General features: G+C 28.5%; 3 protein-coding genes across 5 annotated transcripts in view; 2 read left to right on the forward strand and 1 right to left on the reverse strand.

Moving 5' to 3' along the window:
* Nucleotides 1-10,330: 10,330 nt before the first annotated feature.
* LOC136078252 (uncharacterized) lies at nucleotides 10,331-25,582 on the forward strand. Of its 2 annotated transcripts, XR_010637640.1 has the most exons (3): nucleotides 10,331-10,976; nucleotides 16,887-17,204; nucleotides 22,063-25,582. XR_010637640.1 is itself a non-coding variant. In XM_065793567.1 (2 exons), the coding sequence occupies exons 1-2, from the start codon at nucleotides 10,432-10,434 to the stop codon at nucleotides 17,143-17,145; spliced, it is 804 nt and encodes a 267-aa protein (XP_065649639.1). In that variant the 5' UTR covers nucleotides 10,331-10,431; the 3' UTR covers nucleotides 17,146-17,210. The 2 variants fall into 2 exon arrangements, 1 of the variants encoding a protein (XP_065649639.1); XM_065793567.1 differs by lacking the exon at nucleotides 22,063-25,582 and having other exon boundaries at nucleotides 16,887-17,210.
* A 9,057-nt stretch (nucleotides 25,583-34,639) lies between these two features.
* LOC136078253 (uncharacterized) lies at nucleotides 34,640-37,813 on the forward strand. 2 transcript variants are annotated; one of them, XM_065793569.1, is made up of 2 exons: nucleotides 34,640-36,124; nucleotides 36,276-37,600. In XM_065793569.1, the coding sequence occupies exons 1-2, from the start codon at nucleotides 35,325-35,327 to the stop codon at nucleotides 36,541-36,543; spliced, it is 1,068 nt and encodes a 355-aa protein (XP_065649641.1). In that variant the 5' UTR covers nucleotides 34,640-35,324; the 3' UTR covers nucleotides 36,544-37,600. The 2 variants fall into 2 exon arrangements, with proteins under 2 accessions (XP_065649641.1, XP_065649642.1); XM_065793570.1 differs by lacking the exon at nucleotides 36,276-37,600 and adding an exon at nucleotides 37,625-37,813 and having other exon boundaries at nucleotides 34,642-36,124.
* A 5,055-nt stretch (nucleotides 37,814-42,868) lies between these two features.
* LOC100206126 (uncharacterized) overlaps nucleotides 42,869-72,089 on the reverse strand; it is a 46,641-nt gene continuing 17,420 nt past the window's right edge. The window contains exons 7-9 of the mRNA XM_065793571.1: nucleotides 71,460-71,594; nucleotides 71,272-71,327; nucleotides 42,869-43,159 (exon numbers count right to left, since the gene is read on the reverse strand). Of these exons, the coding sequence (XP_065649643.1) occupies nucleotides 43,045-43,159; nucleotides 71,272-71,327; nucleotides 71,460-71,594 (306 nt within the window). The 3' untranslated portion in view covers nucleotides 42,869-43,044. The remainder of the gene's footprint in view (nucleotides 43,160-71,271; nucleotides 71,328-71,459; nucleotides 71,595-72,089) is intronic.

The raw sequence follows: 72,089 nt of genomic DNA on the forward strand, positions 1-72,089 counted from the left end.
CAAAATTGTTTTGGAAATATGTTTGTCAACTTAATCATTTCATGACTGAATTACAAATGAATGATTATTTTATACCTATATAAACACATTTCAACATTTCACCAGTATAACAACTCTCAATTGCAATTTGGCTTTATGCTACTGGTTTATTTCAGGTAAGAAAGTATCTATATTAACATTATAATTATATTATCATTACTATAATTTTACCAAATTAAATAATTAAATAATTATATATATATTAGACTGCTTCATTTTGATATCATGAAAAGATTTAAAGTACCATGGAGTTTTATTTGCTGCGCAGACCCCTATTTTATTAGTAGATTATTTTTTTTTTAGTTTGACCACTTTTAGGGGTTACTCAAGTGCCCCAATCGTCTAATTTTAGACTTTTTTACCCTTTTTTAAGCTTATTTTCAACACATTTGAGCGAGTTCTAAAACTAAAAATAATTCTATTTTTTTTTCCAGAGTTTCTTCTAAGTTAGTAGAAAAAAATAAAAATGCATGGTAATTTAATTTGCCTAAAATATTTTGTCTAAACCTAACTAAAAAATTGCATAATTATGCGGATTTTTACCAACTTTTATGCTTCGCGTTTACTTTAATATTTTTGCGTACCTGCTTAAACACGTTTTGCAAATTACATTTTAGCAAAGACGATATTTAATTTTCATTTAAAAACGCGGGAAATAATTATTGATAACTTTTATGATATACTTACTTCATATGCTTATTAGAGCTATTTACTACAGTTTTATTCATGTCAGGAAAAGGTAAAAAAAAAGTAAATTTTTTGGTTGGAGAATCCAAGTCATCCTTACCAAAAGACAAATTTTCTAAAGAGCAAGTGGTTTTGCAAACTTCTTGCATTTAAAGGAGATGCATCCAAAACAAAAAAAAAGTAGAATTATCCACTGTCCGTTTACAAAACACTTTGAAATCAGATGCCATAATGAAAACTCTTTATGCTGCACTCTTTTAAAGTTAATTGCACCTTGGTTGAAGGGTGGATTTCAGATTTTGCAATAACAAACAATTAGGTAGGTACCAGACTGTATATGTTTTTCTTTTAATTGTATATTATTATTTATTAAAGGAAAACAATTAATATTACAAATGTCTGCTGTTAAATAAATCAATTAACAGAAATAGATGTGTTGTAAAATGTTCAGAATCTACAAATCACATCTTTTAGTAAAAAGATAGAGATGCTAATCCAAACCTGGAAACTGTTAAAAAAAAACAAATCAGGACAAACTTTATCAGAAACTGAAAAAAGGAGGAAATTTTTAACTCAGATTAAAAGGATCTTTTGGATTGCACCTGAGCTCGATACTCTGGTTGCAATCATTAAAGCTGATAAGAAAAGAAGTTGATAGACAAGACTGAAGATATTGCTTTTTTACTAAACCAATTAGGAGATAGAAAAACAAGAATAAGTGGATTAGACACAAGGTACATTTCCTCTGTTAACAAGAGTTTATCCAAGTTTGAAATGATATCAAGTTTGAATGAAACCATGTCAGAGAGTGAACTCAGCTCAAATGGATCCAATAAAAATGAAGATAATGATGATTTCCCATATCCAGATCCAGAGTTAAAGAAGAAAGTCAAAAAAGCAGATACTGTTCTACTTTCAAAAGATATTCTCAAGAGAACTGCTGATACTGCTGTTGGGTAAGGAATAAGTCATAGGCAGCATACTGCCATGGTTAATAGTATAATTGCTAAAGGTGGAAATATAGATGAATTTAAATGTTCGACCTCTACAGCATTAAGAGCAAATAAAGTCATTTATGATGAATCAAAGAGGATCAAGGACCATTTGAGAAATTTCAGAAATAATAAGAAGAATATTTTAGTTCAACTCCATTTTGATGGAAAAGTATGTCATGAATATACTGATTGGAAAAAATTTAAAAAAAAGCGATTAGCAATATTAATAAACGGTAACATGGAAACGCACCGGTTGGGAATTCCAGCAATTTCTCCCGGAACTGGCGAAAATCAAAAAAAATGCAATCAGAGATACCTTAAATTGCTTTGACCTTAAAAACAGTAAACAAGCTGTTACATTTGATAAAACCAGAATCATCACTGGAAACAAAAATGGATCTGTATCTTTACTGGTAAATGAAGTTTTTTAGCCACCAGTTTTATCTATTGCATGCCGACATCATGTAAACGAGCTACACATAACACATTTCTGGAAAGTTTATCCAAGTAGTGTTACTTCTGGACCAGATAATATGCTGTTTAAAATATTAAAATTAGCATGAAATGATCTTGATGTAGAGAACCAGGTAGGGTTTTACAAAATTGGTTAACATTTTTGTAAAATATTATTGTACCCTAGTATTTTTTCAATTTTGAGCTTTTTGATTTTTTTTTGACATTTTAAATAAAAAGGTGTTGAGAAGATTGACTATTCCAGATGAAACATGGCTTGGTCATCAAAAGCATAAAAGGATAACGTTCTGCAGAAATATTACCACCCATGGAACTCTGAAAAAGGTAGCCCGATGACTAGATATTTTAATACGCAGTTATGTATACAATATGTACTATGAAGTAATAATATATCCTAGATTTTTCTTGTTTAACTCTATTATTCTTTATAAAACAAAAATATACATACCTATGTTTGTTATATTATACCAATACACTTCTAATTTAATTTAACTTTTAGGATGGGGCTACAAGGAAGGACATTGAGCTGACAGAGCTTACACTTGTGGTGCTTTCTGAGGAAAAGTACAAGTTTTGTACACCCAGAGCAATCCATCATGCCCGTTTTATGGCAAAAGGTAAAAAATTATAGTTTCATAGCAAAAAAAATGAATTTGTAGTTTCATAGCAAAAAAAATATATATATATATATAAATATATATATATATATATATATATATATATATATATATATATAAGGATTATATATATATATATATATATATATGCATATATATATATATATATATATATATATATATATATATATATATATATATATATATATATGTATATATATATATATATATATATATATATATATATATATATATATATATGCATATATATATATATATATATATATATATATATATGTATATATATATATATATATATATATATATATATATATATATGCATATATATATATATATATATATATATATATATATATATATGTATATATATATATATATATATATATATATATATATATATATATATATATATATATATGTATATATATATATATATATATATATATATATATATATATATACTACTGTGATCCAAAAGTAAGGTGAATTTTTAATTTAAACTTCCCGCCTTATTTAAATCGTCCAATCTTTTTTATCTTTAAGTTGGTAGGAATGTCATTAACATTTGCGCCAAATTACATGTCAAACTCATATTTATTTTTTTTTGTTTACGCTTGTTTCTGAAGTACCAAAAGTGCATTCGACGATTTTCACGATGTCTAATTTTGTTGAGCACAGAAGTGCTATTAAATTTTGTTTGCGGAATGATATTTCTGCTGCTGAAACGTATCGAATGTTGCAAAAGGCCTTCGGTGAAGAGACTATGTCTCAAAAAAATGTTTACAAGTGGTACAAAGACTTCAAAGAAGGCCGAGAACGTATTGATGACTTAGAACGCTCCGGACGACCATCGACTTCGATTGATGATCGCCACATCAACAAAATCAAAGAATTGGTGCTTGCAAATCGTCGGTTAACCATTCGAGACCTTGTTGACATGGTTGGAATATCATTTGGGTCGGTGCAAGCGATTTTTAAGGATCATTTGGGCCTCATCAGACTCAAATCACGTTTGGTGCCGAAATTTCTCAATTTCTTTGAAAAAGAGCGTCGCGTTAAAACGTGTGAAGCAATGCTTTCTGACTATCAAGACGTCTACAAACAAATTATTACTGGCGATGAGACTTGGGTCTACGCATACGACCCAGAAACAACCGACCAATCGAGTGAATACCGTGAAAAAGGCGAGCCGAGACCGAAGCAACCACGTCAAAGTCACTCAAAAATCAAGGTCATGTTGACTGTTTTCTTTGATTATTGTGGTGTCGTGCACTACGAATTCCTTCCAACTGGCCAAACTGTCATCAAGGAATATTATTTAAGCGTTATGCGACGTTTGCGTGAAACTATTCGCAAAAAGAGACCGGAATTATGGGCCAATAACTCTTGGATTTTGCACCACGATAATGCGCCTTCGCACACAGCACTGGTTCTTCGTGAGTTTTTCGCCAAAAACTCTACCCATGTTGCTCCACAACCACCGTATTCGCCCGACTTAGCACCGTGTGACTTCTGGCTGTTCCCAAAGCTCAAGAGACCACTCCGGGGAAATCGTTTTGAGTCCATTGAAGTGATCCAACATGAATCGGCACGCGCATTGAAGGCTATCCCTAGCGAGGACTTTTCGGCATGCTTCGAAGACTGGAAAAAACGTTGGCAAAAGTGCATTGGGGCCGGGGGGGATTATTTTGAGGGGGACGATACAGATTTGGAAGAATAAATAAAGATTTTTCATTTTATAAAAAAATTCATTTTACTTTTTGATCACAGTAGTATATATATATGTGTATATATATATATATATATATATATATATATATATATATATATATATATATATATATATATATATATATATGTATATATATATATATATAAATATATATATATACATATATATATATATACATATATATATATATATATATATATATATATATATATATATATATATATATATATATATATATATATATATATTTATGTATATATATATATATATATATATATATATATATATATATATATATATATATATATATATATATATAATCCAAAAACTAACCATGTGCGAGACTAGGTTTTTTCAAACCGAGACGAGACCAAGACGAGAAGTTGTGAGAAGACGTGAGACCGAGAACGAGATGAGACGAGAAATTTAACAATTTTTGAAAACAAATTTATTAAAACCCAAGTAAAAAAAAAAAATGTAAACATGGTTTTGACAAATAGACACAAATGACATTTATCAAATGTAAACAACTTTTTCAAATATTAATTCAAAATTTTTTTTGCCAAACTTTTCCAACAAGACAATGTTTTCTCTGATTAAGATGATTTGTTCTACTTTTTCTGGGTGTAAGTTGAAGAGAGTTCTGGCAATGTATTTGAATGCAATTTCCACTAATCAAGAATCGGAAAGTCTTTTTTGGCATCAGGGAGATATTCATACTGGCACATTTCGCTCAAAATAGGATTCAGTTCAGATGTTGGCTTTTGTGTTTCAAGTTTGACGTTTTGCGCTTCAGTTTTGAATTAGGGGACAAATCTACTGAAAGGACTCAGGCAAAAGGTTGGCACTCAACATTATCCTTAACCTGTGAGGCTAACCATTCTTTTGTTGTTTGAAATTTTTTGAAAAGCTTCAAGTGAAGTCCCTTTAAAGCAGGATTTAAGTAGTTTGCTGCAGCACTCAATAAGTTTCCAGTGTGACAATGAGGAAATCTTTTCTCAATGCAGCTTTTCAAGTATTTTGCATACAAGACACCGTAGCCATTTTTTCCATCCGTCTCAATAAATTGATCAACTTTGTCATGGATTAAATAAAGAGAATCGGTGACAGTGTTAATTGTTGGAATAGACTCAGCCGACCACGTTTCTGTAGCTTCTTTAAGTGGTGCCAAAATTTCTACTGCTCCCTCGATTAATTTCCACTGTGATGCACTGATTTTCTTTGAAGAAAAAATATCTTTATTTGCACATAAGCTGATAATTGCACTCTTTAGATGTAGGACAGAAGCCATGCAATCCAGTTCACTAATCCATCTTGTGTCAACAGATTGGCGTAACTGTCTAAAAATGATTCCTTGAGCGGCTGATTCTGATTCAAGCAACTCAGCTGCAACTGTTGACTGGTGAGTTAAAGAAGCCAAATCTTTGCATATTTGCAACGCACCATCCATTCCAGCAGTCATTCCAAATGAGTCTCGAACTGCACATTGCAAAATATGATTGTTGCACAAGTATTGGTCAAGGCGCTTTGACAAAATGACTGCAAGTTTCATGTTTCTTGCCTGGTCGTTCAAGCAGTACTTTGGCAAATCCACAGGCAAATTTAGTTCTTCTAAGAAAGAATCCAGCTTTCCTTCAATTAAGATACCTGTGTGTCTGCCTGGGAACTGTTGGACATGGGGTGTCCAGTGATGTAGTCTCCGATTTTCGTCAATATCATGAAAAGTCCAAGAGATGTAGCTGTCCTGAGCTCTAGAAGTCTAAAGGTCAGAAGTAAATGCAGCACTTTTTAGATTTGGATTAATCTCCGTTATTATGGTCTTCATTCCAACTTGAAATTTCTATTTCTCGTTTTACACGAGAAGTCCCATTTCTCACGAGAAACAAAAACGAGACGAGATCTCGCTCATGGTTACCAAAAACTATACAGCCTTGAATTTCGTAGCTTAGATAAATGTTCGTTAGCCCGAATAAAAGCTAACATAGAGGTCTTCAATTCTTTAGACTTCAGTGGACCGAAGGCGCCAAGCTTAGTTGAATTGGTCACAGAAATTTCGTGGCTTTTATTTCTTATGATAGGGCAGAGTAAAAGTGACTGTCAATGGATGAAAACCCCGCCAAAATATTGGACTTGTAACGATTTCTACCTAAAATTTAAAAATGCTGTTTTTAATCTTGCAGTTGTTAATGATTGCTCTGAAAGAACTGTTAAACTCATAGAGGACAACATTGATATAGCCAGAAAGGAAGAAAAAAGACAAGATTCACTTTTATTCTTGCACAATTGCAAAAGGAAGTATGTAGGAAAAAGCAAAATCTCCAAGAAAAACAAAAAAACAATATAAAAATATAACATAATATTTGTAAAAAATAACACTATTATTGGGAGATTTTTAAAATGAAATTGCTAGACGTTTTATGCAACATATCTGGTGTTTTTTTCCAAATGACTTAACATAGCAAAAAAGTTATTACGTTGCGTAAAAATCGGAAAAAATTGCATAAATTTGCAATTTTATAGATAGATTTGCATGAAATATTTCAGATAAATAAAAATACCATGCATTTTTATTTGTTTTTTTTTTAACTTAGAAGAAACTCTGGAAAGAAAAAAAATATGCTAAAAATAGACTTAAAAAGTCTAAATTCAGGCAATTGGGGCATTTGAGCAACCCCTGAAAATAGTAAAAATTCAAAAAAAAAAAATTTTAGTTATAAAGTAGGGGTCTGCGCAGCAGATAAGACTCCATGGTACTTTAAATTTTTTCATGACCCCAAAATTAAGCAGTCTAATCTTCTAAGTGTCCTCCACAAATTAAAGAAATGTCACTATTTGAAAAAGATTTAATATATCTTGTTAAAACTATCAAAATTCAAAATTTCAGCAACGCATTTCAAGAAAAAATAAATAATGACATTAAATCTTTACGCAAATCTAATAAAACTTTAACTCCAGCTGACAAAACTTCCAACATGTACAAAATATCTAAAGATGATTACAATTCAACTTCTAAAAAACGCAATTACTTCTATTTATAAAAAGGCTGACCCAAATCTAAAGAACGTAGTAAATAAAGAAAGTAGGCAAATTTTGACAAATCACAATATTTTTAATAGAATCGAGATAAACGGAACTGCCGATTGTATTATAACTTTAAAAGATCACAAAGCCAACTTCATAAACAACCCTACTGTGCGTCTTTTAAATCCTGCAAAGAATGAGGTAGGAAGATTGTCCAAATTTATTTTATCCAATATCAACTCGGAATTAAGAATCAGGCTCTGTTTAAACCAATGGCAAAATACGCAGAATGTGATAAATTGGTTCCGAAAAATTGATGATAAACACCTTTGTAAATTTTTAATATTTGACATAAATGATTTTTATCCGTCAATTGATGAAAATATGCTAAATAAAGCAATTGTCTTCGCCGAGCAACATATAATTATAGATGAGCAAGGCAAATCCATTATAAGTAATGCAAGAAAATCTTTCATTTTCAATGATGGCATATCATAGATTAAGAAAAAAGCAGGATTGTTTGATGTTACCATGGGAGCCTATGATGGCGCAGAAGTTTGCGAACTAGTTGGGATTTTTCTTTTAGATCAACTTTCGCAGTTTTACAACAAAAATGATTTTGGTTTATATCGAGATGACGGTTAGCTGTTTTTAAGAACAAAAATGGCCATCAAATGGAGCATATAAAAAAGCATGTCGTTCAAGTTTTCAAACATAACAATCTCAACATCTCTATCAATTGCAATCTTAAAATTGTTAACTACCTTGATTTAACTTTTAATCTTACCTTGATTTAACTTTTAATCTTAATCAGGCTTGCAGTATGGTTGAATTCTTTTCAACCATACTGCAAGCCTGAAAATAACCTAAGTTATGTGCATGCTGATTCTAACCATCCACCAAGCATAATAAATAATCTTCCAAAAATATCGAGCTTTGATAAGATTGTCCGCCAACTCATCAAGTGAAGTTACTTTTAATAAATCGATGCACCTTTATGATGACGCATTAAAGCAATCGGGATACATTTATAAATTGACATATAAACCAAGCATAAATAATGTTCCAAAAAATAACCGAAAACAAAACATAATCTGATACAATCCTCCATTTAGTAAAAATGTTACAACCAAAATTGGTCAACGCTTTTTATCCCTAATTGACAAGCATTTTCCTAAAAACCACCAACTACACAAAATATTTAACAGAAACACAATTAAAATAAGCTACTCCTGTATGCCAAACATCAAATCTATTACAATCAACTTACACAACAAAAATATTTTATATGGTGATCTAAAACTATCAGAAAAAACCTGCAATTGCATTAAAAAATCTCTTTGTCCACTAAACAACAATTGCTTGTCTAACAATATCGTTTACCAAGTCACCGTAAGCTCAAATAAACCTCAATACAACGATAAAGTATACATTGGGATAAGCGAAACCTCATTTAAGCTACGTTATGCGAACCATCAAAAATCTTTTAACATAAAAAAATACAAAAGCGACACTGAGTTGTTTAAGGAAGTATGGGAGTTAAAAGAAAACAATTTTACAACTTCAATCAAATGGAATATTATTAAACGCTGTAAATCATACAATCCTGCGTCAAAAATTTGTAAGCTTTGTTTAAATGAGAAATTCGAAATATTATTTTACAAAGGGAACAATCTGCTAAACAAAAGAGGCGAACTAGTTTCTAAATGCAGACACAAAAATAAATTTCTCCTTTTATTATTTGATAGCGGAGATTAGTTTTCCATTACGTCTTCTTGTAATATAACGCCAGAACTCATTCTACCGTAGTTTGTAATTTTTAAACGTTTTTTTATATTTTTGATTTTGTACTTCATGGCTGATGATTGCCGATAGGCATGAAACTTTAAGTTCCATTAAAAGTTGTTTTTTCTAAAATTTAATTATAAAACGCTCTGTTTTTTCTAAAATATATATTTTCTTAAATATTGAGCACTTTACAACAATCAAGAGTTTAGTATTTTTAATACTAAATCATACAACAGCAATATATATATATATATATATATATATATATATATATATATATATATATATATATATATATATATATATAAATCATAATTTATATATTAAACTTTTATTGGAATTTAAAATGTAAAGCATTAAAGTATTCCTTCTTTATTTTAATTCTGTAATAAATCAACTAAAAAAAGTCTTAGTCGAGCATTACTAATTGACTTGGTTAATATATATCTTTATATTTACTTTTATCGTTGGCACTGAATATTTCTAAAAATGCAATGCTGGAATGTATTTAGTTTAATAATCTTTAATGTCAATATAGAAATCGTGTCAAACACAGTGTTTACTCATATAAAATGATTTAGTGACAATTCCAAACATCCATCGAAAAAAATTATTACAAACATATTATTTACAAAAAATGTCATATTCAGAACACCTCTAAGTAATCAAGACAAAGCAATGGCAACTTTTTTATTTAATTATAATATAAAGTTCTTATAAAAGTTTCAAGGCCATTAAAATTGCAAATTTATACAGATAAAGATAAAAATGAATAAAATTATTTGAAATATTTTTATCTTATTTAATCATTTAATAAATTTTATTTCAATTTCATTTCACATATTTTGGACATTACACACAGCGTGTAAAAAATCAATCGTTAAATTAAATGAATGGGTCTTTTAATACATTTGTTTTAGAAACTCGCTGTTTCTTATTTGCTTTAAAATGTTTAACTCTACGTTGACAATCAGCATTCGACCAAATAATTCGTTTTTTAAACAACATTTTTCAACAATAAGTCAAATTGTATTTTTTTAATTAACAAAACGTTAACATGAAAAACCGAATAACAGTTGACTTGCTTTTGGTGTTATTAGTTTTCATAATATGTAGGGCAGAGAAAAAATACATTAAAAAGAGCTTAGCAGATTTTCATTTGACATCTGTAAACAACAAAAGAACAAATTGTGTCCCATTACCATTTGATAAATTGATGTCACAGTACAAATCCTGGTCAGGTTATAACTCTGAATATTTAGCTGCAACAGTTGAAGAGGCAGTTCTTTTTCCAAATTTGTTATGGAATAATAAAGATAAAGAAAAATATACGTTTATAATAAATAATGTTAGTGAAAAGTATAAAATTCTGCCCAACCATAACGATCCCCATTCTGTTTTAAAGTTTAAAAATCTTGTAGAAATGAGCTTAAATCTAAGTATTAGCACGAGTACAGGTGTGACCACAGGTAACTTTAGAAGAACTAACGGGCGAACAGTAGTAAATAGGTTTTGTACTGAAGTGAATTATGAAAATCCGACAACTAACCTAGTCAATTTGTGTCAGCAATGTTCTGCAACAACAACACAATCGGATGAATGGTAATTATTTTTTTTAAACAAAACAAAAAAAACAGCAAAAACGCTAACCCACCTTAAAACATCTTTAAACTTTAAACTTATTCATGCATTCTATGGGGTATTGTGGTTATGTCATTGAATTTTTAAATGTTTCATTCGAATAATGTTTTAGTTTGTTATGAAATTATAAACTTGAACAACTTTAATAAAAACTTTTAAAGAATAGATTTTTTTCAAAAATGTCCTGGTCATATATACTTACTCAGAGATATTTTTTATATTTGATAAGGAAAACTTTTAGACATGGAGAAAACTTTAAGCTTGGTATGTTTATGCTCAATTCATCATTCTCAATTTTAATAATTAAGAATGATCTGTAAAAAAAGCTGTGGTTGGATCCTGTGAAAAAAAAAATTATGCCCTTCATCCCCATATGTGAAGGCAGTAAGCTACTGGGAATAATAAAAAATAACAATTTTTGATAAGTTCAAAGTTTTGCAGGCAAAGCAATTATTTTAAAAAGTACGAATTTTTCAACGGTATTTCACGGCGTTAATTTATGACCAAAAATCTTCCAACGCGAATTGTTCGCGCGTCAGTTAAAATTAAGTGTCGTGTAGACTGGAATATTTTTACGTTTGTTTCAGCCTGCATTAAAATATGCAGTTACGTAACCAAGACTTATTTGATCAAAAATTGAATGTTTTAATGTGTTAATATGCTAAAGTATAAGTTATATTTTTTGATATTTTTTGAAGTTCAAAGTTTTATTTTTTTTATTTTTAGATCTTCATATTTTTTTTCTATTAATTAATATTTTTACTTTTATACTTTTGTTTTTTATATTTTATTTTGTATTCACTCATTTCAAAGTTATACTTTCATTAAATTTTAAGATTGTCAAAAAGTCTGGATGTTATTCTGCGTATTTTTTTCTTTTTTTGTATACTTGCATTGTAACTTCATTAATTATTTTTATGAAGTATAACTTTTTTACTTAGTTACATATTATTAACTTATTATAAAGTTATTATTAAGCATTTTTATTACTGATTACAACATTTTTATTATTGAAAGTCTTCCAGGAATGTAAAGATTGGTACTAGTGTGAATAAAAAGTATAAACAGCTACAAAAAAGTGTTTTAGGAATTACAATTAGTATATTCCAACAGACTGTTTGCATATACTGTTACATTATAATAGTTATGAACTGAAGTGTTTACAGAACTTTCTATTTTTACAGATTTTAATGTTTTCTGTTAATAATTTTTCATACATATGTTGATGTATATCTTAAAATACTGTGTTTCTCTCATTTATATTCATTAATATCCATTTATATGTTACATGTTCAAAAACAAAAGCATTTTGTAGTTTGTTTTTTTTAATTTGATAAACATCTGGTACAAGGTATCAGATATATCTTGTATCAGGTTATAATAACATGATGCAAGGTATCAAAACCTTGATTTTTCTTGTTTTTGATCTATGTAAATCCATGATCCAATTTTGAATTTCAAAGTAGGTACCACAGATCCAAAGTGCTGCAATGACTGTAACATCTTGCAAAAGAGGTACTGCAAAGATTGTGGGTTGCAAAGCTGCTCAGTTGCATGGTTTTTAAAAAAAAAAAAAATTGTGCTGACAAATATAAAAAAAAATGCACAGAAAAAGGAAAAGCAGCAAATCCTTTGCTGATGATGATTATAGTTTCATTTCATTTCTGAAAGCCCTTTTGCATTTTAATTATCTCGATTTCAGAAATTATTTTTATTTATAAACATTAACATATTTTTTTTAGACTTGGATTTTATTAATATCTTTTCGAGATATTTTCATATAAACTTCATACAATAGATACCATATTCAAAATATAAAAATAATTTTTATCAGTTTTGATAAATACTACCTGTTATAAAAATATCAATAAGATGACACCTTTCGTAATGTAATGCTTTTTATTTACTTTGAATAAATTAAGGTACCGATGTATATAGTTTTTCTATTGGTTTGAGGTTAAGCTATTATATTGGTTTGAGGTTAAGCTATTATATTGGTTTGAGGTTAAGCTATTATATTGGTTTGAGTTGAAGTTATTTTATAAGATAACTATATGTTAAATTTAAGGTTTGCTATTTAATCCAAAAGAAAATATCTAAAGCTATGCAAATTACAGTGTGTGTAGATTTATGAACTAGAATTTACAAATTGAATAAAAATAGAATATGTTGATATATGTTGATAAATAGATAAATTGATAGGACAATAGTAATTTTTTATTTTTGTTTTTTAGGTATTTGTATTAGTTTGAAAAATTAAACTTTAAAATAATTTATCTTTATCTCTTTATTTAAAACAAAATAAAAGTAAACGAGTTCTAAAAATTTTATTTTAATTTTTTATCATTGTTAACTGTTTTAGTTTTCTTATTTTTCTTTTTCTTCTTAATAGTTTTATAGAAACTTTATTGTTTTTGTCATTATTATTTATTATTTTTATTACTGCTATTTTTATTATTACTATTATTATTATAACTATTATAAATACTATTATTTTTGCTGCTACATTTTCTCTATTAATGAATAAAGTTATTATTATTATTTTTTTAAATTAATATTATTAATATAACTATTTGGTATCACTCCTTTGATCAGGTTTTTGCATAAGTGGCTCCTTCCTTATCAGTCAATTGTTTAGGTTTATCCTTAATAATCATATTTTGATTTTATTATTTATATTAATATATATATTCTTGTTATTATTATTATTATTTTTATTATTGGACAAAAATTAACGCCGTGTTTGATCAAAAATTCATAGAAAAGCAAAATCTTATTAGCATTTTGTAGTTTTTTACAAAATTATAAAAAGTAGGCTTGGCATCTAACAGGCATAAAAAAAACGTTTTGTTGGCTAAGAAAGAGGAAAAAAAAAATTTTTTTTTGTTAGCCTGTGTAATCAATATTTTTGGAAAAGTTTATTACCACCCCAAGCTTATTACGATCCCCCCCCCCCCTTCTTCCGTTCAATAATTTTTACTTGCTATCAGCAAAAACATTCTCAAAACTGAAAAAAAAATCAGTGAAAATCGGTTTTAAAAATTAGAAAATATTTCTTTCAGTCACTGATAAAAACAAAAACTTTCAGTGTAAACAAAAACTATTAGCATATTAAATTGAAATTATGATAAAATAGCCGTTAGAAAATGCGCATTTGACCGCAAGCTACGCTAGAACTTAATAGTTTTATGCGTGTTTTGTAAAAAATATTAGTTTGGATTTATAAACTCAAATTTTTTATAAAAAATACTTACATTGTAACTTATTAAAATTCCTTTCCCCCCCCCCCCCCACCTTTTATAAAACACCCTCACCCCACCCTCCGTTTATTTTATATATATATATATATATATATATATATATATATATATATATATATATATATATATATATATATATATATTATAATAAATACTTTGTATAACATATTGTAATACAAATAGAACCTTAATAACCTTATTTTCATGAATTAACTGACAAATAGGTAGAACATGCGAGGAGTTCCGTTTCATTGTCTGAGAGCTTTGGTTTGGGCAGGCAATCTATCAATTTCAAAGCATTATTTTTTTTAAAGTTTTATTTTTTTCGGGGAGATACTTTCCAGGGGAATTTTTTTCTAGAACCTTTTAGAGTATGTATGATTAAATGTATGTATGCATGTATGCAGAGCCGGCGCTACCATTAAAACGAAATATCCCAAGAGGTTCGTAAAAATAATTAATAATTGATATCTTATTAATTTACTATATTATATAAACTTTAGACAGGATAGTATAATAAGATTCTTATTGTATTTAACATAAACCTTTTGTTTCAAACGTTTTACATGGTTATCTAATTTTAATGCTGATTTAGAGATTGCTCTAGCGCATCGATGCGCGTCATAAAACACGTGCAATTTTGATTTTTAATTTTTTTCTTCCTCAGACTTAAATTAAGGTACATTTATTTTTTTCGTTATTTTATTACTCGCATCATACTTTTTTTTTGAATAAATATGTAGATTTAAATATGTAATCATAAAAAAAGTTTTTTAAACTAATAAACTTGTTTTGAAAATTTTTTATTGTTTACTGGACTGTCACAAGAGTGAAACAAAATGAAAAGCTAATATGCTTTGAAGCTAATAAGGTATCAGCTTTGTGCAATACGTGTTGCTTAAATGGAGAATTTTTGATGACTCTAGAGTTAATAATTGATCTAGGAATGCTTCCCAAACGGATTCAAAAGCTCTTGCTGATACAATTTGTGAATTCAAGTTCATGGTAACCCTTGCCATAAAGTACAATATTCTTAATAGAATGAATATTACAAGTAAAATATGAGAATAAAGTGATTCTGGGTAATTACTGACTGCAAACATTTAGAAACGTTTTTGACGCATAACGCTAAAAAAATTTATTAATGCTTTTGATCTTTACAATGAGCCTCAAGTAGTAGCTTAAAGGCTTCTAAATCTTTTGTCCCCATCAGATGTGCTTCTTTACACAATCTTACTTTTGTTTGTTGTGTCATTCAGATAATATAACAAAAATTGGAAGATTGTGCACCAAATGTTGTTGTTTCCTTGAGAACACTATAAATATTTTCCAGTGTCTTCGATTAACGGTTTAAAGTTTTTCAAAAGTAAAACTTATTAAAACTTGTTCAAATATGTAAATGGCAACAACATAAATAGAAAGCGAAAACGCTTTGACGAATTAAAGATGTTAGTAAAAACTTGTGCGAGGAAAAAGCCACAAACTTGGTTTTGTAGTCTACTTGTAACGTTTATGCAATTGATAACACAGGCCAACGAAATTTTACTTTTTTACATACAATATGCTTTTCTTGTAGTATTTCTCATTCTGATTTTAAATATGCAATTCTTTTTTTATATCACGTCAAGTTTTAAAGATATTAGGGTTCAAGTCCCAAATATTTGGGGTGGAATCCCTAACATCACCAAAAAAAAACTTTTTCTAAAGTATGTCACCCTGGGTCTCAAAAGCAGCATTTTTTTTTTTACATTTTTTCAATTTCAAAATAGTTTAAAAAAAAATAATCGTCTGTAATAAAAATAAAAAATTTTTATTTTCATGATGAAAAAATTTTGTTTTAATTGTTTTGATACTATTTAGCGTTTTTTCATTATATTATATTTATATAATAAATTAATATTTGATACTCTTTAGCGTGTTTTCACTATTTAATATTTTTTGCTCATAAGTTTTAGATAAAAATGTTTATGTTTTTCAAAACCTCTGTAAAAAACGCTTGTTTTGAAACCCAGATTGACATACTTAAAAAAAAATTTTTTCAGAGAGTATTAGGAATTTTTTCTCAAATACTAGGATTTAAGCCCTAATAACTTTAAAACTAGACGTGATAAAGGATCGCATATTTAAAATCGGAATGAGGAATACTATATAAAAATCATATTGTATGCAAAAAAAGTAAAAGCTTCGTTAGCCTGATTAATAAATTAATATGTCACTTTAAATTTATTGTGTCAAACTTAATAAGTTTGCCTTGGGAACGTACGTAAATTACGCTATGCAAAACTTATTAAAAAAAAAAGAATTTGCTCGTTTGAGCGGCGTCTTTCATTAAACATAAAAACCTAATTTAATTTTTTGTTAAATAAAGATTCTGCAGGAAAAAACTTGTGATCTTTTCTGTTTTATTTAATAGCTAAGTTAAGCGTTGCGTAATTATCTTTTGTGCTATATAACCACGCGCCATCCCTGTAAATATGTATTCATGTTGGAAAGTAAATTTATACTTTACTTATATAAATTTAATTTTGAAATTTAAAAATTTCTTTATCAAACAATCAACCAAAACATACCATGAAACTGTTTTATCTTAATAAATTGGGCTTACTTTTAGGTTTCCTCAGTACGTTAATGAAGTTATTTGTGGTGGAGGCAATGGAAACAATAATGGAAATTCGTGCTTTCAAAATGAAGGCGTTTGCCAGCAAAATACTGTAATGATGCAATTTTTAGTAAAGACAAACGACTGTGAGCCTCTAACTGAAAAAGGAAATACGGTTTATGTTCAAAAATGGAGAAAAAAAAGGCAACTAGTTAGAACATCTTGTGAATGTCTACTAAAAAGTAATTCTGGTTATAGAAAATTGTTGTAGTAAAAGAAAAGCTTAAAATCTGTACAATATTTAATCAAATAAAAAAAAGAAAAAAAAAGGTAAAATCGTTTTGGATCTATTTTTTTTTATTATTAGTGTTAAATAAAAAATATCACAATTTTAGTTAACAAAAGTTAAAAAACAAAAAGAGAGTTATAACCACATGTAGCCTCTTCATCTGTAGTGGCCTTCTAGGCCTTGGGATGGTGAATTATGAAGAAAAAAAAAAAAAAAAAGAAAGTTGATCTGTGCTTGGTTGGAAAATGCGGTAACTAAGAAACTGAACACGAAAACCTTCTAAATCTTTGCACTTTCACTAACCTTAAACTTTGTAATTAATAACCCAAAATATATCTTTGCATTAACCCTAAATATAACAACAATAAAATTTTCATTTTAAACAACCTGCACTAAACTAATATTTTTAACACTTTGCACTAAATTAATATTCAATACTTTTTATAATAGTTCAATGATATTAACTGACCTTGCTCCAAAAATAACCTTCTGAATTGTAAAAAAAATATTTGAAGTTTTTCTCGCGCATTTCGTAGTATATTTACATACTTTATATTTATATAGATAAATTTATATATATATACATATATATATATGTATATATATATATATATATATATATATATATATATATATATATATATATATATATATATATATATACATATATATATATATACATATATATATATATATATATATATATATATATATATATATATATATATATATATATATATATATATATATGTATATGTATATATATATATGTATCTTTATAAATATATATGTATATATATATATATATATATATATATATATATATATATATATATATATATATATATATATATATATATATATGTATATATATATATATATATATATATATATGTATCTATATAAATATATATGTATATATATATATATATATATATATACATATATTTATGCAAGTACTTGAAAATTCTATTTTTACTCTACGCTAACAACAACCACTGGATACTGGATACCTGTTACTGGATAGGGTCATTTCGGATAAAGCGAGCCAATAAAACTAAAACCAGTGTGTATTAATAACTATGTGAGATATCTTAATACTTCTTGTACTAGAAAGCTCTATAACAGATACCTAAACTATGATATAATGTAAAGTGAGCCACACTAATATAAAGTGAGCCAAGTAAACTACAGCGGAGAAAATAGAATTAGCCTCACCTTTATTTTTTGTTCTAATTTAACAAAAATTGCAGGTAAACAATTATGAAATCTACTTTATTTCTTGTTACTTCTACTACAACTAAAAAGTTTATAAATTGGTATGCTTAATTAATTCCAAATGGAAAAAAAAATTAAAAATATTCAATTTGTGGAGAAAATAGAATTAGCCTCATTAGCGTTATATACAAAAAATAAAGAAAATATTTTGTTTTTTCGCTCATTTAGTATTTAGTATAGCTTCCTGAATTTTTAATGACTTCAAATATGCGGTTTGACATACTAGTCACAAGATTTTGGATAGTTTCTATAGATATTTCATTCCAAGCTTCTCTGATACGAGTTTTTAGCTCCAAAGTGCATTCAAATTGCTTACCATTTTCATAAACCTTTCTAGAAAGTATTCCCCATAGATTTTCAATTGGGTTAAGGTCTGGACTACGTGCGGGCCATTCCATTACGTGAATATTTTTTTCTCTAAACCAAGCTTTTGTAAGCTTTGAATTATGGATAGTAGCATTATCTTGTTGGAAAGTGAAAGTTTCACCCATCAATTCCTCACCATGTTCAAGTAAACTTATTTCTAATAAGTCAATGTAGTCCTGTGAATTCATTTTTGTTGAAATCCATGCCAGTGGAAGTTTTCCAGCAAAGGAAAAAGCCCCCCAAACCATAACATTTCCACCCCCAAAGTTACGACTCATCCGAGTTTCTTTCTCTTTTCGAAGATCGTGCCAGTAATATTGATAGCCATCAGGACCATCTAGATTGAACTTTTTTTCATCACTGAAGAGAACTTGATGCCACTCTTCTTGCCAAGACATGTGTTCTTTCGCAAATTGTAATCTAACTTTTTTATGACGAGCAGTAAGTTTTGGTTTTGGTTAACGCTTTTTCCAAACTGTGTTTGGATCTTCATGTAAGATTTGTCTCACACGTTGAACATATACAGGTAATTGTAAATCAGCACGAATTTGAGATGCAGTCATGTGCTGAGCAGCAGCACGACGTACAATAACTCGTTTAGTACGATTATCAATTTTACGTTTGCCACCACTTCTCTTATAGGCTCCATAATTAACGCCAATCTTGAAGTAATTGTTAACCACTTTTGGAGATCTTTTAATTTTCTTTGCAATTTCCCGATTAGATAAGCCTGTATCTTTGTATGCTTTGATTACTGCTAATTCTTCATTCGTTAAACGCTTACCACGTCCCATTTCAAATAAAGGTATCAAAAACCAAATGTTAAAAACTTTATGAGCACTGATTTCACAGTCTTTGCTTAACTTACAAATAATAATAAAAAACTAACTCACAAATGCGTATCACCAGATCAAAATATACAAGTAAACTGAAAATAATTATTGATGAGGCTAATTCTATTTGTTACCGCAAATATCAAGTATTATACATTTTATGGTTTTATCAAATGTTCCGCAATTTAATTATGCTATATTATAATCTAAAAAGTTGTTGTTTGTAACAGTAATTATATGTGTGTGGATACAAAAGTTGTACCGCACAAACTTGTTTACAGATTTACAAAATATTGGATCAGCACATGGTGAGGCTAATTCTATTTTCTCCGCTGTATATATGATACATAGGAAAGGCTCGCTTTATATTAACAAATTTATAAAGTGAGCCACCATTATTGGTAAAGCGAGCAAATAGCTTATATGATTATTCTAAAGTGAGCCATTTAGCTTTTATTTCAGACAAAAATTTACAAAATTGGAAGTATTATTACAAATAATATTTGCTATATTAATATTAACTTTATTACCTACGATATAGTAAACTGGTATTAAAAGTTTGCAAACATTAACCTCAAATGCATACAATGCAAAAAATTTAAAGAACAAAAGCAATATAAAAATGTCTGCGACTAGTCTAATAAAAATAATACTGCTAAAGCTGCAGATAAATAATGCAGTACAAAATGCAAAATATCAAGTCTTAACTAGAGTTAATTTACTTAGTTGTTGTTTGAACACAATCAGCACATAGTTGTCCACGCACGGTTATTTCGATACAGCTCTCATGTAACCAATCACGGCACGCGTCACACTCAATCCATTCATCATCAATGAGAGGATCAGTTGCTTCACCATTTGCAAACCCACAATATTTGCAAATGTCCTCTTCTTTTTGTTTCTTTTCTTTTTTGGATTCTTTCTTTTTCTTTATAACCTTCTGTTTAACAGTTTTCTTCTGTTTCTTTTCTTTGCTGGTCTCTTTCTCTTTAGCTTCTTTTTTTGTTATTGGTTTGGTTCTTTCTTGAATAAATGCTACATTTTCTTCTGATGTCAATTCATAAGATGGTGGTTTCTTACGTGGCCGACTGCTTTGTGGTCGATCTCTGTGTGGCACTGGCATCAAGTTTTCGAAAGATACATCGAGGTCTGCTTGTTCAATTGACACAATTGCATTTTCATCAGTGGTAGGTAAACAAGTACTACCAGCAATATCAGTATTGACATGTTGCTCATTCTGCTTATCTAGGCGAGTATTAGAATTAGATACATTAATATTATCTTTATTAGCTGTATCAACAAGTTTAGCACTAGAACTATTTGAAATATCTGGCAATTGCATTTCATTCAGATTAATTATGTCAACGGATTCGGTCACAGAAATCAACTGCAAATTCATAGCTGCATTAGGTACGGGTGGCTGTTCAATACTCGATCGCAGTGGCAAACAAGAATTTTCAATATTTGACAACATATTGGGCTGAGAATTCGAGGCTGTTGAATCTAATTTTTATTCTGTAATGGTGCTTGGTGCAAAAGCCTCTTCAGGAATAGCTTTGGCATTAAATGGAAACAAGACAGTAGCACGAAAGCCAGCCTGAGCCATATTTCCTTTTTGCCATAAATTTAGTTTTGTGCCTGCATGACTTTGAGGCCTCGGCAGTTTTTTTGGACTTCAATGTTGTCCTCGAATTGCCGGTACCTGCTCGGACAATTTTTATTTTCCTTGAGATTTTTAGCTTCTTCGGGCCGTGATCGGTTGATAACGTACCATTCTGTAAAAATATAAAAAATTCCAATAAATTAACAATTCATGTGGGTCAAAAAGCAAAAAAATCTATAATATTTTTTACATTTATTTATTATTGCAATTTTTGGACCACTTTACTCTATCGCCTTTCTCTTTTTTTATATCACTCTTCTTCATCTCAAGACTGCACTCTTTTGGTGTTATTTCTAATCATATTGACTAAGCCCTCTCTTTTTATCCATCAGCTAATATTTGTAAAGTGAGCCAATGGCTCGGTTTACCTGAATGCCCTTGGCTCGGTTTATCTAACAGTTATGCAAAACCGAGCCAGGTTGAAAATTCGATTAAAAAACTTTATCATCGCTCAAATACATATCAACACTGTATTTTTTGAAATAGTTTCTCATATTACTAATATTACAATCATATTTACTATAAATAGTGTCAAATATGAAATACTCACTTTTCTTAATTAAAGCTAAACAAAATATAAGGTCTTAAAGCGGAAAAACGTTTTGTTACTACTCGAATGATTATAATTATACCACCGCGTAAATAATTGCTTAGCAACTGTTTTTAAAATATTCATTAGACTTTAAAATGAATAACTAATATTAATTAATTGTTATAAATCGAAAGCATAATTTGATTTTGTAAAATTGCAATATTTAGGCGACCGGCTCGCTTTATCCGATGGCTCGCTTTATCCGAAATGAACCTATTACATTAATGGTCAAAATTCTCAATTCTGGAGTTTAGTGCAAATTACAGATTCAATGCCAGCAGAAAATTGCATTAAACAATTAGGGAAAAAACCTAAAGATCATTGATTTACACAACGACATTGTGGCCAAAAAGACCGGCGTAGCTAGTGGTATGATAAAAGTCGGAAGATTGCTGGTTGCTTATTAACAAATTGGAAAACAACTGTCTTTGATATTGGATTGCAAGCCAAGGTAGAGCAGTCTTTTTTTATTGCTTAAACAATTTTACATACAAAAATCATTAATTGATATTACGCAATGCAAGTTAATTCTATTACTCTGTCACATTAAGTAGCAAAAATTTAATCAGAGATTGTTCCAACACCAGTTCCTATAAAAACAATTATTGAAGCACATAGTCGGATTCTGAACAATCTGAAAAAACACAAACAAGAAAGTTCTTACAGCTTTAATGGTTCATATTTATAAACGCCAAATTGATACGAGTTATCTGCAATATCTGGTTAACGGTTGAAGCTCCTTTCAAGTTAAAGAAGAAATAATTATAGTATTTTCTTTATTTAAATGTCTAAGACTTTGATTGAATTGCTCAAAAGATTCAATCCTTCCATTCCTTTTCTAATACGAGCATCGGTTGAGTCTGATGCAGTGGATTTAACGAAGGAACCTAAAATGGTACTTGAGTCCGTAAGTAATCCTTTAAGTATTGAAGAGGAACTATTTTAGAATGTTGGTACACGTAGTGACTATTTAAAAATAGCTTATTCATTTTTAATGACCGAGAAACCGAATTAAATATTATACCGGTATATTATTTAATGTTATATGATATCTGTTTAGAATCCCAAAATCCCAAGATTTTTAACTTTCAATTCTGAAATCTCGGGATAGGAAAAGACCTCCGAAATTGCAATCTCTACTTGTTTCTTTATTGAAAAACTTTTATCGTTTTTTATCTAATCGATGAAATAATGGAAAAGCTATTGTAAGTTATATATTAATAAGGCAATCATAATATAAAATTAATAGGTCAATAGCTATATCCATTCCATTGTCAAACTTAATTTAATTCAAATAAATTTTTTGCTCTCCTATCTTTAATAGTGGGATGCTACCGGTGGAAAGGTAGTACCGGTGGAAAGGTAGTACCGGTGGAAAGGTAGTACCGGTGGAAAGGTAGTACCGGTGCAAAGGAGTCAATGTAATTGATACATATTCTTTTTTTATTAGTCTAAACCTCAATTTAAAAGTTGGCGTAAAAATTCTAAAATTTTGCGTTAAAGGGACAATCTAGGGCATCATGAATTGTGAAATCAATGCATGGATACTTTACTTAAGTTTTTTTATTACTGTGGTTTTCTGTCTTAAAGAATGTAGTTAAATATTAATAGAACAATATTTAAAGAATGTAGTTAAATATTAATAGAATTCGTTGAACCTCTTTTACAGCTTATTTTCTACTGACGTTAATAACAAGTTTTGACTTTATTGTTGCACTGTGTATAACATACTTATACATAGTTTTATTGTTATTAATAAAAAATTGATTAATATAGAAGAATAGATTGAAAATTCATACATTTTTATTTACAAGTTTTTGATATTACTCTATAATTGCACGATTGTGCAAGCAAGTAATAATGATATTTTTTATAGCTTTAACCTTGTTTTTGTATTAAAAGATGTTATCTCCACTTAGAAAAATTGCTGATCAGCATCTACAAATATGCTTTGAGCCCGCCTAAAAACTATAATTCAAATATAATAAAAGTATGATTTCGAGACATTTTTAAAAATATGTAGATAATTTAAAAAAAAGCGTTATTGAATGCTGCCGAATTTGATTTGTCAAAATTAGGATTTTGTTGGAAAGTGAACAAAGATTAGAGTTTACATACCTATAGCAAAAACTTGTTATAAACAATATTTTTTTAATAAAGTAACTGCCTTGTAATTCATGCTATAACAAAAGGGTTGTAAAAGCAATTATTATTTGTATTGTACTAAATCAGAGAACAATTGCTACATTTTGCAATATTCAACCACTTTAAAAACTTTGTTTTGCGGCGCTTCACTATAAAGATAAGAAATATTGTTATACACTTGCTATATTTGTATATTTTTACGAAGATATTTTAATGTAGATATTTCGAACTACCTTTTCAACTAATTATTTTGTATTGATAGTTACCTAGTAACGGTTTGAAAACTACTTCGTTTTAAATAAATAACATTTGCGTCCCACGTTAATGCAATTTGAATTTGCATTTTTTTAAAAAAAGTTTTGGATATCAAGGAACCTATTGGAAGTTGCAAAAGGTTTCTCCAGTGTTGCAAAAGTTTTGTTTCAAAGTTGCAAAGGTTTCTTCAGTGAACAATTTGATTTTCATATTGTAATGTGTATAATAACACCAATTCTTCTTTGCTTGTGAAATAAGGTTTTTCAAAATGACCCAAGAAATAGTTCTAAAATATGAATATTCATGTCAGGTCAAGTTATGCTGCTATTGGTTAGATAACCCAGGGAAGAATATAACGGCTAGTATTTAAATTTCCTAAACTCTGTGGTAGCTCTTAGAGAGGCTGATTCATTTAACAGCTGTAAAATATTATAGTACTAACATTGCCATGTTGCGCATGCGCGTCCCTGTTCATACTTTTGGTGTGCATTGTTAAGGCTACATTTGGAGCCCTTTGTTATGGCTTAGGTTTCATTAATAGTTATGAGGCAATTGCTTGGACCATAAAAAGTGTACTGAGTACTATCTGTGCTTTGAGTAAAGTTCTTCAAAAAATTCAAAAATGACTAAAGTACCAAAAACTGCTCATATCACAAAAAAAACATCGTCATCACCAAGTTCTCTAAACCTATCAGACACTAACATTTGTGGTCTTCGAAGTAACTTTTCTTCTTTTGAGTCTTATCTCTTGCAAAGTTCACCAGACCTACTTGCTCTTTGTGAGACTAATTTGAGTTCAGCTGTCTCATCTTACGATCTTAATGTTGATGGTTATCTTCCATTAAATCGTAAAAACTCCAATAGTCACATGCTTGGCCTGGGCATTTACATTCGTAAGAATTCATCCATTTGTCGTGAAACTAGGATTGAATCCACAGACTATTCTTTCATGTGCTTTCATTTAGCACCACTTTACTCTATCGCCTTTCTCTTTTTTTATATCACTCTTCTTCATCTCAAGACTGCACTCTTTTGGTGTTATTTCTAATCATATTGACTAAGCCCTCTCTTTTTATCCATCAGCTAATATTGTTGCTGTCGGTAACTTTAATGCTCATCACACTGAATGGCTTGGCTCTAGTGTCAGTGATTCTGCAGGTATTAAGACCCACAACTCTTGCCTTTCTCAATCTCTAACACAAATAGTCAACTTTCCAACTCGTTTTTCAGACAACTCGAATCATTTACCTTCTCTACTTAATTTATGTCTTGTTTCTGATAGTAATCAAAATAAATATAATAATAATAAAACATACGTCTATTTACTATTGCTGGAAACCATAGTAAAAAGGTTTTGTCTGACGCCAAAGCCCGGTATTCTCAGGTCACGAAATCTCTCTTCTGGAGAATCTTTAACAGTATCTATAATGACAAATTTGTTATTTCACCACTCTTGTATGGTTTTGATTTTGTAACCTCACCTAAAGTCAAGGCTGAACTGTTTCCTAAAAACTTCTCATCTATATCAGTTCTTGATTCCACTAGATGCGTTCTACCTAATATGGTCTTGCAGAACTGTTCTCCAGAGCTATTGCCTTTACTTTCAAAACAATTTAATAAGTGCTTATCAAAGTCTTGTTTTCCATACTGCTGGAAAGCGGCATCTGTTATCCATATTTTAAAAAATTCTGGAGAGCGATCTGACTCGTCTAACTACCGTCCCATTAGTCTTCTTACCATTAAAAGCAAGGTTTTTTAGTCTTTAATTACTAAACACTTAATCTCTCATCTTGAATCTAATAACTTACTTTTTGATCATCAATATGGATTTTGATCTTTTTGTTCTACTGATGATTTTTAAACAGTTCTAAAGCATTTGATTAAGGTTGGCATGCTGGTCTTCCCCATAAGCTTACTTCTTACTGTGTATCAGGTAACATTTAAGATAATTGAATCCTTCCTTACCAATTGTAGCATAAAAGTTGTCCTCAATGGACTGCACTCTTTTTCATATCCTGCTACTAAAGGGGTTCCTCAAGGTTCTATCCTTGGCCCTATACTCTTTTTAATTTGCATTAACGATTTTCCAGAAATTCTCACATCTAAGGTGGCATTGTTCACTGATGATTTATTCTTGTCTTGATAAGAAGTCAATATATATAACGCAATTGAACATGAGTGTAGATAATAGTATTCGAGTTGTGCAATAGGGAATGGTACAGGAAGTTGTATAACTGCTTTTTTCCAATATCTTCGTTCAATGTGTGCTGCTCGAATTGTTTTAATAAATAATTTCATAATTGATTTTGCTTGGGGCTAAAGCAATATGATTTATTGGTGTAGAATTTTCAGTTTGTTGAAAAATGTCTTTACCTTAAATGAAGTAAAAGGTAGTCCATTATTGCTTACAATTATCTTCGGTGTTCCTAATACAGCGATCATTTTCTGATCAATGAATCAATACGGATGTCAGCAGATATGTTATGTATAAAATCGGCAACCAAAAACTTTGATGTTTGGTCTACGTAGAATAGCCTTGTTGTACAGACGATAACACTTTCGAATTATAAGATATTAGTTTAAAATTTTGTTTATTTTGCGTTTTTGTACAATGACTGCCGATATGTCAACAAGACTTGCATCGTGTTTTTGCTTGTCGAATTCATGATGGCACTAAAAAAATTCCGGTTCCATAATAAATCTTTGCGAAGAAGGTTTTGTAAAAAATAAATAATTGTCCTGTAGAATGAAACGCCTAAAAAAGTTCATAAGCTCAAGAAAGTGTTCTTTAGTTTTTTTCTAGTGTTAGCATGATCTTGGTACTATAAAGTTTTTCTGGAACTGGTTGCACTCTTTCTTTTAAAAATATAAATTCAAAAAATTTGAATTTTTCATTTCCAAATAAGCATATTTTGTTATTCGTTCTGCTTCAAACTTTGCAAGTCCACCTTTAACTTTTTCTCTAAGTGCAAAAGAGATTCTTCTTTATCTTTGTGCAACTGGTGAAATACTTTCATTAATTTTCAAAGGACTATGTCCTACTTTGATATCTTTTGGCCCATATCCACGCTAAGCCGATCGTGTTTAGATTTTTACACAGTTGTAAGTGTCTTAAAGATTATCTATCAAAAAATTTAAGCCCGATCAGCTAGGCGTCATAGTTATCTGGTAATTTATATAAATATATATATTAAAAAAAAATTTATATAAATTACCAGATAACTTTGTTAATATAAATCTAAAGCGCAATTCATTTCTTACGAGGATAACAATCCAAAGATTAAAATAAAAGGATAGACTTTCTTTTTAGGAAAACTTTTTAATTACCAAGTGAAGGAGTTCCTTCACTTGGTGATCAAAAAGTTTTCCTAAAAAGCTGTTTAACACTGAAAGTTTCTAAAAATTTTGAGGCTTCTACTAGAACTAGAACTTCTAGTTCTAGAACTTTTAAGTTTTACTTGTTCAAGTTCAAGAACTTTCAAATTTTACTTGTTCAAGTTCAAGAACTAGTTAAACTTAGAACTTGAAGTTTTAGTTCTAGTTTCTTAGAAACTGGTTTCATATTTTTAAAAAAACTTGTATTCTAGGTATTGTTGTAGTCATTATCATTATTATCAACTTTTATTTTTTATGTTTAATTAATTTTTTCTGTTTGTTTTCAGTTAACTGGTTTCATTTAATGGTATACTTATATATTAATATTATATTAACATTATATTAATATAATACTCAATATAGTATTTATTATGATTGTAATACTATCATTATTATATTTATTTAAGATCGCTGTTATTTTTTTTGCAGTAATTGTTTTTATAACATGATTGTCAGTATTTGTCAACTGCTTGTAAATTTTAATATCTGTGTATAAATATTCAATTTTTGTTTTAAATAATATTTAATATTACATAACTGTCTTGTTTTTATTATTATTGTACTGTTAATTTATTCTGGTTTTATTATTATTATTAGTGTTAATGATATTTATGCTAATGAAGAGGCATTTACATACGTTTTTTAACTATCTGGAAATGACGGTGGATGTAACAACATTTTCCAAAATATATTGAATGATTGATTAATACCTTCATTGAAAGTAGTTGAGTTTGTAATTTAATTTGATAATCTTGTAGAAATAAAAATTCCTTTATTAATTAAGTTTAATTAATAATTAACTTGATTATTAAAGTTAAATAATCTACTAGTAGTTAATTAGATTATATAACTTGTGAACTTCAACTGCATCATAAAAACTTTATTAATCATATTCTTTTTTATTCTAGTTTATTTTAGATGTATGATAATTATGTCAATGTATGATAATTATGTCAATGTATGGAAAGGAATAAATAGACAAGTTTTATCTTCTATTGCACAGAATGTTGATGAAGTTGAAAATAATGAAGATCATACTTACTTTGAAGACCCACACATAGAAATAATAAAATCTGATACGGTATTAAGTGATACAGATAACTTTGAAGGTGAAGTTTTTTCTTGTAATTTTGATGATACCAGAGAAAGTTATTCATATATAGAGGATATTGAAGAGACTGTTGAACAGTTTGATCTCTGCAAAGAATTAGCGTCTTGTGTGGTTAAAAACCAATGGTCTTATTCTTCTGTTAATGAATTATTAAAAATTTTACAAAAATCAGGGTTGAATGTGCGGACATCCTTCAGGATGTCCGCACACTGATTAATACACCTAGGAAAGTCTCTACCTATAAAAAGTGATGTGGTGAGTATGTTTAATTTGGATTGCTTGATGGTATTTTGTAAGTATTTAATGGAACACCTGAAACCAAAAGTACTATGACTAGACGTTTATCTATTAATATAGATGGAATTCCTCATTTTAAATCATCCAGTACTCAGTTATGGCCAACCCTTTGTTCTTTTGATGATCATAATATATTTACTGTTGTAATTTTTTGTGGATTAGGGAAACCTGATACTTTGAATGACTACTTAGATGACTTTATTAAGGAATACACGGAAATAAACCAAAATGATATTTTTATAGATGATCAAAATAGAGCTGTAGAAATTCTATGTTTTATTTGTGACACTCCTGCTAGGTGTTTTTAAATCGTATTATTGGACATTGTGAATAAAGCTCATGTGAAAGATGCCTTTTTAATGGGTCTTATAATGGTCGTGTTGTTTTTAACGAGAATGATCTCTTTTTATCTAGAACTGAAACAGTTTTTTGAGTTAATGATTATGATTCTCATCAACAAGTCATCACCTCTATGTTAACCTCTATGTTAATTGGTATACCATGCATAAAATCTTCTTTTTTTAGATTATATGCACTTGGTATGCTTAGGTGTTGTTCGAAGGATTCTTAACTATATGAAATAAGATCCTTTTGGTAAGCTTTCAGCTTTCTTTAAAGAACGAAAAATTCAAATACTTGGTTAAACCTAATGGATGTTTGCCCTCTGAGTTTTCAAGACAACCAAGGTCATTAAGAAAATTAGACAGGTGGAAAGCCACTGAATTTCGACAACTTTTGCTTCACTTAGGACCTGTTTTGCTTCGAAATATTATCTCTGGAAATACCTATATCCAGTTTCTTTCACTGAGTATTGCAATTAGTATTTTACTTAATTCAGACGGAGAAAAACGAAATATGCATTTAGATTATGCTAGAGGCTTGCTAGTTTATTTTGTAGAAAATATAAAAATATTTTATAGTAATACTTTCACTGTTTATTATGTGCATAATCTCATACACATTTGTGATGATGTCAAGAATTTTAACTGTTCATTGAATGACATCTCATGCTTTCCGTTTGAAAATCATTCACAGCGTTTAAAGCGTTTTGTAAGACGTTCTAAGAATCCTATTAATCAAATTGCCAAGAGAGGATCAAAATATGAACTTTGTTTCACAAAACTAGCTCATAAAACTTTATACACCATGGTTTCTGCTAACAAAGAAGACACCTGTTTTCATCTGAAAGATGGATCAATAGCTTTCGTATTGCAAAGAACTACAAATAACATTTATACGTGTGATGTCTTTAGTCAGTGCTATTTAGATAATGTTTTTGTGAACCCTGTTGAGTCAAAAACATTAAATATTTTTCTGTTAAGAACAGTAAATGTCCAAAAAGGTCGAAGTAAACAGTTGAACAAATCCGAGTTCATCAGAAAGTGTGTATGTTAATCAAAAGAAAGAGTATATTCAATATATCCGCTGCTGCATGCCATATAAAAATCTTAAGTAACAAAATATTTTCTTATTTTTAGCCTTGTAATTTTTGCCAGAAAGTGTTATTGTTTGCAGAAAAATAAGCTTAATTTATATATATATATATATATATATATATATATATATATATATATATATATATATATATATATATATATATATATATATATATATATATAAATATATATATATAAGTGATTTTAGCGCTTCATAAACACTTATGTTTTATAAGATTTTGCATAATTTAAATTAAATTGCATCATCATATTTTTAAGAACAGTTTTGTCGTGCCCTTCTTATGTTGCTGTATTTTTTTATTTATAAAAATGTTCTATTTTAATATATTTAAAGGCCAAATAGGATAAATATGCTCCCCCTGCCTACCACTCTGTATACAGATAAGTAGATAATCATATACATTTGTTTATGTTTAACACCAATGGTCCCTTGTGTGGTTTGTCAGGGTTTTCATAAACCCATTTTCTTTTTTAACTGATGAAATCTTAAAGTAAATATTTTACAAACTAGGTATTACCTAGGTTGGTACTTTTGGTACTAATGTGGTAAGTTGCCTTATAGGATTAGTTTAATACCATATCTAGTACATATATTCTATTGTATAATATAAAGCTATTGAAATTTGAAAACTGGGTTATATTATACATAAATATTTATGAATTAGCAGTTTAGAAAGTCAAAGTATTTTGATTTGTTTATGTATTTGTCAGAAATTATTTTATAGTTAAATAGATTAATTTATAATGTCATGGACTAAAGTAGTTTGGCTAGAGGATAATGAAGAAATGGAAGGCGTTGTGCCAACTGTCTGGGTTGATGAGAGTAAATGTACGTTATGGTGGCCCAAAAAAGTGTTGCATGTTGTAAAATCGTACAAAAAACAAGAACCGGAATGGAAAGTATTTAAATTAATAAAAGTAAAGTTATCAGAAGTTTACTCGTCTTTTTATTTTTAAAAGTTTACGGTTTGCACATTTAATTATTCTCTTAGCTTCAAAAATCTTTATACAAGGACACCATCTTACATTTTAAGTTGTTAAATTTATATTTAAGTTTTAGGTAGTGGAAGATATTATTTTACATGAAAATTATTTTTATGAAAAACTAGAATTGGAAGGAATATTTTTACTTTAGATGATGAGGAATTATGTCACACATATGCTTATACTGACACGGAGACATCAGCATCAGAGTTGGTATTTGACAAGGTGACTCCTGCTTCAAAATCTAAACCAGGTTGAAATTTATACTACAATTATAGTCATACTTAGTTTTGTTTGAAAATGTGAAAACACACATTGATCAAAATTATTCCTAACTTTTTTTTTTTAATAAAGTTTAAATAGTCTTGTTAAAGTTTTTTGGGGTAAAAAACCAGTCTTAGGTGTTTTTTTTCTTATTAAACTTTCTAGTCACACTGCCATTCATGCCCAAATGTTCGCTTCGGTTGGACAAAAGGAAATAACATTCTCAGAGTTTTTCTTCTTTGAAACTAAAAAAAAAAGTTGGTCATGGCAGTGGCTGTGATGAAGAAAATAATAGAGGCAAAATGTCTCAAAGGAATAAATATGATGGTTTGTTTCGAGACAGTTGGTGTTTTAATTTAAAATGTCATTTTAAGATTTAAGCTCTTTACAAAGCTTTACTAAGATTCAGGTAAAATTATTGGGTGAAATTAATACTATATCAATGAAGCCTATTTAACTTACAAAACTGTTATTCTATGAAGTAATCTGTAAAATGTTAAAATTTTTGTGAGCAAGCTATTCTAGACTACACTAAAAAACAAGTTTTATTTTCAAAGAAAACTTTGCTCCCAAAAAAATTGAAACATTCTCAATGCTTTTCTTCAGTAGGTCAAAAAATAATAAATGAAGATGATAGCGATTGTCATGAGGTACATTTAAAGACACAGCAATCTTTGTCATGTCCTTTGAATAAAAGGAATAAATATGATAGTTTTCCATTATCTCAAGCAAGTAAGTCTTTATTTAAAAACAATAATGTTATGTTTGTTGTTGAATGCAATCGTGAGTTCACATTTGTCTTCCCAAAACGTTATTTCATTGGAGCCACCAGGTAAGTCAAAGTGAATCTATTGAAAATAATCAACTGCATGAAATCCAGAATTACATAGCTTTTTAAAATTTTGAAACAGTTTTACTTGTCTAACCCTAAATCTGAAAAAAACTAATATACAGTAAAATACTTGGTTGAAATACTAATAATTAGTATTGCCACAATAAAGTATTTTACTGCCTATTAGTTTTTCTCAGTTTTAGGGTTAGACTAGTAAGATTGTTATTTTATTTAATTAGCATATTTTTTAAATTTACTTATTTACCTAGTTTTGTTTTGACTCGTAACGTAAAATTTAATTAACATAAATTTTAGACTTTCAATATCGTGCGTTGCATCTTTTAACTGATATAAAAACTAATGGATGCGGAAAATGTAATATAAAAGAAAAAGAAGAACAAATAATAACTGAAATGGATAATCTAATAGAGTTCGATAAGTTTGATTCGACTCTTTATTATGTTTCTTCTTGGAACTCTGCAGTATGTTTTTAGTGACTAAATACTGATTGATATGATTAATTATTTTCAAAATCTTTTCTTTACAATATATAATTCTTGCTACCAAATTAGGTATTTATCATTTTTCCGTTAATTTCTTTCTATCAGAAACAAAGACTTCAAAATATAAGAGCTTTCAAAAGCTTGTGATAGCTATGATGAAGAGGTTAGTAACTTGAACTGAGCTAAAATTCCCAAATATACTTTGTTAAAGTTTATAATGATAATACTCCCGTTACCCCCATTACACATATTACAATCCATGACCAGTGATGAATCTAGAGTTTATTTGATAGTCTCTGATTGTACTTATGGGATTGAATAGCCCCTGATTGTACTTATGTACAATCTGTTTGTTATTATTATAATGTTTATTATTTAATAATTTATAAATAATGTTATAATTTTTATTATTTAATAACTTCGTTTATAAACATATTCCTGAAACAAATATGGTGATTATTCTTGTATTGGTAGGATGATTATTATTTTCTGTAATTGTTAATAAAAATTGTAACAAATTTTTATTAGAAAACAATTTTATTGAAATTGTATGAACATTAATACCTGCTATTATATTAATTATTATAGCTATTCCTTCTTTATTTTTATTCTATTGATGAAAATGTTGAACCTTCTTTATATAGACCAACTTATAATAGTTGGTCATCAATAATATTGATCATACTACTATTCTAATTTTTCACCAAATATAGATTCTTACATGATTCCTACTGCAGATTTGAATCAAGATGATTTTAGATTACTTGAAACTGATAATGATCTCGTTTTACCAATTAATACAAAAATCAAATTAATTGTTTCAAGTGCTGATGCTATTCATTGTTGAACCGTTCCTTCTTTAGGCGTAAAAATAGATGCAATCCTAGGTCGTTTAAATCAATTAAATTTTATTATTAACAGACCTGACAAATTTTTCGGTCAATGTTCTGAATTATGTGGTCTTAATCATTCTTTTATGCCTATTTGCATTTATTCTGTTTCCCGAGAAAAATTTATAAATTGATCGATTAACAAAACTTAAAATGTCTCAATTAGATTTATCTTTATATTTCAAATTATTATCTTGTTTTATTATTATTATTATTTTTTTTTTTAAAATTTTATTAAGTTTAAGATTTTATAGTTTTTTATGGGATTGAATAGCCCCTAATTGTACTTATAGGTATTTTTTTAATGGGTTAATAATAAATGAAGAATATTTTATTTAATAATAAGTAATATACAAATTTTACGAAATTAACATGTTTACAAACAATTTGTAAATTTTATTTTGTAATTTTTTTGTAAAAAATTTGTATTTAATTTGAAATGAAATAACATGTAAACAACCTTTTTATCTTTCATATTTATTTAATCAACAGATTATAATATTTTTAGATTTATGACAACTTCGCTCATGGCCAAATTTAATATGGCAGGCGGAAAAAACAAGAGATCGTTTCGTTAAACCAAGATGTACAAGTTAAAAAAATGGGGAAGGGTGGGGTAATGTGGGTCTACGGGGTATTCTGAATCTAGTTCATATTTATCTGTTATATTGGTAATGGCTTTAGGTATAAAGTTGAAATTTTTACCACGTTGTTATAACATATAAGGCTAATTAATTTTAAAATACAACCTAGCTATGCTGTAAGAAACGGCACTTTTTTAGTTGAAATACTAGATACATAAACAAAGTCATTTTTTTTTCCGTTTTTAAACTTCAGAGAAAATATATTCAAATAAGGCATAATCGTATGAAAAATAGTTATTTTGAAAGTTAAGTTACTATATTTTAAAGATAGTATACCTGTAAGGCACTAACGCACATGGTTTGTTTAAAATTTGAAATTAAATCAGGTGGGGTAAATTGGTCTATGTATGTATAATATTATGATATGTAATTATATTATCGAAGTTGTTGTTAGTAACATTATAAACCTATTAGTTTCATCAGACCTAACTATTTTTGTGTAAATTTTAGAAATATTAAACATTTAAGTTTGAAGTTTATATCTTTGAAGTTTATATTAGGAAACATGTAAATTTATTTGTTTGAAACAATACCTAGGTCAAATAAAATATTATATAAGACCTATATGGTGTTAAAATATTTTTTTTGTGATATGTTATGATTTATGCTAATTTATTTATCTAAAAGTTTAACAGATTTTACATAAATATTACTTTAGAAAGTATTTAAAAAATGCCAAGATGTTACAATAAAAAAATAAAACCCAAGTACAATCCTGATAGTTTGGAAAGAGCTATTATGTTAGTATGTGAGAAAAAAAAGACTATTAATCGTGTTTTTAAAGACTGTTCTGTTCCTAAAGAAACATTGAGACGAAGAATAAAACAACAAGAATTTAATGCAAACAAACGTGAAGGTCAAAAAAGTGTGCTGAGTGATATTGATGAAGCTATGATTTTAGCGGCAGCGCAGTATTGTCAAAGATATGGTCTTCCATTAGATTCCCTTGACATTTGTAATTTAGTTGCTCAATTTTGCACAACGATGAGGATAAAAACTACTTTTAAAAATGGAATTCCTGAGAATGATTGGATAATTTCTTTTAAGAAGCGTCATGTTGATAAGCTTCGATTACGCAAACCTGAAATACTTACATTTTCAAGAGCTAAAAGTTTAACACGTGAAGTTGTAGATAAGTTTTTTACTATTTTATCTAATATGATTCAAAATAAAAACATTCTACCAAGTAGTATACACAATCTTGATGAGGCTAGGCTTTCCACAAATTACTTAATGAAGAGAGTGTTTGTACATCCAAAAAGCAAAGATGCCTATAAACTGGCAGCTTCTTCTGGTAAAGCTATGTACTCTGTGCTGTTCTGTGTGTCTGCAGATCGAAGATATCTTTCACCATTTGTTGTTTTTAAGGGAGAAGGGTATCTGTATTCTAAATGGATAGAAAATGGACCACCAGAATGTGCTTTTGGGGCAACAGCAAGTAGATGGATGCAAGACTTTCCATTTGAAAACTGGTATGTTACTTGAATTTTATAATTTTCATTTTTTTCTTTCAACTTTTTTTTTCTTTCCCTTTTTTTATTAATTTATTTACACTGAATAGCCTTTGTTGTTTTTGAAGACAGTAAAAATGATTCAATAGAAGTAAGTACATTCTTCGTTTAGTTTTGTCGAGCACTTTATACCATTTGTTGACCAAGATCAAAAGCCAATAATCTTGCTTTATGATGGTCATGACAGTCATTTAACATATGGTACCATAAAAGTGGCCATGGACAATAATATCCAAAATGTTTGTCCTCTACCAAATTGCTCACACGCATTACAACCGTTAAATGTGGCTGTCTTTGGACTATTAAAGAATGCGTGGAGAAAAATTATAAAGCGGTTTGCAAGAGAAACACAACAAAAAATATTGATAAGACAGCTTTAGCAGGATTGTTGAAGCAATTGTGTCAGAGACTCTCTCCAGGAAATGCTATAGCAGGATTTCGTGGTACAAGTATCTCACCATTAAGTAAAGAAAATATGGAAAGAAGAATAACATGTGTTGACTTTCTCAATCTATCACCTGAACGTTTTAGCCCTAAATCTCCAAGATTACAAACACCAAGATCAGCTAAGCGAGAAGCTTTAAGGTCAATCATATGTCCTAATGTATCTGCAGAAACAGCAGCAATAATTGAACAACAAAAACAAAATAGGAAGAGAGTACAAGCAAAATGTGGAGAACTTCATACAAATGAGAAATGAAAAGTCAAACGACGGTTACTTGAGGAACAAAAAGTCAGGGAGGAAAAAAACCAAGTTAAAAAAAAATATACATAAAAAACTATTATCTCTACGAAATATCAAAGAAATACCCAAAAAGATCTAAGAAGTGCCCAAAGTAGCACGAAAGTTACCATAAAAGTGCATTGATCAAAAAAATATTAATTTTTTATAAAACACTTTATTAAAGCATAATTGTTTCTGTTTCAAATCACCATTTTTTTACTTTTATTTGTCCGAGTTTTTAAATTTTATTGTTGTGCTGGATATGTATGCACTTTCTTTTTCAATAAAAATAACTTTAGACTACTTTTTAAAATAAAACCTTGTATATATACTATAATAAAGGTGCTTACATCTAGAATGTATGTCAGATTTTTCATAAGCAGCAGTATTTTAAACCAGAATTACCAATATTTTATGCAGACCCACATAACCCCACTACGTGGGGTAATGTGGGTCTATATAGGCATTTTCAAATAAAGGCTCCCCAGACTTATTGATAGTATTTTAAGTAATAGTTTTTTGTTAAATTTTAGTTAGATGTCCAATCATGATTTTAAGATACCTTTTGTCAGAAAGCCGATACTAAACTTTGTTTTTTTTTACTCCAATTCAGAAATAGGTAAAAAATAGGCTCAGGTTACCCCACCCTACCCTCCGTCTATATATATTCCTTTTAATGAATACTTTTTACTGTTCAGATTGCCTGAAAAAAATTAAAATACAATTGTTTCTTTTAGTTTGTGCATAGATGGCTCATGAATCTTATACAGAGTCAAGCGTCGATGCTATAATTGCCAATTCTTTGAAACGGGCACCTTTTACACATGTTAAAGTGCCTGCAATCCACCAGAGATTATTTTTCGAAATTAACATGTTTATTAACAATGTGTAAATTTTAATAAGTAAGAAAATAACTTTTTTTATCTTTCTTGTTTCTTTAATCAACATTTAAAGACGTTAAAGCACGATGAGTGTAATACTAAATTTTGGGGAGTTATGTCCTTGCATGATATCGAAATTGATGGAAATTTAATACAATACAAATACAAAGATTTATAACAAAACGTAATGTTTTGCAATAAATCTTTGTTTTTGTATATATATATATATATATATATATATATATATATATATATATATATATATATATATATATATATATATATATATATATATATATATGTGTATATATATATATATATAAATAAATTAGTAAAATCACTTATCTAATTTTTGATTTCTTCTACACTGTGTTTCACCATCAGCAGGTTCATCAGGAAGATTCTTCCTGATGAACCTGCTGATGGTAACTACAGTGAAGAAGAAATAAAAAATTAGATTAGTGTTTTTATTAATTTACTATTGCTCTATTCTTTTAGAACATTGAGCAGTCTGTTTGTAGAATACACTAACATAATTTATATATATAAATATATATATATATATATATATATATATATATATATATATATATATATATATATATATATATATATATATATATATACACACCCAGTATTGCCACATTCTGTATACGGTCTGGCTAATCTCTATCACCATATTCTGATAACATTAAAAAACTAAAAGGTTCTAGTTTCACTGTGTGTGGTATAATGACAGACGATCATTCAACTAATGTTAATGTATTTAACATTAGTTGAATTAGGGAAGAAGACGTATTTGTTTTATGATAGGTGCTGTCCATTAATTACGTCAACAATTTTGTGGCAATTTATACCAACCCCTCTCCTCCTTGTCAACAACTTGTCAAACTTCCAGAGACCCCCCCCCCCCGCCTCCTTCCTCTTTCTTTTGTAAAAATAAGTGAGATTCATGATCGGCTGCCTGTTTTAAGCGATCCAAAATAAAAGACTTTTTGTCAAGACAGGAGTATAAAGTGGAGTCATCAGCAAAAAAAGCCACTTTAGATGTAAGGAAGAATCATTAATGTAGATAAGAAACAAAACAGGACCAAGGGTAGAACCTTGAATTACCCCAGAAGTTACTAGAAATGAAGAGGAGTGTTGCCCTTCGAGGATGACTTTAATAAAGCGGTTAGAAAAAAACAACTTGATAACCTCGAAAACTTTCCCAGATACACCTATGAAACAAGCTTATGGAGAAGACCAGCATGACAAATATATATATATATATATATATATATATATATATATATATATATATATTTATATATATATATATATATATATATATATATACAAATGCCTTTGTCGAAAGCATCAGATATATCAAGAGCAATAGCTCTAACCTCACCGCCTCCATTTAATGCACGATAAAATCTTTCAGTCACGGCAGTTAGCAAGTCAGCCATAGAGCGAGAGTATAGAAAAACGTATTGTCTAACATTTAGTTATTTGAATCAAGATGAGACGGGAGAAATTTTTTGATCAAGAACTCAAAAACCTTGCTAGTAACAGCAAGAAGACTGATCAATAATTGGAGGAGTCAGAAAGTTCACTTGAGTTTTTAAAAACTGGAACAACAGATGTCATTTTCAAGCATGCAGAAAAACAAGACTCAGTCAAGCATTTGTTAAACAGTTTATAGAGAATTGAAGAGAGTTCTGGAAAACACTTTTATAAGACTACGACAGTTATATACATATATATATATATATATATATATATATATATATATATATATATATATATATATATATATATATATATATATATATATATATATATATATATATATATATATACATATATATATATATATATATATATATATATATATATATATATATATATATATATATATATATATATATATGACATTATATTATTATGTTATATATAAATATTATCATTAACAATAATTAGGATTTAAAAGGAAATAAGGTATAAAGATATGAGACACAACTAGATAACCTAACTGCAATATAGATAATATCTATATCATAGCTATCTTCAGCAATATGGTATAGTATATTTGAGATATAGCTGAACTTTCACTTTGTCTCAGATATAGCCTGAAGATATCAAAAACGCGTTTTATATAGGGTTGCCAGACGTCCGGCTATAACGGAGGAGAATACAGCGCCAAACCTGTAAGAATGAATTTTTTTACTGTGTTCTCCTTCGTAAAAACCGGACGTCTGACAACCCTAGTTTAATATATTCAATCTTATATCCTTATACTATAAAATCAATTGCAACAAATGTCATTGAAACAAATATTATTTTATAAATTGTAGGATCAATTGTTAAGGCATATACAAATATTTCAAATAGAAATTATTTAAAAATCAATGCTAAGACTAAATTTAAAAAAAAAAACATGGCAACCCATACACGCTTAAAAATAGTGTTGAGCCGTAGGCTACATTATGTCGCGTAGAATACAACATCGAGTGTCGACGCCGGCTACACCAACACTACGTGGCTCTAAAAGCCACACTCAGTGTTGCATTCGTTAGGCCGCATAAATTGTAGACTTGAAAGCCACACAATGTGGCTTTTAATGCGACACTTTTGAGAAAATATTTGCGACATAATTGTTGCATTTAATCAATGGCTATATATTTACACTCTTTTTGCAGGACAAACCTGATGTAAAAAAACATCAACTGATGTTGATGTTTTTTTACAACAGGTTTTTTTTATATTGAACAAAGAGTCATATACTAAATTACAAATGTATATCATATTGGCTTACCAGAAAAACGGAATAATACCACAATAAAATAATAAAAACTAGAATATAAATTTTAATTTAATTCTGAGTTAATGCATATAATAGTATTTCTTTTAAATATACAAACTCAGTTCAAACTCAAACTCAATACCGTGATTATTAAAGTAAGAAGAAGTCGTAAAACCTTTACATGCAAAAGCAAAGTTTAAACTTTAAAAAATAGATATCGCCGTCAGAGAAAAACCAAGAAGAATGTCAACATTTTGTATTTTATTTTATGTTTATTATTAAAAAATATTCAGGAGTGTGTGTTCCATAAATATATCATAACAATAAAATTTTAGGAAATACTTAAATAATTAGTCAAACTTTCTGACAAAAAGTCTTTGCGAATTAAAATTTAAAACTTAATTTTCTTGGAAACACAAAAATTGGACATACGGCCTCTTGGTTCTCGGTAGACGATAATTCGTCTGACTTTTTTTCCCGTGAACTTCGGGAAGTGACTTCCCAAAGTTCACGGGAAAAAAAAAGTCAGACGAAACATCGTCTAGGTTCTCGGCTGACGATATAGCAAAAATACACGAAAAAATTAAAAATACTTTTTCGTTTCACAAACATATTGTTTAATTTAATGTTAAACTTTTGGCAATACTTTATTTAAAAAAAAAATTGACGATAATTTCTTTGCTGCTTATTTCAAGCAAGCTTTCCAGAAATACATATTCACAAATAAGTTTATGTGGAAAATTGACATTAAATACATAGGAGGCTAGCAGCAACTCAAAAGCAAAACTGATACTCGGTATGGCTTCCAACCGTATAGCTGTATTATCGACTTTAGTAAGTAGAGTGCCGCAACACTTGAATAAAATCGGTTGAAAAACTTTCTCCTTCTTCAACAATTCAAGGGAGCTTTCAAGACTGTGGTGAACCTAAATGTTTAAGTAGAATTTTAAAAATGCAGAAAATACAAGGCTCAAAAAAGTAATACTTTTTGATTGTAAACCAAATTTAACTTAAAAAAAAATGTATAGAAAAAACCTACATCCATTTCTCTATAAAATAAAGTCAAAATTGCAGCAGGATCAAGTCTTGGATGCTTCTTGCCCTTTTGTGGAGGTGCTATCAGAAGAAAAGGGAGCACCTTAAAGGCAAACAAAGTTGTATCTTCTAAATAAAAATATAAATAAATCAGAGAATAACTCGTATATACTTATAAATTAGAGACAGATTATAAAAAAAGCTTCTTTTGTATTAGGAGAGAATATTAAATTAGGAAATTATAAATGAAATAAGATGAGAAAGGGAAACTTCGCACTTTTGCAGATTGGCACATTTCAAGTTGCAGCAGCTTAGCACTTATGTAGATTGACAATTAAGCCGTAAAAATTCACATTTAAGTTACGAAGTTTTTATTTATTCATTCTCCTCACTTAGGGTAGTAGACATATATGCCTTCATTATATTTGTCTTCTGACAAAGTTTTTTTGAACATGTTTGTCAAACCTCTTGCTAGTAACAGTGAAATGTGACATGAAACCCTTTGATTGAATTTAAAACACAAGCTTTCTTAACTCCTTTACAGTGATTTTTATTTTCTACATTGCCACTTTGAACATTTCCAACATCTATTTCATATTTTAGAATTGTTTTGATTTCAAATTTATTGAATAAAGTCAAATAAGTTAAACTAATTCATGTAGTAATGTACTACAAACCGAAGGTCTTACCTAATTTTTGACAACTGAAAATCGATATTTTCCTCGTTTAACATATTTAGTACGATATTACTAAAGTATAACAAATTAAATATTTCTTTATGAAAAAGTTAAGAATGTATGTGTTTAAAATTAGCATGCAACAATAAAAGTTACACTAAAATTTGTGCAACCAAAAAGACGCTACACTAGATGTCGCGTTTTTTATCCACACTATTTTTAAGCGTGTATTTACTTAATACCTCTCTAAAATTTCACGGTAGTATACTGTGAAGTAGTTAAACGTCGCCTTAAATTAGTGTTCACGGCCAAGGTACTGTAATAATCACGGTATTGTGCCGTAAAATGCGTTCACGGTGTAATACCCTGTTATTCACAGTAAAGCACCGTGGATTTCACGGTAAAGTTTTACAGTGTTGCTTTATAAAAATAAAATATTCAGTGCAGCCATTTTTTCCGTCTCTTAAAAACAATTCCCCCTAAAAAATGTAAAAAATAAGGCCGTGAATATAGTAGTCCATGCTGTAATAATACAACATTATATACTTATTGGTGGTGTAAACAGACAAACTGGGGTATATAATTACAAAAAATAAAAAATTATTAAGAACCTTTACATTATTTATAATCAATTAAATACATCTTAATCAACAGGTATAGTGTTGCACAACAGGCTGTGAAAGTTACGCAAAGAATTGTTTCCATAACTAAGTCTAGTTGTGATTAGTCAACATAACTTTCATGCATTACGCATGTTGCAAGTTAAAGACGCAACGTTAAAGTCTACAGTTGTAACCTCCACCAATAACGATAGTTTCTCCAGTTATGTATGATGCATCGTCTGAAGATAAAAATACGGCAGCTCCAGCGCACTCTGCAGGTTCGCCAAATCTAAAATCATAAATGAGGTACTCCACATTAAAGTAGGGCAGATTTTCTAGGTTTGTAACTCAACATCTAACTCAGATTTTCTAATTTGTAAAAATGGGTACCTGCATTCAGGGATGCGAAGTCGGAGTCCCGCCCGTTCTTATAATTTTTGGGAATCCGAGGCTCCAGGATTTTTAAATTTTATATCAGTATATAAACCTTTCCTAACAAACCGTTATTAACTTCTACAAGTTAATACAAGTATTAATTTAAAATTGTTTAGCTAACAGTTACGTAACTTTAAACCAGTGAAAGCTCAAACGTACTGAATTGCGCTGCTTAAGGCAAGCCATGCGGCATACAAATTATTCAGAAATTTGCAGCGTGTTTATGGCATACATCTTCTATAAAATGCATTGCTTTTACAGAATATAAGAGTTAGGTGAACTACAGCACATGCGGTGTACAAAACCTTAGATGTAAACTGAACGCTGGATTCCGAATTATGCTTAAGCACTAATTTTTACACACTCAAACCTGCGTTGATGCCAAAGTAAAAGAAAGTATTTATTCAAACGCGTTTTTCAAATAACATTGCTTGAACTGACAGATAAAGGTTTTACTGATAAAAAAAGTCTGTAAGTCGTTATTATAATTACTTAAAATAAATCTAAACGCACGGATATTTTATTTGAACAACATGTTCAAATTTTCTTTGCAAACAAGTATTTTTTAACACTGTTAAAAAGTATCATTTTACAAGTGTAGCAAGTGACGCCTATTAAATGTGTCTGAGCCAGAGTTGTTAGTCCTTGGCCTTGCCTTAATAGTCATAAATTGAGGCCTTGGTCTTGGCCTTGTAACTTGTGGCCTTGTTAACAACTCTGGTCTGAGCACATCGTTAGAATAAAATTTCGTAATATTTTTCGATTTGTTTTAATTTATAATAAATAAAAACACATTACAACATTTTTGTCGTAATGTGTTAATTTGGTGTAATAACGCGTCTAATTTATAAATCATTACAATTTTCATAACTATTTTTTGTGTTTTATTTAATTATGTAATTTTGAGAAGGGTATAAGAAGCAAATACTTTATACGTTTATAATCAACTGCAAATAACAATTGTTTTGTTTTATATTTGGATTTCTCATTTTGTAATGGCTATAGATCAATTTTGTAATGGCTATAGATCAAGGAACAGATATTGTATTAGAGTTGTTAACCAAGAGATTTCGTACAACTCCAGAAAAATAAAATTCTTGATATTGAGAATCAGGAATTTTCTTTTTTCGTACCGAATTTTACAAAACAAATAGGTGTCAGGGTGGGAAGGGCATTTGTTGCCCCTTGTGTCGTTGGCCTTGGTAAATGTTTTAATTTTTAACATCCCAACGTTATTGGGACTATACAACTGCTGAAAGTTTTAAAGCTCTCGCTATTTTGAAGAGCAGTAAAAAATTAGTTACAAGATTTGTAGCGAAAAAGCAAGCACGTTCAATACGAACCTTCCCCGGGTCTTCGCCCCTGGAAACAATTTTAACATAGAAGCTTACCAGGACTATACAAGCGCTGAAAGTTTCAGAGCTGTAGCTAGTCTGAAAGGTAGTGATTAATTGCAAGATTCAGTAAGAAATGACAATGGCCAAAGAATCATTTAGCAACATTTTAATTAAGTAATAAATAATAACATTTTTTTTGTATAACAGTTTAATGAATGTTTTCGAGTCTATTCCGTAAGCGCACATTCCGAAACGCTCCTTCCTTAAGGAACTGTTTGGCAAGTATTCTTTTAAAATAATTTGTTTCGCAAGTTTCTTTTCATAAAGGGTTATTACGGAATTATTATTATTTTTTCGTATAAAGCAGTAGTATAAAAAACGGGTTCTGGGCCAAAATTTATTTCAACCATATTATCATCCATAATTTCATATCATATTTAAGCTATGATCCTAACCATAATTTCTGAGCCAAAATAAAATAATATAAAAATAAAATAACCTTCATCATAACCATAATCTATATATAAATTATGTTTACATCACAACCATAGTTTCTGAGCTAAAATAAAATAATATAAAAGTATAATAATGGTAGTATAACAACCATAATATATTAATATATTATGGTTACATCATAACTATAAAATCTGAACTAAAAAATTTGTGTAATTTTTTATAAATCAGTTTTTTTTTTTAAGTTATAAGCTAAATTGATTTCGCAAATGAAATCTACGCGTAAATGAAATCTAGCTTAAGCGTAAAAAAAAACATTACAAATTTTTCAGGCTTATCAATTCTTTATTATCAACCCATGAGTTGAACGACTCAGGATATTCATACCACTTTACTAATGATTTGTTTTTGAGTTTACGAATAACTTTTTCAATCCTAAATATGTTTTGATCAGTTTTTTGCAATTCTTGTTCATAAAAAGTACCTTGTATTTCTTCATTATTATCGTCAGTTATTTTATACGATGGTGGATCTGTGAACTGAACTTGTGACACTGTAAAAACTTCTTCAGTCCATCTCGGTGTGTGTCCTTTTTCAAACTTTCCCTTCTTTTTAGTTATCCTAACTCTATCACCAATTAAAAACTTTGGTTTTACGGACTCTGATCGTGCATTTCCATTTAGATTAAGCCAAACAATATTTTCATTCTTTTTATCGCTAGCTTTAACTGGTGTCATTTGAATTGAAGAATGCTTTGTATTGTTGTATTTGTTTACCATTTCATCTGAAACATCAATATATTTTCTAGTAGAATTAGCTGAAAAGTACTTAAACATTTTATCTTTCATTGTTCTATTCCAATGTTCAACTACACAAATTTTTTCTTTATTTTCAGTTGAATATAACTCAACACCCAGCGCTTTAACATGCTTATTATAAAATTCTAAGCCTTTATCTACCCATATTTTTTGACACTTTATTTTTTTAAAGATTTTATTTAAAGCATTAGCAACATCAACTCCAGTTTTACTTTTCAATGGAACAATCCGTCCATACTTCGAAAAAACATCTATTACCATTAATAAGTATTTTATACCCTCATTGAATTTGGAAAAAGATTTCATGTCAACTAAATCAGCATTTCATCGATTCCATTTACAATAACTTTTCTTTTTCTGAAATGTTTTACAACTCTATCAAAAGGTTTACTCCATTCTTTATATGCGTCAGTAGAAGTTAATCGTTTATCTAAATTAGTACTTGGTCCTGCAAAGTTCATTCCAGGTAAATGCATTTCACCTGGGAACTGTGCCCATGGTAATTTTATTTTAATTGTTGCCGAATTAATCGAACTAACTAAATCTCCTCCTGTTTTTGATGATACAAATTGAGTTTTTGTTTTTCCACAAATAGCGCAAGTTCTACGTTGCATATTTCTATTGTTTTTACTCACAATATTTTGTAAGTTTAGTGTATTTGTTTTATTTCTACATCTAACACAGTACATTTTTATATATATAGAAAAAATGAAAATCTTAAATATATAAAAATGGATATTAAAGATTTGTCATGGAATGCGAATAACAATAAGAGAAGTAATAATAAGTTGTTACCTAAGAGTATAAGAGGAATTATTGTTGGAAAGTCGGGTTGTGGAAAAACTACTTTATTATTGAATTTACTTTTGAGACCTAGTTGGTTAGACTTTAATAATTTACAAGTTTTTGGAAAATCTCTTTTTCAACCAGAATACAAAATATTAAAACAATCTGTTGAAAAAAAATTACCAAAAGAAATTGTTTTTGAACTATTTAAGTTACAAGACAAAATAAAAAAATTAGATGCAAACCCTGAGCTTATAATTGAAGACATTTCAAAAAATTTAAATGAGAAAACAGATATGGAGTGTAAGTTTTTTGAAACAGCTGAAGATGTACCAGATCCTCAAGATCTTGATATTCATAAGAATATTTGATGATATTTGATGATTTACAATTAACAAAGCAAAATAAGTTTGAAAGATATTATATAAGAGGAAGACATAGTAATGTTGATTGTTTCTATCTTGCACAAAATTATTTTATGTTACCTAGGCAAACTGTACGAGAGAATACAAATTTTATTTACTTATTTCCACAAGATTCAAAGAATTTAAATCACATTTATAATGATCATATTTCAAGTGATATGTCAAAAGATGAGTTTAAAATTTTTTGTAAGAAAGCTTGGTCAGAGCCTCATGGATTTGTTATTATAGATCTATCTTCTAAAAAAGATGAAATGGAAAATATAAAAGTAGATTAAATTGTTTTTATATACCAACTTGTTGAAACTAGTATTGTAAAAAAAATATAAAAAACAAAATATTATCTTCTATATAAAAAAACAAAAAATGGCATATTATTTATCAGTGAGCGGAAATAGCAATATCTTAAAAACTAAGTTTGCCCCTATTCTTAAACTTAGAGAAGACAGAGAATATGAAATGGCTCTAGTTAGTTTAGAGACATATTACAGTTTTCCTAATATTAATTCTTCAAACAACAATTTTAGATATAGGGCAAATAATGGATCAACTTGGAAGGATATAAACATTCCAGATGGATGTTATGATATTAATGATATAAATAAATATATCCAATTGATTATGACAGGAAACGGTGATGCAAGTTCAAGAGTTGCAAATATTAAAATTGAAGGAAATAATAATACATTAAGATCAGCTTTAACTATTGCAGCTGGTTATAAAGTTGATTTTACAACTTCAAATTCAATTAGAACTGTTTTTGGTTTTGACAGTGGAATATATTCAACAGGCTACAATATATCAACTTATATAGTAAACATATTAAATGTTAATAGCATACGAGTAACAAGTGATATAATAGGATCATTGTATATAAATGAAGGAACTGATAACGTTATATATTCATTTTTTCCAACTGTAGGTCCTGGTTATAAAATTGCTCTAGAGCCGTATAACTTAATTTATTTACCAGTAACACTAAAAACAATATCAAAAATGGAAAATAAATTGGTTGATCAAAATGGAAATCTTTTGAATTTACGAGGAGAAGAAGTAACTATCACATTTCATATAAAAGAAGTAAAATAATAAATATTATTAAAATAAATCGTAAAATAATTTTTTTGTAATTTTTTTAAAAATTATTTTATTATATTATATATAAAAATGAGTAAATATACTATAATTAAAATAAATGTTTCGCAAGGGTAATTAGAAAAACTTAAAAAAGCAATTGAAGATGGTTATGGAGCTAGTATTAAGTTATCACATTCAGATCTTAATGGTGATCATGTATTAGCTGTAACAGATTATCAATTGAATAGAATTAAAAGAGCATATGAAAAAGGTAAAGACTTAATAATTACTCAAAGTAATTCTCAATTCTCAAATAGAGGCAGGATTTATTGGACTATTACCTTTCCTAGGATGGAGTATTTATTGCACTATTACCTTTCCTTGGTACAGCTGGAAAATTTTTATTATCAAGCGTTACTCCAGCTCTTGCAACAGGTTTATTAACAGGAGTAGGTTCTGCAGCTGGATCAGCTATGGTTGATAAAATTGCTGGAAGGGGTGTTGTGTACTTAAAAAAGAATGGAAAAGGAGTTAAAATGACAGCTGCAGGAAATGGTTTATATTTGAGACCATGGAGTAAAGGAAGTTCTGTAGGTGATGGATTGTACTTATGTAATGGCAATGGATATACATCAACAGAATCAGGCTTATTATAAGGACCAAATTCACCATTTGCTAATATTCCATTTTTGAATATGATTCTGTGATTTCTCAAAATTTTTTTATATGTATAATAAAATGCCAAGAAATAATCCGCCAATACATAAATTTATAAACAAATATATACCAGATGAACCTATAAAAATACTTCTTCATTCTAAGGTACACAAAGATTTGGAGCACCCTTCAGTATTAATAACTGAGAATAAATATGAAATATTTGCGCAACACGACATTACAATAAAATCTCTATCACATCAATATATTCTTTTAAAGTTTGGTGTAGTAGTTAATGAAGGTGTTGCGTTAGTTTCATTAAAAGAAGAACTTAAATTAAAAATGTTAAGTTTACAAAACTCTGTAATATCAGAAACTGTTGATGATATTATAATAAATGTTGTTAATAATTCGATTCTAATCTAATGATTAAAAAAGGAGATTGTAAATATTTTTTAAAAAATATTTTTCAGAAAATTATTTTTACTTATTAAATGGAGTTTAATTACAAAAAGCTGTGTAATTATATTTATTCAGATATACCAAATGCACAGAGTGCAAATGATAATAAAACTTTCAATAAAATATATCCAAATCTTCCAAGTGCACCTGATGAAAAAAATAAGATTATTAGTGCACATATATATCGCCAAAACACAATTAGTGAGATTCAAAAGAAATAGAGCATGAGAGAGAAAAGAGAAATATGCTAAGTAAAAAGTATCATAAAGCTGTAAAAATAATTTCAGCAATTGATAATTCATTACTAGCAAGCACTATGGCACTTGGAACTATTGGAATTAGCTTTTTAACAACAGTAATTGCAGCACCAGTAGCTATCGCATGTGAAGGTGCAGCGTAAGGAGCAGGTGTTTTATCATTAATAGGAGGGCAAGTTAATAAAAAATTAAATTTAAAAGCAGAAAAGCATGAAAAGATCAAAGTACTTGCTGATTTAAAACTAAATACAATAAGTGACTATACTTCTAAAGCTTTAGTAGACGGAAGTATAGATGACAATGAATTTAAACTAATACTTAGTGAACTTGAAAAATTTAAAGCCATGCTTGAGCAAATTAGAACAAATTCAAAAGAATTAATTGATGAACAAACTAAAGAATCATTAACTAAACAAGGAAGAGATGATGCAATTAATATACTCAAAAGCAGATTTAGTAAAAATGTAAACGTAAAAACACAAAATAATTTATTAAAATAAAACATAAAACATAAAACGTAAAGCATAAAACATAAAACGTAAAACATAAAACGTAAAACATAAAACGTAAAACATATAAGGTAAAACATAAAACGTAAAACATAAAACATGAAATACAACATAACAATTTATGTTGTACTTTTTTATCTTTATTTATAAAAAAAGCGAAATGTCATTTCTAAAAATTGAAGATCCTGAAAAAAGAGACAAAATTGTCAAAGATTTCTTAGATATTAAAAAATGAGTACAGAATAATAGTTTATATGAAAAGATGGGTGAAACTAATTTACAGTTAGACTTAGAAAAATTGTACACGCCATTAATTGATAGTCAAGATGGAATAAAAGAAAACATAAATAAATTGCAAGATCAAGCTAATAAATTTGCACTCACTTTTTCAAATTCTTATCCTGAAGCAAATAGAGAGATAATGATAACTGATTCTAAAGAACTATTGCCTTATCATGAAAAAAATAAAGATATGAGGGTAAAAAAAATTGCAGCAGGTTATCTAAAAATGTATGCTACTAGTAAAAAATCTACAGATGCTACATTTGGGATACGTAATGAAGATGGTATATTTTATATTGGAAAAAAGACAATACATATTAGTGATGATAATGTAACTATTGATGATGAAACATATTATGGTACTCCTGGTCTTTGGGAGCTGTTAACAAAGTTTAAACCTGATAAGGGAATATATAATGAAGATGACCTTAAAAATATCGAGATATATTAATACAAACAGATGCAATTACTACTGAAAACCCATACAAACCAAAGTCATCTCGTAGTGTAAAATACAGAGAAATAATAGCCCCTATTTGGAGAGATATAAAAGAAAATAGGAAGCGTGAATTAAGAGGAACAGGATTACTTTCTTAATTCTTCCTAGCAACCCTGATGCACTAATTGAAATGCTTTAACTACGTATAGCTGCATGGAAAGCAGACAACACTGGAGCAAGAAATGAAGCTGTTACAATTTGTGATGAATTACTACGACAAGGTATAATAAATAGTTCACAGTATAAAGCAATACAAAATAATTTATAATTATATATCAGTGCATATAAAAAAAAATATATATATAGTACATAAAAAATGCTAATTGTTCATAATAAGAGATATGTAAAGAAACATGCTATTGGAGGAAGTGGTATATTCGAAAGTATAAGAGATTTATTTAATCAAATAAAAACGTCAAATGTAACAAGAGCATCATCAGCTGTGTTGATGAAGTTGGCTGCTAGTGATTTAGGAAAAACTGCAATAACTGCTGGTAAATCAGCAGGAAAAGAACTTTCAATATCAGCGATAGAAGCTGCTAGAAATGCTGCAGTTGAAAAAGGAAAACAAATAATGGATAAAGCATCTTCAAAAATAGTTTCACAACCTGTTATTAATAAAAAAATTGATGAAATGATTTCAAATTTGGTTGGATCTAATGATCTGATTAATAATGGATATAATAATGGATTTAAAAGATCTAAAAAAAATAATGCAGATGATATATCAACAAATATAAATAAAATGATGATAGGTTCTGCAATAAGATCAGTAAAAAAAGTATCAAATGAAAATGCCATAAAAATAGAAGATCTAGTTAAAAAATAACACGGCCTTCGACTTGCTTAAGACCTCAGAGATACGCGTAGATTTCACTTGTTAAATCAATGAGCTACGCTTAGACTTGCTTAGTAGACTTGCAAAATTTTTTATACAATTATTAGTTCTTTAAGAATTTTCGATCAAAAATTTTTTTTTTATATTGTATATAAAAAAACAAAATGACAACTTCTGAAGTATTAAATTTTACAGAAATGCCAATCGTAGATAATGGAATTGAAAGATTTGAATTCCATGAATATGAGCCAGTGGCTCGTACAAATCTAAATAGTGCTGGAGAAATAAGAATCAACATTGAGCAACAAGATTTGTTCACACTTCCATCTGAAGCTTATCTCTTATTTGAAGGACAACTTGTTAAACTTGCTGATGGAACAGCTTATGCTAATACAGATGCAGTGGCGCTTACAAATAATAGTATTATGCATTCATTTAGTCAAATATCATACCAATTATTAAACCAAGATATAGAAACTATTTATCACCCAGGTCAAGCAACTGCAATGTTAGGAATGCTTAAATACCCAAATGACTTTCAATTAGTGCATGGATTAAATCAATTGAGGAATAAAGATACTGCAACAACAGTAGTACTTGCTGATAACTCAGGGTTTGCATTAAGACAAGCATACATAATTCAGAAACCAACTACAAAAGAAACATATTCATTTTGCATACCTTTAAGGCACATTTTTGGATTCTGTGATGATTACGACAAAGTTATTTATGGACTTAAACATACAATAACTCTTGTAAGAAAAAGTGATGATGACGCAATTTTTAAGCTTGCTGCTGTAGCTGCAAGAAAGATTAATCTTAATAAAATATCATTGTTTATACCACGTGTGAACCCATCAGACGTAGAAAGGATTAATCTTTATAATTCTATTGAATCAAAAGTGACACTTCCAGTAAGTTTTCGAGCGCGTCAGTGTGATACTATATCTGTTGCACAATCTACTACATTTTCTTGGAGATAGAGCGTAAAGACATCTCCTGATAACCCAAAATACATAATTGTTGGATTTCAAACAAGTAAGAATAAATACCAAAATGCTAATGCTTAAATATTTGATCATTTCGACTTGAAAAATATATACATTATGCTTAATCAAGAAAGATATCCTGCTGTTGATTATAATTTGCCATTCCCAAATCAGCAAATTTCAAGAGTTTATAGAGATGCAGCTGTGTTTAGTGAAGAATTTTATGGAATGAATGAATTGATCACACAAAGCAATATAAATCCTTCTAACAATAAAGATTTATACCCAATTTTTGTTTTTATCGTTAGTAATCGATTAGAAAGATTAAAATCATCAACAATAGATGTACAAGTTAAAGCAACATTTAATACAGCTGTTCCAGCAGGTACTATGGCATATGCTGTTGTAATATCTGATAGAATGATAGAGTTTCAATCAGACGGGAATAAAATGAATATTGTTTATTAAAAAAAAAAATAGATCCAAAATATGAAAGATTAAGAACAATAAAGAAAAAACCAGTCACTGTTAAATTAACTAACATGGAAACAGGAGAAATTAAAATATATAAATCATTATATAGTGCTATGCTTGAAACTAAGCATGGATGGAGATATCTTGAATTACATGACGGAAAAGTTGATAATGGATTTAAGATTGAAATATTAAATCCTGAAAAAATAAAAAAATAAAAGATGTCTGAAAAATATTTACATGTACTTTGTAAATATTTTTAATAATAAAAATATGACAAGACTTTTTTATTTTGAAAAAACATTTAAAGAAAATAAAAATATAAAAAAAATCTTGCTATATAAAAAATGGAAAATAAAAATGTCATAGAACTTAAAAAAATCGCACAAAAGCGAAAAATTAAAGAAATAAAAAGTGAATTATTAGAAGCGGTAGTGCAGGCACCTGTTAAGCGCACACAAACTCAATCTACATCAGTTAGTAACACACCGATTGAACAAAGACCATCGCAATCTACAACAGGTTGGCTTATGTCATATGTACCTAATACAATTAAAAATACAGTGAATACATCTACAAATTGGATTATGTCATATGTGCCTAATACAATTAAAAATACAGTGAATACATTGACAGCAAAAAAAGAATCAACTGAAAAAAGTAAATTTAATACTATTGCAAATTGGATTGTGTCATACGTACCTGATACAATTAAGAATAAAGTCAATCAAAAAGTCAACTCATTAAAAAATTTATACAATAAATTGGAAGTTAGAAATAAAGTTGAACCTCAAAATAAAGTTGAACCTCAAAATAAAGTTGAACCTGAAAATAAAGTTGAAGAAAGAAATAAAGAAAGAAATTAAAAAATAAATGAAATAAAATTTAAATTAAATCAATCATCTGTTAAAAATGTGACAAAATAATTTACAGCTAAAGGAATAGAAGGTTATGATGCTTTATCCTTCATAAATGCTGCTAAAAATAGTGCTATTAAAGTACTAAAAGAAAATAAAAATTTAAAAGTTTATATAGTTCTCTATTCACATCTGCTCCATTTAGAACGAATAACCAAGTTGTATTAGAAACAACAGATTTAGATGAGTTTTATGAAATATCAAAGCAGAAAATTTTAAAATCATCATCATTATATCAACAAGCAGGATCAGGTTAGATATTTTTTTCTGTTAAAAAGATGGGTATAAATATTATTAAGTATAATCCTATTAAAGCTAAATCATACATTCCACTTGATAAAAATTTAGCAACTAAAAAGGCAATAAACAATATAAAAAATGAAGATAATGAAGAATGAAGATGATCAATGTTTTAAGTGGTGTATCGCAAGAGCATTAAATCCAACAGATAATCATCCTGAAATAATCAACAGATAATCATCCTAAAAGAAATCATCAATCATTAATAATCATCCTGAAAAAGTAGATAAAGATCTTAAAGATCAAGCTAAAAAAATAAACTAGGGTAAATAGAATTTCCAGTATAATTAAATCAAATTACACAATTTGAGAAAAACAATACAGATATCAGTGTCAATGTATACGGTTATGAAGATTTAGAAGTTCATATTTATCATATATCATGATAAATATGAACAAGAATAATGATCCCAAATATTCAATATATTTACTATTAATTTCAGCAATATCATGTCGCATTTGTGGAAAAGAACTTGAAAAAGATAAAGTACGCGACCATTGTTATATTACTGGAAAATATAGAGGTGCTGCTCATCAAAGTTGTAATTTAAATAATAAAATTCCAAAATTCTTTCCAGTACTATTTTACAATTGATCTGGTTATGATTCTCACTTATTTATAAAGAAATTATCAGGAGGAAAATTGAGTTGTATACCAAAAAATGAAGTAAAGTATATTAGCTTTTTAAGAGAAATTAAAGTTGGCGAGTATATTAAAGATGGAAAGAATGTTGAAGTTAAACGTGAACTTCAGTTCTTAGATAGTTATAGATTTATGCCTTCTAGTTAAGATGCTTTATCTAAGAATTTAGCAAAAGACCAGTGCAAAAATATCGGAAAACTATATTCAGGTAAAAAATTAGATTTATTACTAAGAAAAGGTATATACCCATATGATTGGGTTGATTTTATTAACAGATTTAATAAAACACAATTACCGCCAAAAGAATCATTCTTTTCAAAATTAAACAATGAAGATATAAGTGATGATGATTACTCACATGCACAAAATGTATGGAATGAGTTTAATTGCAAAACATTTAGAGATTATCATGACTTGTACAATGTTTCAGATGTGCTTTTACTAGCTGACGTCTTTGAAAATTTTAGAGATATTTGTATGAATTGTTATAAATTAGATCCTGCTTGGTATTATACATCACCAGGATTAGGTTGGGATGCAGCATTGAAGAAAACAAAAATCAAAATATAATATCTAAGTGATTACGATATGATACTAATGATAAAGAAAGGTATAAGAGGTGGAATTAGTATGATATCAAATAGATTGGGAACTTCTGATAATAAGTACATGGGTGATGAGTATGATCAAAGCAAACCATCAACATTCATCCAATATCTAGATGCTAATAATTTATATGGATGGGCAATAAGTAAACCACTTCCAAAACATGGTTTTAAATGGATGGATGAAAATGAAATAGAAAACTGGAAAATAATTCCATGTATACTAGAGGTAGATTTAGATTACCCTGAATATCTAGATGATGAACATAACAATTATCCACTTGCACCTGAAAGGATAAATATTGATAAAGTTGAAAATTAGTACCTAACTTGAATAATAAGAAAAATTATATATTACATTATGAAAATCTAAAACTATATGAAAGATTAGGATTAAAGATTACTAAAATTCATAGAGGAATAAAATTTGAAGAAAGAGCATGGCTAAATGAGTACATTGAATTAAATACAAACCTTAGAACTAAAGCAACTAATGATTTTGAAAAACAATGGAGAATGTTGAAAACAGAGTTGATATTAGATTAGTAACAGACAGAAATGAAGCTATTAAATTAGCATCAAAACCAAACTTTAAAAGTAGAACAACATTTGATGCTAATTTAATAGCAATACATATAAAAAGAACAAAATTAAAATATGCTAAACCAATTTACTTAGGAATGTGTAAATTAGATTTGAGCAAAACTCTAATGTACGAATTTCATTATGATTACATAAAGAAAAAATATGCTGATCGAGCAAAACTATTATTCACTGATTCAGATTCTTTAGCATACGAAATTAAAACAGAAGACTTTTATGCTGATATTTCTAAGGATGTTGAAAGCAAATTTGATACACGTGAATTTGACCCAAAACACCCAGCAATCAATAATGCAGATTTTAAAGTTGGTGTTAATAAGAAAGTAATAGGAATGTTTAAAGATGAGTCTGGAGGAGCACAAATTGAAGAATTTGTAGGACTCAGATCAAAGTTGTATTCTTATAAAGTACACGGAAAAGATAACAAAAAATGTAAAGGAGTAAAGAAAAATGTTATAAAAAAGTATATAACACATGAAGAATATAAAGATTATTTATTAAATAAAAATATTCATATTAGGAAAATGAATGTAATAAGTTCCCGTTCACATGTAGTTTACACAGAAGAGATCAATAAAATAGCATTAAGCGCAGAAGACGATAAAAGAGTTATTTTAAAAGATGGTATACACACATTAGCATATGGACAAACTACAAACTAAAAGAAAATAATTTATAGGTCAAATAAGTTAAAGGACAAATAGGTCAAAGAGCCCAAATAGATCAAAAAGCCCAAAAATATAATTATATATAAATAAAAATGGAAAATAACAATTATCAATATTATAATTATAAACTTATCAATGTTGAAGGAATAATTTTACCCAATGAACCACTAACAAACTTTCAATTGATCAAAGCAACAAAAAGTTAAAAATAAAACATTTTAAAGGTGTATTTGTAAGGGATGAATTACGGGAAAATACACAAAGAAAAGAATGTGGAATATTAAATACAGGAGATTCAAGTACGCAGGGATTTCACTGGATTCGCTGGTATAAAGACATAGATAAAAAACTAAGTTTTGACTCTTATGGACTACCAACGCCAGTTGAAGTTGTTAATTATTTAAAAAGTCCTGTTTATTATAATAGTGGTAGAGTTCAATTTGGAAATACCTCATTCTGTGTTTATATGTTTTAAAAAAACTAGATGAAGAACATGATTTTCAGAATATTATTAATAATCTATGGTAATTTAAAAAAAAAAAATAGTTAAAAAATTTTTTCTTTATATATAAAATGCCTGATGATGAATTCGGACGCGACACTACTTCAGCTGTAGATGGTTTAACAATATCTCAAGCTACTAACTTGTTCATTAGGAGAGATGGACAAAATAATGCAGCTAGTAATATTAATATGAATTCTAATAAAATAATAAATGTAGCAGAACCTACTAGCTCACATGGTGCTGCTACAAAAAATTATGTTGATAATAAAACACTTAATCTTAATGAATTAGGAATAATACCAAATTCAAGCTTAACATGCCTTGGATTAAAATACCAGACTATTCCACCAAATACAGGTGTTGATGCAACAACAGTTTTTGTACAATCTTCTGGTCCTGGTATTCTCAGAAAACTATGGTAGCATTAGAAGGATCAGATCCTAATCATAATGTGTCAGGCAATGTATTTCTGATTGAATTGAATGATCTGCGTATATGAATATACGCAGATCATTCAATTTGCATAGAAGATTATTCTACTTCTACAGATAGTGTTGTAGATAATAATATTCCTTTAGCCTGTGATTTTTTATTTAAACCATTTGACCCACTTGGCCACTCATTTTATGCAAACTCTTTAGGTTGCAATGTGCATACAGCTAATGCATTAGGAGGATACTTTACACTGGTTTTACCATTTACTACTACAATTATACATCAAAACTAGTCAAAACGTTACATATTGGATACAACCTTTTATTACAAGAACTACATCAATACCTCAATCATTATCATCTATTAAATTGTCCTCAGAAACATTTAGATTTACAAACACAACTTATGGTAAAGAATATATATTATTAGATGCTCCAAACGTTGCTGGTCAAGGTGTTTACCTTAAATATATTAGAATGCATGTTATTGGTGTATTTGGAAATTGGTGGGAATCTAGAGTACGCATGTATGATGCATACAATTCTCCAGTAAATACTAACTCTGTTATACAACCTTGGACACCATATAACGATACTAATTATACAGTATTTCAAGGATTTGATTCGAATAGTTTATGCATATACGCCTTATCTGGTTTAGAAGATTTTTCTTTTTCTTCGTGGAACGGTGCTAATATTAATTCATTTAATAATGAATCATCTGGACTATTGTATCAAACAAGTGCAATAATTAGTTCTACAACTACTATCTCATTTTACAGAAATTTTACTGATTCCATTCCTAGTGTTGCTACTAGAAGAAGATTAGTAGTTACATTAAACTCTGGGGATGCACAAGTTGGACAATCCGGAAGATTTACTGTAATAGGACATGTTTTCTTTTACGCGTAGATTTCACTTGTGAAATCAATGAGCTATAGCTTAGCTAGATTACATTTACGCTTAAGCTAGATTTCATATACGCGTAGATTTCATTAGCGAAATCAATTGAGCTTATAACTTAAAAAAAAAATTGATTTATAAAAAATTACACAAATTTTTTAGTTCAGATTTTATAGTTATGATGTAACCATAATATAATAATATATTATGGTTGTTATACTACCATTATTATATTTTTATATTATTTTATTTTAGCTCAGAAATTATGGTTGTGATGTAACCATAATTTATATATAGATTATGGTTATGATGAAGCTTATTTTATTTTTATATTATTTTATTTTGGTTCAGAAATTATGGTTAGGATCATAGCTTAAATATGATATGAAATTATGGATGATATGGTTGAAATAAATTTTGGCCCAGAACCCGTTTTTTGTACTACTTAAAGCGTTACAGAAGGTGAATTTGCGCATGTACAACTTCGGCAATAGCAACTTGAAATACGGAAGATAAAAATGCAAAACTTTTGTAAGTTTTTATTAAGGGCAAACAACCCTATATTGTATACACACATTTTTTACGTGCTAATAAAATTGTGGAGTTAAAGTTTTCAGCTTTAAATGTATGGTAACAGAAAAAAGTAAAGGGAGCAAAGTGTGTGGTGAAGAAATTGTATGAGCCAAAAAAACTTGCTTGAGCAACTTCATTCAACACTTAGCAAGAAAACACGTAGATCTTTAGAAAAATTTTGAAAAAGAAAAACTAGAGAAAAAGAAAGAAGAGAACAAGAAAATAAAGAAATTTACAGGCAATCAAAGTAATTCGCAGCAGTCTATGTTAAAGTGTTTTCCATCTCAGCAAGTTAATTTGAATTTAACGAAGGACGAGGTTTTAAAAGTGTTAAATGAACTGGTTTTAGTTGCAGGACTTTCATTTCAGATTAAGATTTATTAAAAGACTTACATTTATGTTATTCATTTTCCGAGACTTTTCGTTTTTAACTTTTTCTTTGTACTTTGCTATTTGGTTTAATTTTGTAAATCGTTTTCAAAATTTCTTTGTCGCGATTAATCTTAAATAAAAAAACAAATATGTTTAATCAAAATTGTTTGTCTATTTATTCTGAAATGTTTTTTTTTCAGGCATTTCATCGCAAAGACACACAAAAACTTTGCGGAAAAGTGGCTTCACAGTTCGGATTTACACTTAACAGAGATAATACACTTAACAGAGATAAACTCAAATTTGCAACCTTGCCATAAAGCATTGCAAAGAAATTAAAAATATAATATCAAAACTACTGTTTAAAAGTCAATTTGACAACAAGGCATATGCGTTACTACCTTGGTATTAATACCCAATACTCAATAAATAATGAGGTTATTGTTGTCAACCTTAGCACTGTTGATACAAAAGGCAAACAAACGGCAGGCCACACTTAAAAGATGAATGAAAAATGTTTAGATAGGTTTGAAATCAATAAAGCTAACATATTAGGCATAAGTGTGGACAATGCAGATGTTATTTTATAATAAAACAAAAAATCTTTATAAAACTTGAAATTGAAGTAATTCTATCTTTTTTTATTTAAACTAAAAATATTTTTCAAAATGCAACATATGTAAGGTAAACATGAAGTTGGTGCGTGACTTTAGCAACAACGCAATGGAGGATATTGACAAAGAAAGTCGATTTTCAATTTGCATTAGATGAGTTAGACGAAGATGGCCTCTCTACAGAGGACAATGCGGCAACAGTCTTGGCTGCTGAAGTTGCTAGAAGTATGAACATAATTCACTTTCAAAGATGTACTGCCCACACTACAGCTGGCACTCAATGATGCCTTATAGAAGCCCACGATAAAGATTTTAATTAGTAGTGCAAAAGAAGTTGTAAAAATTGCAAAAAAATTCAAAGTGGGTTGACTACTTCAGAGATCAATCCCCAAATTTAATTCCTATTTTAGATTAGGCTACCTGTTGGTCGAGCCAATTTAACATGGTTGAAAGGGTCATCAAGGTTAGTTTATAAGTTACTATTTAAACTATTTAATTTATTTAGTATATACATAAATAGAGATTTTTTTTTTTGCTCTTTTTGTTTAAATATCCAAACTAATTCAATGTCGATTTTGCATATTGATTCCAAAAATTAATTCCTTACTGATTTTCTGAAATGCCTGTGCGACAACCCATTTTATACATAGAAATATCCGCTTCTGCAATTTTTTTTTAAATATAATTTAAAAATACAGAGACATACTTTTCATAAAATATTTTATTTTTTCAGATTCGACCAATTATCGAAAAGCTGAACACACTAAAAGGAGCTCCTAAAGAGTTCAATGTTCAGCCATATTATTAGGGCATCTCGGAAGAACTACAAGATGTATTGGAGATGGTTTGCGATCTCACTATTCGCCTTCAGCGGATGAATATCACTGCAGGTGAGTTTTTCTTTGAATGAAACTTAAGAAGGTGTGAACTTGATGGCAGACCATGAGTTAGCAAAATATATTCAGAAGGGAATAATGAATCGGAAAATTGCCCTTCGAGAAAATTCACTTTTTCTCGCAGCGGTTTACGTAGATATTCGACATGTTTGCATGCTGACAAGTGAAGACAAGGTTTTTTTATTATTATAATTTATTATAGTTATAATATTATTACCACTTTATTTATTTTATTATTATAACTTTATTTTATTATTATAATTTATTATAGTTATAATATTATTACCACTTTATTTATATAAGTATATATTATATAAATGTATTCTATAGAAATGAATACAAATATTACGCATATTCAAAAATACAAATTTCTTTAGATGTCTGCAGCTGACGGCATTTGGAAGATAAAAAGCAAACTAATTCAACTGGAAAAAAAAAATAAGAGTGTCTAATTTGAAAAAAAGAGCAAAGTAATATCAACTATCTCTTCTGCTGTTTGTGTGTTTGATTCAGATTCTGAAAATGAGGCATGTCTTGCCAGTAAAAAAACGGTGACCTAACTTGTTTTAAGTGTGCCAAAAGGAGATAAAATGGAATTTTTCAGAAAATGTGCAAAACCAACTTTGTATGATTGAAACAGAATTTCGAGCTGCTTTAAAAGTAATTCCGGAAATTAGGTCAACTTTTAAGAATAACTCGTCCAATCAAAATGATTCTTTTAAAATTAACCCATTCAATGCAACTGACCGTTTACCAGAAATTATAAGGGATGTCTGCAGAGTTGCTTTGTTTCTGCCTATCTCTCAAGTAAGCGTAGAATGACTGTTTTCGGTGTTGAAGCACTTGTCTCCTGACCATTGTTGTCGCTTTATATGTTTATATTTATTTAGTTGATGATATGTTTTTTTTTGCGCATGAATGAGTTTTTTGTTTGAATGTTTTTTGCGCATGAATGAGTTTTTTGTTTGAATATTATATATATTTTTATTTATATATAGTTTATTTACATATGTATTTGATGCTATATATAATATATAATAATGACAGAAACAACATGTTCAAGTTATTTCAAGTTTTAGAACAATTTTAAATAATTTAATGATTAAACTGAATTAAAAAAATAAAATAAAAAAGCTTTTTAACATTCTATGCAAATTCGCTAGTCAAAGTATATAAGTAAAAAAGTTAACAAATTCGTTAATCTAAATTATATTAGTAATATTAGTAAATACCTTTAACTGAAAAGAAAATAGTCATTTTTTATGCAAAGCAATGAGACCAATAAATAGTAATTTCTTACAGTATAATAGAAATAGTCTATTCTAACATTTTAGGGACTTTTTCATCCGTATAAAACTCTGTTTAAGATTTAAAAAAATCCGTTTAAGACAAAAAAAAATTTTTTTTTTTTTTTTTTGTCTTAACGGATTTTTTTTTATCTTAAAAAACTTTTTTGACCTCGGTGTCTGGAGTCCCTAAAAATTGATAGGGCTTCGCATCCCTGCTGACATTACATAGATTACCTTCAGCGCACAGTGAGGCAGATTAAGTTAAAAACGGGAAAAAATATCAAATTATTAGTTAACGTGGGCCAAGGAACTCAAATATGGAACTGAAATTTTTTTTGCATGCAATAAACACCCGTAAAACGGGCATACACATATTTTAAAGAACTTAAACAACTGTAACCACTATTTATATTTAAAATTTTAGGTTTTATGAACCAAAATATATTATCACTCAATCAAGGCACACGTGAAAGTGTAATTCTGCGCGTTAATTGTGCACGCTAACTTGCGTAAAACTCTTTTAACACACACACAAAAGTTAAAAATACTAAAAGTTTCTGTACATCTGATATCATCATTTGATATGAGTGCTAAAATTTTGCAAGTTAATCAATGTGATGTAAATGACCATTTTTACAATGCATGAAAAAAATGTAAGATGTTGAGTTACATGCCTGTCCCTCATTATTATAAATACTAATAAATTATATGAGAAACGCAAATAACATTAAAAATTTGCCAATAGCATTAAACATTTGTTTCTCAAAATTTTTTGTAACACATGATAGGTTTTTGTTTGAAAATGATTTTCAAACAATAAAAGCAAAATAAACGACGTCAGAGAAAGTTATCGCCTCCTGAGTATTTTCAACAATATATTAAAAAAACAAACTAAAAGTTGAAAGCTTTACAACAACAACAAAAAAAGAAAATTCAATACTATTAAAAATAAAAAAAAAGAACTTTCATAAAATCTAATCCAACCACATTAATCTTACTAAACCCGGGCATCCATTATCTAGTTTTTTAAGTTAATTTAAAACTCAGCTTATGTATTTTCATAATATTTTTCGTTTAATGTACTAATATATTTTTAACTACTAGCTCAATGAGAATTTTAAAACAGAAATAAAAAAATATTTTTCAATTTATTTATACTTTATTTACATTTTATCAGACAAGACAAGCTTTTTTTTGAACATAAAGTTACAAATATTGGCTCGCTTATTCATTCTTACCTTTTAAAGATCTCTAATAAAATTCACAATTGTGCTTTTTTTTTTTCAGAACTCTGATAATAGTTTTGTTTGTAAAAGCCTGATAAAATTTTCATAAACTCATTCTGATTCATGCTCATTCTAAAAGAATAGACCTCTTGAAAAGAGATCTTGCATTTAGATAAAAGCATGAAGGTTTAGTTGAAATTCCAGGAGCTTGTATGCTCTGTAAAATATAGAACCACCATAGGAGGAATTAAGAATGCTTTAAATGCACAAATAAGCTTTCCACCTTTAAATTTAAGAGTAACATTTTCAAAAAATACTGCTAAAACACAAGCATCTTAAGTTATTAAATAGCCTATTGCTAATTACGAGAATGAACTACACAATTGCATCACTAATCTCAAAATATAACTGGATAGCGTATACAGCAAGTTTTTTTGTCTTGGAAGTCAGTTTTGACTTCCCAAGGTGGCTACAGTTTTGGTTGATTACAAATGAAGAAATTTTTGTTAAGGACTTTTATGTCATTTATATATATAAATATTTTTAAATGTTCATGCTTCAAATATAAATATAATTTTCGGTTTTACATAACAATAATTTTTGAAAAAAACGCAATATTACATATTTACGTAAACTTCTAAATTATGTATTGTTTCACAAAATATACTCTTAACAACAAGTTTGTATAATATCTTGCTTTTTTAAAGAAAAATAAATGTTATTAAATAAGATAAAAGTTTTCAGTTTTTTTATCTAAGAATTAGTTTATTTAACATTAGTAAAGAACAAATAAGGAACTATTAGTTATCCAAGTTAACAATTTCCAAACAACTTTCAAATAATTAAAGCGGTAGTGGTGTAGTGGTAAGAGCGCTTGCTTTGTAAGCGAGAGGTTCGGAGTTTGACTCCCACCACGTCCCTGGAAGTACCGCGCTCAACTTAGTTTCTCCGCGCAGCGGCTTGCTCGACAAAGTTTGTGTTTCGTAGTTAAAGAGTTAGTTAAAGAGAGAGGGTTGCACAACAAATAACAGCTAAAAAAAAAAAAAAAAGAACACAAAAAACACACAAAAAAAAGAGTAGCCTCCTCGACTGTAGTGGCCCCCATCGGGCCTTGGGGAGGTGAATAATCTAAAAAAAAAAAAAAAAAAAAAAATTTTTTAAAGTTTGAAAAACTGAAATAATTTTATTCATATTTTGTTTATTTTTCATTTATTTACTTTTTTTTAACTTTAGTTTTACTATACATTATTTGTTTAATATTGTTTATAATACAATTTATGCACCTTTTAGTTTTTAACTACCCAATGCTGTGTGCTAGAATGTTAATAACACAACTGCATGATAGGCAGCTGAATATCTTTTTAAAATAAACTATTATGAAATTAGTTTTTTAAATAGATATCACAAATTTACAAATGCCACATGAACTATTAGCTGAGCTCTGTGAGTATACACAATTTAGGGGTTCCTTCTAGAATTTTTATATATATAGCTATTTGTGCCTTATTTTATTTGGTTGTACTTTACTAATATATATATATATATATATATATATATATATATATATATATATATATATATATATATATATATATATATATATATATATATATATATATATATATATACATACATATATATATATATATATATATATATATATATATACATACATATATATATATATATATATATATATATATATACATATATATATTTTTTTTCAAGTTAACTTGGCTGTTAAACTGCCAAATGAGCTGAACCAAGGAGAATAAATTGTTATCACTTATAGCTGAGTCAAACATGAGGAGCTAGTTCAATTAATATTTTCAAGAGATCGACTGATCTCAAAGCAGCACTTGCAATTGCATTTTGAATTCTTATTTCATTTGAAAAGTTGCAATCTATTAAAGCAACCAATTAATTTGGAAAACACCTTTCAGTTTCTTTGCATATAATAATAACACTTATGGTTGGTTTAACCAAACCTCCTCTGTTTTTGAATTTTAAAAAGCTATTTTGTTTTAAATGAAAAGGGAGTACTAGTGCATTCTGACATGTAAAGAAGATATTTTTTTATGAAGTCATTTTAGCTACGTATCCAGCAATATATGATATCAAAGCTTTTTTGTATTCAAATAGATTGTTGCAGTTTGGAATATCTGCATTATTGTGATTACTAACAGTTGGTTCTCTCTCCAACAAATCGTATTTTCTTATTAATACAATTTCAGTCAAAGATAATTTAGTACTGGAGTCAGCAAAAGAATCGTCTAAAACATAATATATATGAGTTTTATCTCTGATGCTGCAGTTTTCATTTGAACATTGAACGCTACTTTGCATCAAAAGTCATTTATATGTGGCTGTGAATTGTTGGCAATTGATATTGCTGTTAAACATTTCTGCAGATCTCACAGAACCAAACCAGTTTTTCAATTATACAAGATCATTTGTATACCAGTAATCTCTTTAAGACTAATGATATGATATGTATCCTTTAGCAAATTGTTTTCTTGAATTTAATGTCATATAATTAATCTATATTATGTATCAATATCTATATCAATATAATCTATATCAATATCAGGGTTGCATGGTTTTAACCAAATGGTTTAAACCATTGGTTTAAACCATGGTTTAAACCAATTAAAAAAATGTTGGTTTAAACCAAATTAATGTTTTTTTAAAAAATGATTTGAACTTACAACAGGAAACTAAAAGAGGGTTATGTTCACAAATAAAACTAATCTTCAATATAGATGATTTTTTTTGAATCCATGAGTTTTGTTTTTGTTTTTTCATAGAATAGAGTCCTCAGTGTTATTATAGAACAAAGCAGTAATAAATTAGTAATAACACTTATTTATCTGTTTTCTTCTACAGGCAGTTTCTCCTTCAATAGGTTCATCAAGAAGCATTGCTTCCTGGTGAACTTATTTCATCAGGAAGTTTTCTTAACAATATATATATATATATATATATATATATATATATATATATATATATATATATATATATATATATATATATATAGATTTATATGTTTAGCAAAAGTATAAGTAGTTATAACATAATTTATTGATACCACAAAAATGTCTCAAAAAACTGGGCGCAAATGTGATATGATTTGGTTAAAATATACACGAGTGACTGTTCCAGAAAGAAAGGGGTGTAGAGCAGTTTGTAATGCGTGTAGAAAAGAAATGGAAGGTCAAATTCAAAGGATGCATGAACATATAAAAAAGTGCAAGCAATCACAACCCCATGAAATTATGGATTCAATTGAAGATGAACAACTTCTTGAAGGTAATTAAATGAGTGCATTGTTATTTTAAATTTTATACTTTCCCTAAATTGTAAACATATATATTTAGAATAATTCAATAAACTGCAATTTCATTTTAAAGGTAACTCACCATCAACATCACAACAACAAATGAAAAGGTTCCAGCCCAATTCAACATCAGCTGATAAATATTTGAAAATTGATAAGTTTTTCACGCGAACAAGCCTCAAAGAGAAAGATTTATTTGATCTGCAACTTGGTAGATTTATATACAGTACAAACTCTAGCTTCAGAACAGTTGAACACAAAGAATTTAAAAAATTTATCAATATGCTTCATCCAGGATACACTCTACCTAATAGAACTCAAATTGGAGGAGAAATATTAGATAGGGTTTACACAGAAGAAATTGAAAAATGTAATGTATTGAATGGGAAAATTGTAGCCATGTCTTTAGATGGCTGGAGTAATGTACATAATGAACCAATAGTTTGTATCTCTGTAATTACAGATAAAATTAACATTTTAGTAGAAACAATCAACACTTCTGGTCATTCACATACTGGTGAATATCTTACACAATTAGCAAAAGAAGCAATAAATTCTGTAAGACGTAAATTTGGATGCACAGTAAAAAGCTTTGTGACTGACAATGCAGCTAATATGAAATCAATGAGACAAGAACTGTCATCTGAAAAAGATATCATAACTTATGGGTGTGCTGCTCATATGCTGAATCTTTTAGCAAATGATCTTAACATTGAAAATGTGAGCAAGCATGTTACACAAATAATAAAATATATAAGAAATAATCATCAAGCTGGAGCAATTTATAAATTAAGCGGAGGAACAAAATTGCCACTTCCTACTGAAACTCGCTGGAATTCTGTATGTGATTCACTTGAAAAATATGTCAACAACTGGAGCATCATTTTCACAATGTTTGAAAAAAATAAAGAATTGGATCCTATGATTGGTAAAAAAGTGATATACAGATAAAGCGAAACGCAGAGGATTTATTAAAAATATTAAAACCAATTGCAGTAGCTCTAGATACGTTGCAAAGTGATCAAGCAAAAATAAGTGACAGTGTTGAAATTTTTAAAGATTTGATGAACAGTTTATCATTTTTATCAAACGAAAAAAAAAAAAATTGAATCTAGATACCATCAGACTGTCAGTGATGCTCATTTACTGGCAAACACACTAGATCCTAGATATTTTGGATCTAATCATTCTGAAAATGAAAATGAAGCTGCCATGAATTTCGCAGATAAAAAGTTCAAGAACTTGTTACCAATAATATTCAAATTAAAAGCCAAATCTGCTCCATTCGATAAAAGCTATTTGTATAGTGAATCTGTTTTAAAAAATGTATCACCAATAGAATGGTGGAAATCTCTTAAAATTGTGGATTGTAACATAGTGGATATTGAAGGTTTATTAAATGCACCAGCTTCTAGTGCTGGAATCGAAAGAATTTTTTCAACTTTTGGCCTTGTTCATTCTAAGTTAAGAAACCAATTGGGGGTAGAAAAAGCAGCAAAGCTTGTATTTATATATAGAACATTAAATAATGATGTATTGAATAATTTTGATGAAATATAACATTAATATTGATAAAGAATATAGTTTACTCACATAAAATGCGTTATGCTTTTTTTTTAATTTAAAAGGGTAACTAAATACGGCATTTTTTAATAAAAACCTAATTTAAACCAAAAAAACCATGGTTTTTTTGGTTTTTTTAAAAAAACCTATGGTTTTTGGTTTTTTTCAAAAAAACCGGTTTTTTTGCAACCCTGATCAATATATCTATCTATATCAATATATCTATATAATCTATATCAATCAATTATGCAAATAAACTCAATGACTTATTTATAAAATTATTTAACAGCTATTTACAGTTCATTAATATAAAAAAGTCAGCAAGCTGTAATATATAACGATAATACTTAACAGCAGCTAAACAGTATTGTAACTATAGTTAAGGAGATATTTCAAAGAGGAGGTTTTGAACATTTCTATTTAAAGATATATATACATTTTTTTCAAACAAATGTATTTTTATATTTGTTTCTTCAATTGTTATTATCCTTCAAACTATAAGAAACTATTATTTACTTTTTATTTGTTTTAAAAGTTGTTATAAATAATGATTGTTATAAAAAATAATTCAGACCTGGGTTTTTTTTACCAGTATAAGTGACACTTTAGAATATTTTATTCAAATAGTTTATGCAATAATAAAATTCAAGTATAATATAATTCTAGAAGGAACCCCTGAGTTTTTGTATATTGACAGCACTCAGTTAACAATTCAGGCAGCATTTGTACAAAATGGCATCTTGCTACAAAAAATAGAGAATATAAAATTGTAGGTAGAAATGATTTCTGCTTACCATGCTGTTATGTTATTAACCTTCTAGCATACAGCATCAGGTAACTAGGAATTAAAAGGTACATAAATTATACATAAGACTTAACTAAATTTGTAAATGCCATTTAATTAATTCAATTATTAAAAAAAATAATTTCTTTTTTTTCTCTTAAATTTATAAAATTCATTTGTTGTCTTTTATTTTTAACAAATTTATTAGCTTATTTAATTATTTTCTTTCATAGTTTGATAAAGCCATATAAAATGTATATCAGTTTCCAAGCTAGGAACTAAAATCGCCGCCGTCTTGGGAGGTCAATTTTGGCTTCAACTTTTTTCGGAAAAAACAATAGAATCCCCTATCCAGTTATATTTTGAGATCAGTGAATTGCATAACACCAAGAACTATTAACAGGACTTTAATAATTTGTTGCCGAGAGTATTCTTTTTTTTTTAATTTAACACCGAGAGCTCTTTAATAGTTAACAGAATATCAAATACAATTTAAAAAAATTACAAGTAGATTTAATGGGAAGTTAGTTTAACAAATTCAACAACTGCCAATAAAAATTAATAAGATACAAAGAAAATCACTTTTTTTGCGCCCGGTCATACTTTGTAACTTACTTTGCACGTAGTCATAAATTGTCGGATGAATGTGTCCGTCACATCCAATAATTTCATTTGAAAAATAACTGAGCGTTGAACTTTTTCTTGGTTTATCACTATTTGATGTTTAACAATGCGGTAGTGGTGTAGTGGTAAAGCGCTCGCTTTATAAGCGAGAGGTTCCGAGTTCGATCCCCACCACGTCCCTGGTAGTACCGCGCTCAACTTGTTTCTCCGCGCAGCGGCCTTGTTCGTCAAGGTTCGTGTTTCGGAGTTATAGAGTTGAGAGAGGGTTATAACCACTATTAAGTAACCTCCTCGTCTGTAGTGGCCTTCTCAGCCTTGAGGAGGTGAATAACAAAACAAAAAAAAAAACAAAAAAAAAACTATAATTTATAACTATTACAAGTACTCCAGAGTTATATAACAGTAAAATGATTCAAATGGTTTGTCATATTAAATACTTTTTTTAGCTAAACATGATTTGCCAACAGTCCAGGTTTAGATTAAAATGGCTGCTCTCTGAGTTTTAAAGTCGATTGAAATATGCTAACTTTCTTATCTAAAACAAGATGAAATTCTTTTTATAACAGACTATATTTTTAACTTTTTTTTTAAACATCTTCACATCCAACAAGGCTGCAAGCAACCACTATTAGCGTTGGAAGTTACTGGAAGAGAAAAGATGAAGTTTAGGAAGCAAGATAACGATTAACAGACAACTAAAAAGATTGCAAATTGAATCAGGAAAAGATGATGAATGGAGCGAATTCCAAAGAGCTGATGTTCGGAGCTCAATTTTCGGAGCTCTTAGGAACAGTCACAGTAAAAAGATGAGACTTAACTGAATGACAAGTAACAACCAAGTTAAGTAAGTTAAGTCACAACATCTTATTGTTAAATAATGGGTGTAATATTCCTCAACCAAGAGTCTATCAATACGGTAGACACTATAATTAAATCTTGTCTTATTTATTTAACTGATATTTATCTACTATTTCAGTTCCAGATGTTAGTGTTAACATAAAAATTGAATAATAGAAACAAAAACATTGAAAACTAAGAAAACTAATTTAGATTAAATTTAAAAACAAAACAAAAATAAAAAAGATTAAACAACTTTTTGTAAATACCAAAATGGAAATAACTTTCTCGAAAGTCGCTAAATGTTTCTAAACATTTGTAAAAATCATATCCATAAAAAAATATAAAAACCTAACTTTTTAAAAGCAGTAACTCCAAATTAAACTTTATAAATCTAACAGAAAATTTAAAACCTTTTCATTGGTATTTGCTCAAGAAATGATGCACTAATTTGATCAGAATTAGTTAACTAAAAAACAAATAATTACATCACATAAATGTATTCAAAATACTCAAATATTTATAATATAAATTTTCTAAAGAAAATAAAAAAAAAGTTTAAAAAAATAATTAAACAAAAACAATAAAAACATCAATTTACGAATGAGCTAAAATCTGTCTTGATAACACCAGGTGCCAAACCATTTACACGAACACCTTTTAATGCACATTCTGCAGATAAAACCTTAACTAAACTCAATAGTGCAGTTTTGGATATCGAATAAGCACCAAGGAGCTACAAACAAAAGCAGCTAAAATTGACACTCAAAAAATAAAATCAAAATTGAAAACTATACTATACTTATTTGAATATCGTTTTTATTATCTTCTAGATTTTTACAATTTAGCACATGTATTAAAAGCTAATAGTTAACCAGCATACAGTAATACATGACAAAGCCCTAAAGTTGGAATAAAAAAAATTCACAGAATCGGCACATGTAATGATGCAATGAGAGGTTTATAAAGTAAATTTAAAAAAGTTAATTTTAAAAATGTATGCAAATTAAGTAAGTTAAGCAAAAATAAGTTAATAAAGTAGAGCGAGAGGCAGAGTTACTTTTAGTCATAAATATCCATCTATGGATCTCCTAAGAACGCTTGAGTTGCAACAAAGTTGCAAATATAGAATATGTTTTGTCAATATTGATTATTGTATGACGCAATCATTTTTATGAAACGTTAGCAAAATCATTTTTTATGAAAAGTTTGTAAAAATAATAACAAAAAA

The sequence above is a fragment of the Hydra vulgaris genome, chromosome 03 (genome assembly GCF_038396675.1).
Source record: "Hydra vulgaris chromosome 03, alternate assembly HydraT2T_AEP".
Taxonomy (NCBI): Eukaryota; Metazoa; Cnidaria; class Hydrozoa; order Anthoathecata; family Hydridae; genus Hydra; species Hydra vulgaris.

Excerpts from the sequence above, each read along its gene's own strand:
- LOC136078252 (XM_065793567.1), top strand. The coding sequence starts at position 10,432 with ATGAAAAACCGAATAACAGTTGACTTGCTTTTGGTGTTATTAGTTTTC. Across the intron at positions 10,977-16,886 it reads ACAACACAATCGGATGAATG|GTTTCCTCAGTACGTTAATG; the intron begins GTAATTATTTTT and ends GCTTACTTTTAG.
- LOC136078253 (XM_065793569.1), top strand. The coding sequence starts at position 35,325 with ATGCCAAGATGTTACAATAAAAAAATAAAACCCAAGTACAATCCTGAT. Across the intron at positions 36,125-36,275 it reads GACTTTCCATTTGAAAACTG|TTTTGTCGAGCACTTTATAC; the intron begins GTATGTTACTTG and ends TTCTTCGTTTAG.